Source organism: Dioscorea cayenensis, chromosome 4 (genome assembly GCF_009730915.1).
Source record: "Dioscorea cayenensis subsp. rotundata cultivar TDr96_F1 chromosome 4, TDr96_F1_v2_PseudoChromosome.rev07_lg8_w22 25.fasta, whole genome shotgun sequence".
NCBI classification, from domain to species: Eukaryota; Viridiplantae; Streptophyta; class Magnoliopsida; order Dioscoreales; family Dioscoreaceae; genus Dioscorea; species Dioscorea cayenensis.
The window spans coordinates 11,728,974-11,801,062 of NC_052474.1; the positions used below are offsets into that span (position 1 = coordinate 11,728,974).

Genomic DNA, 72,089 nt, shown 5'->3' on the forward strand with positions numbered 1-72,089 from the left:
CATGGTTGTAAGTTAGCATTCAGCCGTGTATTTTCATCAATAGTACGAGCTACTGATCAACATATTTGGAGGATAACAGAGCAATTAGGGGCACTTTGCACAACTGATGTCGATTCATTTCTAACACATGTAGTCTCAATATATACTAGAACTACGAAAGCTCGATGGGCATGTGCAGAATGAGGAGTTCCTTGTAAATCTTCACTAGGTTGAAGCAACCAATTATTTTTGGTTTCGACAAAAAGAAGATGATTATGTTGTTTGAATATTGTTAATTTGAAAATTTTGCCCATTTGAATTCTTGCTTTGATGCAATGAACACCCTTCTGTTTACTTTGCTGATGAGACTACTTTGTTGTGATTTTCTTTTCAAATTTGTAATGTATTCACATAGTTCAATTGTTCTGATGGAATACTTGTCCAATAAAGCAGGGAATACTTTGTTGTGATTTTCTTTTCAAACTTGTAATGGCCACCCTTCTGTTCACTTGTTTCTAATGGAATACATGTCCAATAAAGCAAGGAATGCTTTATTGGACTTTTCTTTTCAAACTTTAATGAACACCCTGTTGTTCACTTGCTTATGATGGAATATTTGTCCAATAAAACAGGGAATGAAAAATGAAGCAACTCTGCCAAATCATGAAGTTTTTGCTTGCTTTGTCTTAACACATAGTAGAATCACAAATTATTCAAGCTTGGCTATAATATGGAGCACAAATTAAGTTGCATGCACACAAGAACCATTAGCATCTAGATTTCTAGGAATAATATATCATTTGAGCCATCATCTAAGAGCAAGTAACAAATCAAAATCATCAGCAAGGCATGCATAAATAAATATTCTTGACATTAGCTCACAAAACATACTTCGTGATTCACAAATTATTTGTTTGCCATATTGTTCAACCAATGATATATCTTCCAATTGAATACCAAAGAGTGTTGTATATATGGATGTACATGTAGAACCAAGGCATTTTTTGTCATAAAAACAAATGTGCATCATAGTAACAGCAGTGCAATCCAATGTAATATTGAAATAAGTTAATAGTTCTACTTTCAAATGCTTCATCAGTTGCTATTACTAGTTCAAATCTTTTATATTTTAATTACATAGCTAGAAACTAAAGATGAACATTTGGTACCAGTGCTAATCGTCTAAGTATAATGATTTTTTATTGAATATATATATAATAGAGAGAATTGGCAAACTACACATTAGTTGTATCAAAATATAAAATTTGGTCCACTAATTTCAGTAATTAGAAATGCTCATTTTATATGCAAACATAGGATTATCACACAACCCTGTCACTTTAGAAACTCAAAAAATCCTAAATTTCCAAATGAAGTGCTACCATACATTGAACTACGTTTCTCCAAATGAAGAATCTCAATTTCACCAAAAAGAGGTGACAGGGCACCTTTGGAAAGAAACGCTAAAATCTGAAAAACAAACACATTGGACACCATAAACCCCATCACCAAAACCATCCTCATGGACTTGCTTTTACAAAGATTTTGAACCCCTATGCCACAATCTGCCATCAAATCATAAACCTGCTAGATCATGAAATTTTCAGGATAAGCAAAAACAATTCTAAGATAAGGATCAAATCACATGCTTTAATAGCCCAAACAAGTAAAAGAACAACTAAATTTAGCGTACATATTCTAAAACAGAATAGCAAGAATTTACCCAACATGGCAAAAAATTCAGCCAGTCTTGGCATTAAACTCCTAGGCTATTCGGATCCATAGGTAACAAACAGGAATTGATGATAATAATGTGAGAAATATAAACAAGAAAAATACCTGAGCTACAAGGTCATCCGTTGTGATGTGTGATCCTAATTCATTGTCAACATTCATGAACAGCCTCAAACCCTGATGGTTAAACAAGCCAAAACTATCAAAACAAGAAAATTATGAAACACAAAAAAAGGAGCAACACCATAATAGAAATTGAATGCTAATCAATTTAATAAACTAAAGAAGAATTTGGGTTCACCTGAAATAGAATTTGATGTACTTGAGTTATTATAAGTAGGCATACTCACTATATGTGGAAGAGAATTTGAATTCACCTAAGAAGAAGAAGAGATAATTCAAAATATTTAAAATATTTTATGCAATAATATTAAATAACATAACAAATATAAATTAAATAACATAACATTACCATACTTTATTGAGTACAAATTTCAACTTGTGTGTTGTCTTGAGCTTCTGGTTGATCCTTCATTTGAGTTTTCTAAAAGCAATAACATTAGTTTTAGGTTACAAACATAATTATGAAATAAAAAAAAAGAGTGATGTAAAATATAACCACCTTTTTTTTCTAGTAATTATCTCTTCAACTTTTGACTTCTTTCTCTTTTATGATGGCCAGCCCTTACTCTGCACCTTTAAAGGGGTTAGAAACTTTTAGGTTGAAAATTTTGCTTGATTGTGCTCATGATCTTCCTCCAATATCATTGGTGAAATAAATTGATTTGAATGACTTTGCCTACCATGTGCATTATCAATGAGCTCCTCTATTGCCTTGTCCACACATTTCATTAAGAAATTATATTTTTCATTGGATTCAACTCCAATTTCAACAGATTTATAAAAATGTGCACATAATTTATTGTATCAAACTTTTTCCTCACTAGTTTGTATGCCATCATAACAATTCTTTACATAAGTATGTTAGTGTGTAATATCCTTTCTCAAATGGGTCAAAATATATTGAGAGAGGATCTCCTTCGCATTCTTCTCAACAAGAACTTTGCAAATATGTCTACAAATAATTCCTCTAAACTCAAATAAATGACATGAGCATTTGATTTTAAATTCAAGCTCATTGTGTTGGACATTAAACACCACTTGCTTTCTGAGTACGCCTTCTTTTCCTCTGCAAGATGTTTGTCTCTTGAAATGTGCATATTGCCCCATCTAAGTTAATAAATACAAGATTGCAATATATCATTCCTATTAACTCATCTTGCAACAACTTAAAAATTTTGTCTGTGTATTCTTCTTGTGGTTGCTTCTCAAAATGGTAATTAGTTTGCATTGGAAAATTGAAGTTAAAAGAAGAAAAATTAGCTTTATTTTTCTTCTCAATTTTACTTTTCAATGCATTATCATATTGCTCCATAAATTATTTTAGAAATGTTGTTGGACCGATATAGCCATCAAAGAAAGCATTTATACTTTCACTTCTTTGAGTAGTAGACATTCCAGCCCAAAAAACTTCTTTAACATATATAGGAGCCCAATGATAATGACTTATGTATAAAGAATTCAACTATCCCTTTTTTTCAAGGTTATAGTCCTCGATCATCTTCAGCCTGATGTCTTCAAGTGCTTGAGTATTCATTGATTTATAAACGATACTCTTCAAAATCTTCTTTACTACTTTGTAATGAACTAGTCCACTAAACTTCTGAGGAATCTTTTTCATAATATGACAAAGGCAAAGACTATGATGAGAATTTGGGAAGACGGTCCTAACTGCACCTTGAATAGTCATGAACTTATCAATAATTATAGCATTAGGGGCCTTGCCTAACATGCATTCCAACCAAGTTTTGAACAATCAAATATAGGCTTATGTATCTTCCTATGACTATAGATCGCATCCAAATCATATGGCCTGTCCATGATGATTTATCCCAACAAACAGAGCAAACGGCATATCATACTTATTTGTTAAGTGCGTTGTGTCAAAAGATTTGACATCACCAAAAGCTTCATAAGCTGTTATAGATCTTGTATCTACCCAGAATACATACGACCTTCCTCATCCATATCAATCAAATAGAAAAAATTTGGATTTCTCTTTTGCATGCGAGAAAAATAATTCCTAAGTACTTCAGTATCTCCAACTACAATCCTAAATTGCCTTGCTCTTGCAATATAATTTCAACAATCTTTTTATATATACGTCAAATTTTCATATCCACCTCTTTCAATAACTAAGAGATGAAAGATCTTGCTTAGACCTATACCTGCTTGGCCATTTAGTTCAAGCCTCCTTTTGACATATGTATCCATTTTTTGTTACATTTTTTAAAACAAGATTTTTGTAGACTAAGTGCATGATTATGCTGAAAATGGATACAAGATATCGTAAAACATCCATCATTATCAATAATAACATTAACCCTAGCTTGACAATTTGTTTTGGTAGATAGCCTAGGTTTAAAAGAATCTTTTGCAATAAATGTTCTTTTGCCACCTTGTACACATGCAAGTATGTAATATTTTAATTTTCCATTGTCTCCTGATTTTGTAGTTCTTTTTGTAATACCAAACCCTTCTTGTTATGCATACTTAACATAGAAATCATAGATTTCTTCTTCAGAATTGAAAACCATACCCGCCTTTGGAGTAATTCTTTCACATGATGAATCTTCCACAACCACCAATTTTTCTTTATCTTTGTTTAACATTATCAAACTAGAAAACCCAGCATCTATCTTATTTTGCTTCTTTTCAGAAGACCCAATTTCTAATTCTGTCATTTGGTGTAATAGTGTCAACTTGTATCAGTTAATATTATTTTAGATATAAAGAATTAAATTATAACATAATGCTCTATCACGAGAGAAAAACAAAAAGAATATGATGAAATGAAAAATTTTATTCTAGATAAATGACAAGCATGCATGAACAATTAATTGGGTGCATCTTAGACACATACATACACACACACACACACACACAAACACACACAATCATAAGAACATTAAATTATGAAGGGATTAATTATATCATTGGATTATGAAGGACAATGTGATTTTTAATGTTAATGAATCACTTTGATTAAATTTATCGCATTAAAAAAAGTTTAGCCAAATATAAGGAGATCTTTGCAATACATAATTAAAGGAGTTAATAATAATAATGATGAAGCATTATAAACAAGCTAATCACAGAATGGATAAGAGCATTGGCTTGATTCCAAAGTGATGAACTAGAACCAAGCAAAATATTTCAATTTTTGCCATTGAACAATCAAGACAAGGGTTTACTTCTACATAGTTCTTTTTTCTCTACCTAATTTTCCATTGAACAATCAAGACAGGGTTTGCTTCCAAGTACCTATAAGAGTCACAAACGATCACCAGAATTCGCCGCTCTCAGATCATCGGAAGTCTTTCCATTCTCCTAGTTCTCAGAAGCTTATAAATGATACATAGACACAAGCTCTATCAATAGGGGAAAGAGAGATAGAGATCGTACCATTGCCAAACTGCGATGGACAGTTGGATGGGTGACTCAAAACGATGTCGCCGTCTTGAGATTGTAGAGAGAAAGACCACAAATAGATTGTGGGCTACGTAGGGTAGATCTGTATTGCTGTAGGAGGCATCGTTTTCTTGGAGAGGAGGATCACAACAAGAAAACATAGGCATCAAAGATGAAATATTTTCAACCGAATTTTTCCATGGGTGAAAGTTAATATCACCAACAAATTTTGTGATGGAATTCCAACGGAAAAAGGATTTTGCACCTACAAAGACATTAGTGACTGAAAATTCATATTATCACCAACGGAATATTCCGTAGGTGATAATTTCTACCGAAAATTCAGTTGGTGAACATTATTAATTTTTTCTTAAGCTTTAAAATATTTTTTTAATATATTTGTAATATAATTTTGAATTATCACCAATAGAATTTTTGACTATCACCAATGGAATTTAGTATTATCACCAACAGAATTTTTGGATTATTACCAACGGAATTTGGTGTTATCACCAATGAAATTTCGTATTATTACCAACGTAATTGTTAACTATCACTGACGAAATTCTTGTACTATCACCAACGGAATTTCTTATCATTATCACCCACGGAATTTAGGCCCTGTATGGATAACCCCAAAATATACCATAATCCATACATTATGGCATAATATAACATTTTCACTTAATTATGGCATAGTGGTTGTTTGGGTACCTAATTTACACTACAAAATTATGCCATAATATGGGAAATATGGCATAAAAATATATTCCACTCAATGGAATATTTTTTAATGCCAAAGTGCGTGGCTTTTGTGCTTCTCTCCTTCTCTCTCTTTTTCTCTCTCGGATGTCGCTTCTCCATCGATCTCGTCCCCATCGCTAGCACCTTCGCTCTCTCCAGCGTCCATCACTCTACCGCCGATTCCACCAACGTCGTCCTCTCCCTGGCCATCTTTCATGCTCTCAACCCAAATCCTACCTCCTCCTCTAACCTTCTCAGTTTCATCCTCCACACTACCCCCCGCTCCGTCGTCTCCATGGATACCGAGCCCTGCTCCTCCTCCCCCTCTTCACCGCCAAGTTTTAAGTGCTGCCAAGGTACCTTTGTTTTTCCCCTTGTTTTTATTTTTATTTTCCAAGATTCAAGTAAATGAAATGAAGGCAAGGTTTATTGAAATGAAATGGAGGCAAGGATTGTTGAGTGTTGTTGATCTGGTTTTTATTTATAGCAATTGAAATGAATGTTTGTCAGCAGTTTCTTAGGTTTTGATTGATTGCAAAATAGTCATAGAACTTTTTTCAAAGATTTATGTTCTTTATTTCGGATCAATCTGTGAACTTGCTGATCAAATATCATGAGATGTGAAATTTTCTCCAAAGAGCACCTATGAACAACCCAAAATGCTAGCTTTTTTAGTTCTAACTTTGAAAAATGGAATTTAAGACCGTGTCCTTGTACTAGGCGATGATAGCACCAATGTAGTTATCTTTTTCTGCATATTTTGGGATCATTATTATCATTCAATTTGAAATCATTCTTGCTATGTTAATGCTTTACATTATGGTAAGTGGATGCTTTGCCAGACTTTTCCTTTCGTCTGTTGTTCTTGTTTTGAGATTTTGTAGTTTAGGAGATTTATGTATGGATGGTAATAACAAAGTTTTAAGTTTATGGAAGTAGTGGTATTTCTCATGGTTTTGGATAATGTAGAAACATAGGTGTTCTGATCACTAGTTCTGGAGGATATGTTTTCCCCCTTGAGAAACATTCACATCATCTAGAAATCATTTTTCTAAGTGGATATGTGACTCATTTTACTGTAAACATTTTTATTCTTTTTGCTTGTGATAATGATGTCAGTTCTAACAACACATGACTAACTCAACAATTAGTGTATTGAATATTACACATGGGGATAGAATAATGTTATGATAATTTATTAGGACATATATGACTTTGTACCAACTTTGTGATTGTTATTTGGGAATGCTGTATTAATTGGTTGCCAAAATGTGATGTGTTGTATATATGTGTAGCCTTATGTGTATTAGTTGCTTTCTTTTCTCACTTTTTGAGTAGGATTTTGATTAGTCCAAATTGTATATATCTGCCAGTCTTATGAAAATTATTCATATAGCTTAATATTATAATTGAAGTTTTAGATCATGCAAACAATTCTTGTATTGATGAAAGACATATATATGTCTAATTTCATAGGATTCTTCTACTGTTAGTATTACTATTCATTGTGACTATTGTTGAGCTTTAGATTTTTGCAGTGCTAATTTAAAACTTGTTCATATTTTAACTATGTCGTACAATTGGTGCTTGACATCAGTGTGGTGAGGATCTTTTTTTAGTAGCTTGAAAGCCAACCTCCTAACACTTACAATATACAGGGCACTGAGTGACGATGTTCATTCTTTCAATGAATTTATGGCATTTTACATTATCACCTGTTGCTAGATTTATTCCCATATGTTTTTCATTATTTTTTCTTTTCTTCAAAACACTTGAACTCTAGTTCGCGTTTGTGTTAGTTGTTGCAAACTTCATGGTTAGATATATGATTTTGAATAATTTATGCTTATTATTTATTTCATAATGTTGGGAATTTAACATAGCAAACAATACTGGTTACTTTTTGTTGTTGCATTTCACATTTTGGGTTGTTCATATAAAGTCACTATTTTTATTTTTTTTATAGTATATATCTGGATATAATGAACTAACTATTGTTTGGTATATCAATATAGAGTTTTGGTATATCAAAATATCAACATTTGGTATGGAAAACGAAGGTAAACATGAAAGTAGGGCAAAGTGGAATGAAATTCATAGGCTCACCTAGTATGGTTATTGGGTGAGTATAATACTCCTGCGTACCATTCACAAAATGGATGGACCAAAGAAGCATGAAACAAAATGGTAAGCCACATGATAACCAAGTTTTCCAATCCAAGCATCACCGTAAACCAAATTAAATCATTAGAACAAGAGTTGAAGAAAACCTACAAGCTTATAAAAGGTTTTTTTGAATTAAGTGGCTTTGGATGGAACTATGAAAGACACATTGTATCTGCTCCTAATGATGTTTGGGCACCACTACTAGAGGTATGTCATGAATAATAAATGATGTTTTCATTAATTACAACAATCTAATTTGGAGCAAATTAAACAGAGGAATCGAGATACAAGGAAGTGGCCTAGTGGACCATTTTCATATTTTATGGCATTACAGGAGGCTTATGAGGGTAAGCATATATTTTCTAATATTTGACTTTTATTAGTTTTATTTTACTAACACATTTTATATTTGTTATGTAGGGAGATATACTGAAGGTAAACGATCTCGTGGTATAGAAGATTATGAAGATATTTCTGAATCACCAGTGCGCACCCCAACTCCAAGTGTTTTTACTCCAAAAGATCAACTCCAACCGTCACCTATACACGAGACGGAGGATAATGATAACATCCAAGCGGAAACTCCTTCTTCTCAACCGCGGAATCCTTAAACTCAAAGTTCAAGCAATGAAATGCTTCGGGGAATAGGAGATTAAGATGGACAGAGAAGAAAAAGGGAGCAAAAAGGGAAACCCCCCTCCCCCCATGAAAGCATTTAATGAAATGAGTGCTATTTTCATGGAAGAAGAAATGTTCAAAGCAAACCAAATTTTGATTAAAGATAAGAGTTATCGTGAACTCTTTTTATGTCTTCAGGAAGAGCATAGAGTGCCATGGCTCAAAATGATGTTTACAAAAATGGACTAAAAGATTATGAGTGTTTTATAGATGGTATGGGTTATCTTGAATATTTTGATTATGAACTTGTTATCGATAATCAGGTTTTGTGAACTCATTAAACATCCTTTTTTGTATGATTGTTATGGGAATGTTTTGATTTGTAGGTATTTTTCTTTTGTCATGAACTTGGTAAACATCCTTTTTTGTGTGATTGTTATGGGAATGTTTTATAGATGTTTTCTTAGCATGATTGTTAAGGGAATGTTAAGTATTCTTGAACTTGCAAAATTTTCCAAACTTTTATATTCTTTTCTCACATTAAATCAACATAGACAATGGCTTTTTAACAAGACCTAATATTTTTCATCCAAAAGACCTAAACAACAATTTCATGATTGACACAAACCTATGGTCTAGCTCGACGATAGCTACAATAATCATTCCACATTTACATTGCTATTTCATCTCTTTTACGAGTACCTGCATTTCGCTCAGAGTTCATACGTGTCAACATCCTCTCCATATGAGCCATCTCCATTAGGAACAATAGTTACTTTGGCTTTACCATCAAAATCCTCAACAACTTCTGCACCATTATATATATGAAAGAAGTTATGCAACATATAAGTAGTAACCACTATATCAGTCTAAGAATCGATTGGGTGAAAAGTTGCTACTTTAAGTATCAGAAATCTCATTTTCAAAATGTTGATGATGTGTTTAACATGATTCCTTAATGAAAGCATGTTGCAAATTAAATAGTTCTTTATAATTTCTTGGTCTAGATTGTGCTCGACCTTGCTTTTGAAAATGGTAAAGGACACCTTTGTATGGAGCAATAAAATTCAGGGTATTAGCATATCCTGCATCCACAAGATAATATTTACCAATTGGGACTTCAAAAACCTTGTTCAATCGAACGTTGGAGAATTCTAGCATCAGAAGCAGAACCTTCCCAACCAGCTCATACATATACAAAACGAAGATCAAAATACATGTGACCATAACATTCTGCAATAGCATTTGCTTCCTGTTTCTGTAAGGATCTTTGTTTATCCAAAGAAATCATGATAGGAATATGTGTTCCATCAATAGAACCAACACAACCCTAAAAAATAAACAAACATATAACATTTGTAATGACACAAAAAAAATTCACAATTAAATTCATAATATATAGCTTTACCTAAATTGAAATATGGGAAATTTTTTTTGTTATTCTAAATAACCGGTGATGTCATTGTCGATGGAGGTTCTATGTATTCATGAGCATGTCGATTAACCGTTTTAAGTACTTTACTAAAATAACGACTAAATGTTTTTGCAGAATGTTCGCTCTTGCACATCACAATTACTAGCATTATGAGCAAGAGTGTACATAAACATTGCTAGTTGCTCCCCGACTGCTATCAGTTTTGAGTTGCAGAGGAGAGATTTTTGTCTTAAACGATCAACCAGTGCTAGAAATATATAAGGCTCCAATACAAAATTCTCTTTTGCAATGTTCATCATGACCTTCAAGAATTTCTTGTACATATGCAACACTTGTAAGAATCGATGTGTGGTGTTCTACACTTCTGGAAGTCATTAAACATTGTCTCGACCAATAGAGGAGCATTAATAGATCATCTTCTTCATTTTTTTTCCTCCAAAGATTTAAGGAATCTATGGTGAAACAATGGTTAGAACTATGAAGTTTTTCAACTAGGAGTATGTATATAATGCAAAGGAATCATGTTGTGTATAAATAAGGAACAATGATAACGGCTATATTTATAACGACTATTTTCTAACGGCTATTTTTTAAATTTTAATTACCAACGCTTATAATCCAAAGGCTATTTTTATTATGTAATAATTACTTATTATGCAAAAAAAAACACTCATTCTGTAAAAAAAAATATGTAATAGTTTATGTAGTATTTTTTTTTTTTTGTTAACCAAACACCCATTCTGTAGAAATAAAATATGCCACAATTTCTATAATAATCACTTGCACTTACTATATAATAAATTTATGCTATATTTTTTTTATTTTGCATCCAAACAAACCCAAGTATTATCACCAACGGAATTTTTGGATTATTACAAACGGAATTTGGTACTATCACCAATGTAATGTTGTATTATCACCAACTGAATTTATCACTTTTACCAATAGAATTTAGTATTATCACCAACGGGATTTTTTGGTTATTACAAATGGAATTTCGTATTATCACCAATGGAACTGAGCACTTTTACCAACATGATTGTTTTCTATCACTGACGGAATTCTTTGATTATCACCAACGAAATTTCTTATTATCACACATTCAATTTTTGGATTATCACCAACGGAATTTGAAACTATCACCAACAAAATTTTTATTGTCACCAACGGAATTTTTAGATTATCACAAAGACATTTTATTTTTAATTATATTTAATTATATTTAAAAATATAAATTAAATATATTCATAAAAATTATAAATATTTGCACGAATTGTAAATATCTTATTTGTAAATAATTTTCACTCATATTTATTTATTAATATTATTTTTACAATATTTTAAAAATATATACATTTGACCTGAGTTTAAAAGAGAAAAAAAACCTTAAAATCCTTGAACACATATATTCCATTTTGCGAAAGTATATATTTAATATGAATGTAATATTAATAATATATTATTTGAAATTTATATTTTTATTATTCCAAATGAATCTCGAATCTATTTGAAAATAATCGGAGATTTACACATTTTTGATGCATCAAAAATAGGCCTTGGGATACATGCCTCGATGTGAAAAGTCACTGGATGCTATCCGTAGCATGGAAGCTCAATAAAGCGATGTGACTTGACAGACTCTTTGACCCCTACTTGCAAAGTGGAGCTATAAATTACTTGGCCTGCATTGCTGGGGCTTGGCTTTAAATTGAGGAAAACCAAATAGTGTTCTATTATTTCAATCACTTGGAGAGCCAGTCATTTTGCATATCATTGTGAGAGTCATGGTATCCAGACATCAACGTGGACCAACTTCATTAAGGGCCAGAAGACAGAGAGTGGAGAGATATCTCTTGGAGGAACAAAGGAGGGAGGAAAAAGAAGAAGCTCGAGTTGTTGCCACTACTGCTGACGAGCAAGATTTAGCTCAAGAGGTATCACAAGGAACCCCGAGCTCCACACTGATGAACCAACCTAATCTAGAACCCTGAGCACATGTTTTAGTGCCTTATACTCACCTAGTGGTGAGCACGAACACTAGAGACTTCAGCACAATCATTGCATCTGAGCTTCAAGATATCTACATGGAACGGTACCATATTGAATCATGTAACATGCTGCGATTGGGCAAGTGGTATGGAGTACTGGGAGATATGGCAACAAATTATGAAGTTCTTCAATATGGTGCAACCATTGAGCAAAGGAACAGTGATGGATGACGCCAAAGGCGCTAGGCTGAGTAGAAGTTTGATATGTAGTAACATCAGTCCTGTTTGTGATTGCTGTTATCGTAGTTGAGTTGTATGTATTCTTTGTTCGAGTGTGTTTTGCAGCTTTCATTGTTATCACTGTATTCTTGTGTTGTTAGTTCAAAGCCATTTATGATTGAAGACTATGTGTTTTGATGTATGTCTGTATATGTTAATGACATGGAATTTAGCAACTATTGTTTAATTAATTAATTACATTTTGTTTCAATTAATTAAAATTAAAAACTTGCAATCAATTAATTTAAAAAAAATAAAACATGTAATTACTAACACATTTAATAACTATTATGAACTTAACAATGACATATTATTTCAAATATAAAATTTTTATTATCCCAAAAATTATGAAGCTTTTCTGGGTAATTCTCATTGTGCTTGTTTTTATTGTATATATGCCGAATAATAGTAGACATGTACTTGTAATTTATAAAATTAATATTTTTCTTAGAATTTTTCATTTTCACTCAATTAATTTACTTTTAATTATTTTTACTATAGATTTATGATACATAAATTTATCGAAACAAAATTATAAAATATTTTAATGTTCATCTATAAAATATTTATTTATTTTATTTTATTTCCTATAATTATAAAAAAAATATAATATGAATGCAATATATAGTGTTAATTGAAAACCTTATATATTTATTATAATTATAATATATTAAATAATAAAAACTCATTTTAAAAAAACAAAAAAAACCTAAGCCTTAAAGGCTACCACTTCTTTTTCCTTCTTTTTCTCCTTTCTCCCTCTCTTCTCCTTTTCCCTCTCTTTCTCCCTCTAGTTGTCACAGCCCAGACCATCCTGATCTCTCCCTTGTTCTCATCCTCCATCACCAGGCAGAAGACTGCCCCCTCACTATTCTCCTGTGCCACGACGGAGATGTTCACCAGCGCTGCCATGGTAGGACAATACATTTAGGAGGATCATCAATAGGAGTGCCTGTGCAAGAGAGATTTGCCGCTCATCGTAGTGAGATCAGCGCTCGCACCTTTCTCCATCTCTAATCACTAGTGGATCATCTAAACCCTAGATTTATCTACAATGCTAGTCATCTAATTTGCTTAATTTAAGCAAGCAACAAGAAATTTGTATATTTAGTATGATTTTCTTGAAGGTTTCAGTATGTGCGCTCTAGCGCATTAGTGTGTGTGTGTGTGTGTGTGTGTATATATTATTTTTACTTTTCAATATGTATGTGGATTTGATATCTAACCCTATTTTTCTTGAATTATTCATGATTTAGAGGGAGATATTTAGGATTTAATTTGTGATTCTTTGTTTCTTTCCAAATTTTATCAGTTGAAAATGTTCTGCTATTTATTTATGGTTTGATCTCATGAAATTATATAAAAACATTTGGTATGGATTTTTCATGCATGGTGTCATTCAATGCTTATTTATTACTGAAATGGCAATAATTTTGGAAGTTGAATGCTTCTGATTTCTTCTTGTACTCAATGCTATATTTAATTATGTTGAATGTGAATGATCAAATAATTTTATAAGTGTGAATTGTTGAAGGATTATTTTTTGATGTACCCATAGTTATAGGTTTTCCTTAATCTAATGTTTCTAGAGTTCTACTAGAATGGAATGATGTTCAATTACATTTAGTGTGAAAATAGATAATTTTGGGTGTGAAATTTTTTTAAAGTAGTTCACATATGTTCAATTACATTTGGTGCAAGGAGACACAAAATTATATACAACATTGTATATAATTTTGTGTCTCCTTGCACCATCTAATTTTAGATCTTCTCTTATTTGTTTTATTTTTCCCGCTCTTTTTATCTTAGCAATATCCATATCATTAAACATTCTCTTTTTCTTCTTTGTTTTCTCATTGTTTAACTATTTCCGTCCTTTGTCATTGGTTGTCACACTTCATTATCCGATACCATGTGTCCACCATTTTATGATCTCTAGGTCACAAGGATCAATAATACTTTTAACTGGTCTCAGTTATAAACCTGTTGTTATTAATTCATTGATTAGCCTCATTACACATATGTAAATGATAATCAATTAATTAAGGTTTTTAATACATTGATTAGCCTCTTTCTTAGTGATTTCTTTATGATATTTATGAAGCTATAAATGAGTCTTTATTCCTCCTTTGTTGTTATTTTTAAGATATCATGCCTAAAGGGAAAACTTCAAATAAATCAAGTGGTAAGAAAAGGGTTAGATTTGGAGCAGTTGAAGAATGTCCAGGTGCAGTAGCATGGGAAGCATGGTTTAGACCTACTACATCACATCCCCGAAGTCCACCTTTGATGAACCCTTCGGATGACTCACAAGCTCCATTAACATAGGTACCAAAAACCCAAAATTCACATATTAGGAATGAAACAATTGAGGATGCGATCACTTAGGATGTAGAAACAAGGAAACTTTCAAGAGGTCCAAATAAAGTAATCCCTACACCAACAAATCCTAATGATCGAGTCCTTTATTACCACTTTACATGATGAGTATGTTCATTTGTAATTCATCTTATTTTATACTAAATAAAAATTTTTTTATTAATATAAACCAATGTTTCTTTGTCTTCTTATGATAGGAAATTCATTTAACCTAAAGTTGTTAGGACAATTACAAAATGTATACAACTTAACTTCAATGATGCATGGCCAACATGAAAAAAAACACCTAATGGTGTCAAAGAGGACATGTGGGCAAAATTTCAAGTGCGTGTTTGCTTTAATTTCCTATATACCTTTAAACTTATGTTGTACACAATATATATGCGTTTCAAGAAAATGGAGTTTGTGATGTGTTATTTATGGATTAATGACTCTTATTGTCAACAATTGCCTTGTTGATAAACACGAACCTCACCATCTTATCTCTATTAATATATATATATATATATATATATATATATATATATATATATTTGTATGAGATTTACATCAATAACTTGTTCATAGCATATGCATGTAGTTTGTATAAACATTTTGTTGAAAACAAGAAATATATTGTCTTTGGTAGATTAATTGGTTATGCGCGCAACACTTGTTTTTATTTTCTGAAGTATGAATAGCTTCTATTTCTTGCAAATAGTTTACTACTTTTATAGTTTGAATATATTGTCCTAATCTTATTTATTGAGTGTGGTGTTGGTCACATTTGGTTTATATATTTTATTAGGAACAATTTGTATGACCCATAGAAAAAATAAATGTTGTATGAAAAATATGGGACACTGCATGCAAAGAGAGGTTTAAATGAATCATGAAGAAGAAAGGAGTCAAGTAAAGAAGCATTTTGGTGTGAGTGACATTGCACATTTTAAAGGCTATAATGAAGGCTGGATAAGAGTTGATATTTGGGATCATTTAATTGCCAATGTTTGGAATAGTAAAACATGGAAAATTTGATCTCAAAAGGCCAAGCAAAATAGGCATACAGAAAAAATGGAAGTATTACCAAACATACTGGTGGATCGATTCCTTTTTTGCTTCATGCGGAGAGGATGATATATATGATTTCTATTGCTGTAATTGTAGTTTCAAGATTTTATATCTTTTTACATTTTTTTAATTATATGTCCATGAGTAATTTAAATAAGGCCAAGTTTGTTCTTATTCAGCTCCCGAACGTTGTGGCCATCTTCTTCATCTTTAGTTCTCCGGCCAAGTAATAGGAGAGAGAAGCAGATGAGGAGTTTGACTAGGTTCTCCATCTCCTTCTCTATCATCTTATACCCCTTCGTTAATGTTGTTGAAATTAATTTTTTATTATTATTTTATTTAATAAAAATGTCACTTCAGTGCGATCAAACGGTGAAAGTGACGCCGGTTACTCAATTGGACTTGATTGCATTAATTCAAAAAATGAAGAGACTAAAAAAATTTAAATTATAGTGAGGGAACTAAAAAAGGAAGAGTGACAAGGGTAAAATGACTGTTTGGAGGATTAAAAAAAAGTGAATGAGAAGTATGTGATGAAAGAGAGTGAAAAGAGAAGCACAGGGGTGTCACTGGTGAGAGAAAGTGAGGGAGAAACAACAAGGAGAGAACTCAGAAGCACAGGGGTGTCGTTGTCGTCGGCGAGAGGATATGTGGGGGATGCAATGCAGAGAGAGAGAGAGAGAGAGAGAGAGCATATGCCCATTTGTGAGTCCCTAGAAGAGAGAGCCCACGTCCCTGAATACCGAGAGAAGATAAGATTTTTTTTTAATGTTTTATATTTTAAAAAAAATTAATGATAGTATACTAAAATTTTACTCCCTCCGTTCCTAAATACATGTTGTTTTAAGGAAAAAAAATTATTCCAAAATAGTTGTTGTTTTACAATATCAAGGTAATATTTATTTTTTTTTCTAATTTTATCTATCTTCAATTTCCTAAGTTATATAAATGATGAGAGTAATATTTATAGTTAAAAAAATACATCATTTCAAGAGAGTGATAGTTTAGTAATTTAGTTGTTTTTATGTTAAAATTTAGATAATTTAATGTTATCCTTAATTATTGTGGAACATCCCTAAACATGCATTTAGAAACGAAGGGATTAAATATTAAATTAAATTATATTTCAATATTTTGAAAATTAAAAATATATATATATATAATTAAAATTTAAAATATTATATTTAACTAATTGTGTTTTTTAGTTATTGAAATATACGTTATATTAATTAATTATTATGATATATTTGTTAATATTTTATTACTGACTCTAGTTTAATCTGGTTTGACCCGGTCAAACCATCGATCTTTGACCCCTTGGTTTAGCCAGATCGATGCCGGGGAACAATCTTAGTCATCTCCACTCCACTAACTCATTTTATATTTTTACAATGCACTAAAAAATAGTTGTATATATTATTCCACCTCCCGAGCAAAATTTTTTTATTCAATTATAATAAACATTTTAACAATATAACTGTTTTAAATTTATTTCATTCTTTTTATTATTTATTTATTTATTTGTTTATTTTATTTTATTTATTTATCTATTTTATTATTATTATTATTATTATTATTATTATTATTATTATTATTATTTTTCCTTCAAAGCATGGTTCCTAATTGCTTTTTACACATAACCCAAAAGGTTATTGTATTTCCATTCAGAGTAATTTCTTTGTTAAGAGCCCCTTGTCAGTCCAAAACTTAACCTACATACCAATGATTTAAAAACCGGACTGGACCAGCCGGTTCAACCAGTTCAACACAGAATCGATCGGTAAATCGGTCTGATTAGTGATATAAACAACTAAAGAACCGGACCGGTCGATTCAACTGGTTTAACCGGACCAATGGATTAATTTATTAAGTTAAATTATTTAATTAGTTATTTATTTTATAATTAAAAACTTAAATAAAGTTAATAAACTCATTAACCCAATCCAAATTTTAAAAGGCAAAAAAGTCAAAAATAAAAAAAAACAAGATGCATAAAAATATAATATATTAGAATTTATTATCATTAATTTATCATGATTAACTTATAATTTTACAATAATCAATAATTAAATCATTAAAGTTAAAATGTTAAATTAAACATTTGAACGGTTTCATTTTTATTTTTTAATCATTATTATTGTTGTTGTATACTTGTATACTTATATTTTATTTAATTCTTTATTTTTCAATATTTGTTGTATAGTTGTATCCTTGTATATTTGTATTTTGAAAATTTTAATTTTATGTAAAGTTGAGATTTTGTGACCTTATAAAGTAATTCAACTTTGCAATATGTAATTTTGTATCTTTTTTATTATTTTTTCTTATTTTTGAAATTATTTTTTACTAATTTTTAATGTTTTTTTAATTTTTAAATATTTATTTATTTGAAAAAAAAATAAATCCGGTTGAACCGGTCGGACCGGAACCGGTTACCTAACCGGTTCGACAACTTATTAAAACATTGCTACATACACGTTTTATGTTGAAAAGACCTTATGGATTAGGAATTTTATATTGTGCATAATTTTACAAATAAAAAACTTGAAAAATATTTTTAAAAAAATACACCAATTTTATAAATAAATGTTAAATGACATAACAACACCGGAGCTTATGAATCACTCATATAATATTTAAAATATATTAATCTATCAAACGGCATTCAGTTTTCGAGGTTTACAAAGATAATTTATAATTGATCTATTTCAAAGGATATATATGTAATAATCCTATAGGGTTATAATAACATTAATTAATTACAAAAGAATTTTGATTTATTTAATATATAAATTACTAACATTTGAATTTTCAAATAGATTTAGAACGAAATTATTGGTCAAGTATTAGAGTTTGCCTCACTTAAATATTTATTTGAAAATTGTATTACTTATTGAATAACTAACTGATAATACATACTTACACGCATACATGTATATATATATTTGGGTTGCATTTGAACCTAATTATAAATTGCAAAATTATAAAAAAAAAACATCAAGATGTAAAAAATAAAAATATAAAAAAAAAGAAACAAGAAAAAATTCATGGTCCACATCATTGTTTCCTTATAAAGATGTAGATATACATATATAGAAACAGAAAAAGATAAGACTAAAAGGAATTATCTACGATGATCCGATTTGTCACAGATGGAAAATTTTAGAAAATTGGAGGGAAAAAAAGTGAAAAACGCATAAAAGTAAAAAAAAGATATATCTTAAATGAGAATATATCCAAAAAAATCTAAACAACTTGCAAATTTTCATCTAAAAAACAATCTAATTTTAACCCTTATCTGTTTCTATTTATATATATATATATATATATATATATATATATATATAAAGTCTCATTCTTTTCTGTTTGATCTCTTCTCTCTCCTCCTCTTCTTCTTCGTCTTTATATTCAGAAACTCTCAAAGGTTTGTACTATTTGCATGCAATCTTTTACATATATATGCATATGTGTTGATGATTGATTGATTGATTGAATGATTCAAGTAGTTTAGGATTGAAGAGAGGAAGAGAAGGTGAGATTTGGTGAAAGCAGGAACAATGGCTGGAGGTTTTTCAAGTTCTGCTGTTGGGAAAAGAGCAGAGCTTTATGAAGGAAGGATCACATGGTACTTCATTGGGGCTTGTTTGATTGGATCTCTTGGTGGCTCTCTCTTTGGTTATGATCTTGGTGTTTCTGGTCAGATTTTCTCTCTCTCTTTTTATTTTTCATTGAAAGAAGTCATATGTTCTTTGTTTTTTTTTATATGTTTTTGTTCTGTTTCTTATATTGAGAAAACCAATGTCAAGAAAGGATGAGATATAATTTTTATGTTTTAAATATTCTTTTGATTTTTTAGGATGAAGATCATATGATGATGCTGTGAATCATGTCATGAATGTTTTAACGCCTGAACTTTGTGAGCTTTGGTGTTTGTTTGTGTGCTTTAATGTATATATATATATATATATTTTTAAAAATATATATATATATATAATCTTCATTGATAATGTTGTGATTCATGCCATTAAAGACTAGAAGAAACAGAATACAATGTTTTCATCAGTATCAGAACAGATTCAATCTTCTGCAAATCTTGTGAATTAGATGAGTTCATGTATTACAGTATTAATTTTCATTGTGTATTTTTTCTTTTACTCTTGGAAAACTAACTACATTGTCGCCATATTAACACGGTAAGAATGATCTGCAGGTGGAGTGACTGCTATGGATGACTTCTTGAAGGAGTTCTTCCCAAAAGTATACCGAAGAAAACATGAACCACTTCATGAAACTGACTACTGCAAATTCGACAGTCAGCTGCTGACACTATTCACATCCTCCCTTTATTTCGCTGGCCTTGTTTCAACCTTCGCCGCCTCGAGGGTCACTACAAAATACGGCCGGAGAATGAGCATCCTTGTTGGCTCCATCAGTTTCTTCCTCGGCGGAGCAATTAATGCTGGTGCAGTCAACATTGCCATGCTCATCATCGGTCGTATTCTACTCGGTTTTGGAATTGGCTTCGGCAATCAAGTCAGTACATTTTACTTTTTTTAAAAAAATATATATATATATATATATATTAAATGTCGACAATTCAATTTGTTGTTGTTAATGATTATCATTGTATCACAAACAGGCAGTGCCATTGTATCTGTCAGAAATTGCTCCAGCGAAACATCGAGGAAAAGTCAACCAATTGTTTCAATTGACAACATGCCTTGGCATTTTGGTTGCTGATCTTATAAACTACAAAACTGAAGAGAAGCATCCCTGGGGATGGAGATTATCACTTGGATTGGCCACATTACCTGCAGCTCTAATGTTTTTGGGTGGCCTATTCCTCCCTGAAACTCCCAACAGTCTGGTTGAACAAGGCAAAAACGGAAAAAGCAAAAGAAGTGCTAATGAGAATTCGGGGGACGACAAAGATCGACGCCGAGTTCCAAGATTTGTTGGAAGCAAGCGAAGCCGCCAGGGCAGTGAAGCATCCATTCAGAAACCTCTTCAAGCGAAAAAACCGACCACAGCTCATCATTGGAGCACTCGGCATTCCAGCATTCCAACAACTCAGTGGCAACAACTCTATACTCTTCTATGCACCAGTTATCTTCCAAACACTAGGCCTTGGCTCTGAAGCTTCTCTTTACTCCAGCATTATCAGTAACTCCATGCTCGTCATTGGCGCGCTTGTTTCGATGTTTTTTGTGGATAAAGTAGGCAGAAGGTTCTTCTTCATTGAAGGCGGAAGTCAGATGATTATATCCATGGTAAGAATTCTATTATCATCATTGAATAATTTTTAGTAAACATGAATATGAATATATACTGTATTGACTGGCATGATGAACAGGTGGTGGTTGGAATTACATTGGCAAAAGAATTTGGCCATGGTAAGCCATTGCCGAAGAGTTCGGCAACTTTGTTGCTGATCATGATATGTTTCTTTGTTGTGGCTTATGGTTGGTCATGGGGACCAATGGGATGGTTAGTACCAAGTGAGCTATTTCCATTGGAGACAAGATCAGCTGGACAAAGTATAGTGGTGTGCAACAATCTCTTCTTCACCGCCGTTGTCGCTCAGTTCTTTGTTGCTGCAATGTGTCATCTTCGATACGGCGTTTTCTTCCTCTTTGCAGGTTTGATAGTCATAATGTCGATCTTTATCATCGCATTGCTGCCAGAGACAAAGCAGATGCCCATTGAGGAGATTTATTTGCTGTGGGAGCAGCACTGGTTTTGGAAGAAAATTGTGGGCACTTCTCAGCGTGATGAACATGAAATGACGCAAATTGATTCAGTTTAGATGTCTCACTAGTTTGATTTTTTTCTTTTTTTATATATTTATTTTTATTCTCTTTGTTTTTATTATTAATTTCTCTATGCGGTAGTTGTCAGGAAACAATAGACTTGCAACAATAAATATTAAGTTTTGTTTGTTATCTGAGTGCATGATTTCTGCAGTATTTATGAAGATGAACCAAAACCGAGTTACAGAATTGATTCTGATTTTTTTCCCTTTTTCTTTTTGCTGGTTATTGAATGGCTGTCATTGCAAAATAACTGAATATATATGTTGAATCTGTAACCTGAAAATATTTTCCAAAACAAACACAATATCTTGTTGCTGACAGGTTCTGTTTTCAAATATTTATATTTGAAGTGAACAACAGCATCCTGTTAAAGACGATCAAATTAAATCTTCCAACAGTCAAATCAAATGTTTGACCTGGAGAATGTGCACCAACAAGTGTATTATCATGTGTGATTTTAAGTTATATATATTTTATATAGACACTCAAACCCAGGGAAAAAATAGTAATTTTCATTGCTAAAATAAAAGACAGAATTCAAGAGAATCGTAAAATAGCCATCAAGAAAATGACAGAATTGTAATTTTTCATTCTAGGAAACCTCTATGAAAATGATAATTATTCTACATAAGTTTCATCAAACTTATTACCATTACATTACATCGAAGACGCAAATATATACATATATCAACTCCAGGAGAAACAGATAAAAATTTCCATAGACTTCTGAAATTTATTCAAAGATTAAGCACTGAAAACTCAGAGTGCAGGGTGGATCCTATTACAAAATTCAAGAGATTTCAAGAATTCAATTTGTTGTGTATAAAGATTCATCTCTGCAAAAGGCCTTTGAAAGGCAACATTAATCGCCACAAAGGTTTGCAAGTTTAAAAAATCAAGGTAGTATTGTCTTGTTCCCGGATGAAGGATTTGTTTGGTTGTCATCTTTCCTGTTTCTCTCTTCAGAAGAATGAGTTTCCTTCACTTCACGAAAACCAAGCTCCGACATGTCTTGCTTTGCCATCAAGTTTCTACCAACAAACAATATACAACACAAATGACATGTCATATTTCTAAGAAGATTAAGGACAAAATTAACAGAGCATGTTTAGATAATATAATCATATGACAAGCTGGTTTTCTCTGTCTGAAGAGAAATTCAAGCAAAAATCATATATGATGCATCTTCATCTTGGTTAAGAGTAGCAGAAAATGATTTCATCTAATAAGTGATAAATCTTATCTGCAACATTTTCTCTCTCGGAGAAAATACCTATCAGACAGGTTTTTGGTTTGAGCGAACAATCAATGTAGGGTTTAGTATATTCCTAGAGGTTTTAAGATCTAATTTGAACAAAGCATTCAGATTTCCAGAATAAAAATATATGACAAGCATGACAGACACAAACCTTTCCATACGGCATTCTAAATATTTCTTTGAAAACTGCCTACATCTGTCTGACTGATGGCCAGAAGATTTCAAGCAGGAAATATATTCTTTCTTCTCCTGTACATGAAATTCCATGATTTATTTTCAGTTAAAATAATGTTTTATGTCCAAACAAAGAACAGGTGTAATTTGTGTAAATTATGACTAGAAATAAACAAATAAAATAAGTTTAAAGAAAAGGACCAAGTCGCATTCATGCAAATGATCCAAAGGGAATACTCCTTTTTCTGGAGGTACAGGTCTTGCTCCCCTGTTGCCACCAAATGCCCCACCTATCAAGCCAACAAAAAACTTTCAAACGATTTAGGCAAGTATTCACAACAACAGTGGCATTGATCTAAATTTGCTCACTCTCAGCATTAACAACAAGACGGCCGATGTTAGATGACAAACAAAGATACTAAACCACTTCTATCTCACAGGTAGCAAAACATGCACGGGCGGTGCAAATGTCAACCCAATTAAGATAGCCAATGGAAAGAATGGCTGACAGACGACCTCTAAATGATGCATAAAACCTCTGCCAGATAAAATCTAAGGAGATAGAACAACTCTAATAGCTTAAATGTCAAAGACATATTTAGAAGTTGGAAAAATTACCCAGACAGCAGCTACTGAAAATGATCTGATGAATTGGCATAGTAAAAACTAACAGTGTAAACAGAGAGATCCAACAAGACAAACACTACAAAAACTGAAATAGGCAAAGGATCATATTCATGTCTGCAGGCGTCTACTTATCAAGAAAGAATCTGGACATGCTCTAGGGATGCTAAACTTACATATAGATTTTAAATAAGCATAAATGCTGTTTCTTATATCCCCAGCAGCAACCTGAAGACATGAATCAAAAATTTCATGGCCAAATTTGCAAAGAATGCCTAAAGTTTGCATCATTTCAGAAAAACAAAGGCTCAATTGGTACATAACCAAGATAGAAATTTTTAAAAAACACTGATAATTGATTTATATAGGATTTTAAAATTGGGACAAATCAACAAAGTTGAATGACGAATAGGCTTACCTGCACTCATCTGATCACAGAGTCAAGTCAGGGCTCTTCAAGTTTGAATTCAGGGCGATGCTGAAGCTCAGGAAGCTATGATTCTAACAGAACCAAGATGGTCGAACCTATTCAATCATGATTCAGCATCTTTAGTGGTGAGAATCAGTATATGGATAGAGATAATAGCCTCAAAGTTCATAGTTTTAAGTCTGAAGAATATAAGAATCAAAGAAAGAACATTCTAAACAAAGTGTAGGTTGTCAAAAGCTGGATTTATAACTTAAAAAAAAAAAAACCATTCCTTATAAATATACTTAGACTTTTTCAAGATTGAATGTATAATCTTAAAGGATTGCATTTGCTTCTATGCAGCCACGAAAAGTTTAGAACTTGCTTGTATCCCCTAAGCTCAAGTTTTCTGTCCCAGGTCAATACTTAATTGACAACAGATGAAAAATTTAAAAATACCTAGCATCTGTAAGCCTAATGCTATTCCTTCCCACCCAAATGGATACTCAGGTAGTCCTAGCATAAAAATTGGAAAAAATAGTCATATAACTTTAGGGGCAATATGTGACAGCATGATGATATATATAAATTTATAGATTTGTGATGCATAGGAGTAAATACATTATTTTAGGTTATATATGCAACAAGTATGAAAAGTTTTCAAAAAAATTTATGCCAAAAAAAAATTGTTTAAAGAATTATATCTTCTTGGGAAATTAAGCTCTGAAAAGAAATGGAATATCATCAAGATTCAAAAAAACAGCCCAATTGGTAGCGATTTCTCAAGGATGAACTAAGTTGATAAGACTATCAGAAATAACAAAGGCATGCAACAGAATTCATGCTAGTCCTACTTCATGAGCACTCTTGACTTCAGTAAGCAGCCCAAAAGATTAGTTACAATTTGTGACACGATTAAATAACGCATTGACAAGTCCAAGGGTCTAGAAAAATAAAAATTTTCAAAAAAAGACAAATTAATATTTTCTATATTTCTAAATTTGAAAATCTAAGAAAGCAAAGAAGATCAAATTTTAAGTACTGGTACAGTCAAAATCTTGGATCAGAAAATAATCAAATCCATGCTTATAAATTTGAATCTTGGGTCAGAAAATAAGCAAATCCATGCTGATAAATTTGATAACTTAAATTTTCATCATTGCTGAAGATGTTGGTAAGTATTGAACATCAATATCAACTTTCTATGCTAGCATTAACAAAATCTACAACTTGATAAATAGCAGGGATACAATGAAAATTTGGAAATTATACACCAAAAAAGTACCATAGATAATGAAGAAATAATCAAACCTAGAATTAAAGCTTACAGATTGCAACAAACCAAAGCCATGCAAAGAAAAACATAAAAATTTATCAAATAATCAGGGGTAAAAACAATTTATTACAGCTTTAACAAAACTTTAGCAGAAAAAAAAAGTTTTTCTCTCTCTCTTTGCTTCTTTTGAAGTTACAATCCTATAATAAATTGAACAGCAAAAAACTGCAAACCTAAAATTAAAGCTCAAAGATTGCAATAATCAAAAAGCCATTCAAAGAAAACCATAGGAAATTATCAAATAATCACTGTAAAACAAATAAAAATCAAGAAAAAAAAAACTTCTTATCCCATCTCCACTCTTAATTGATAAAAAAAAGGACATGATTAAAGTAAAAATATGTCAAAAAAATGTAAATTTGAAAACCCAATGCCTGACATACCGTGGTCGATCAAGATCAAAGAGAAAAAGAAGATTGGGAGCTTGAGGTGAAGATGAAGAGGCGGGTCATAAAATTACTTCTTCGATTCCGCGGCTGCTCTCACTATCAGATGGAAGCCACGCCCGATCACTTTCATGAGCTCATGAACCTTTGGTTTTGGATTTCTTTTGGGGGTTTCAACCATAGTTATCAGACCCGGCCCGGACATCGACCCGGTCTAAGCTCCGGGTCTTGGGTCAATTGATTCAACGGCCGGGTCATTCGGCTCAACGCTTAGGTATTAAAATTATTTTTTTATATATTATTTTTTAAATTATAAATTAGTTTTTAATTTATAATAATATATAATATTCATTTATTATTTCGTTATCAAATCAAATAATACGATAGGAAAAATAAATTAGAAAATATACGATAAACATAAAATCAATACATAACAAAAATTTCAAAAATTCAAGTCTTCATACGACCGACTATTCCACAACAAATTTAAATTTAAAACCAAATCAATCTACAATACGTACGTTTAAACTTAACATCAAAACCATTTTTAATCCAATACATAATAAAACTAAAGGATGAAAGGGTCATTTTTACCCTCCAACATATAAAAATATACAAAAACTATAAAAAGGTTATTTTATAAATAAGCATTAACCCTGCTCGGTCATTGAAACCCGGCCGGTCACTGAGTTTGCTCGGTCAGCACAGGTCACATCGGGTTACAGCGGGTTGATTGATGTCCGGTCTAATTAGAGATCCCGAATCGGTTTAGTCACCGGTCACGGAAATCGACGGTCGAATCACGTGCAGTCCCGAGTTTGATACAATGGTTTCAACTTCGGAGTTGGGACTATTTGCGCATATGTTCCCTATAATCTCAAATTATATATATAAATAAATAATTTTTTTTCTATCATTGCGAAATCTTCTTTTTGGTGCTGTTTGGTTAAGTAACTGTAATGTAACTGATTTTACATGTAAAATATTGTTTGATTTCCTGTGAAATCAGTTTTACATATAAAAAATTTTGCATTTTTTTTTCTTGTATTTTTGAAGGAGCAAAACATTTGAGTTAAAATCACCATTCTTCACTCTCCACATTATGCATTAAAAAAATAAAAACTTATAGGGTAATCAGTTATTAACATCATTAAATTTTTAGTTATTTATATTTAATTAAATTTAATTTTTTATTTAAAATATACAAATTTTTATTTAGTTTTAATTATGAAAATATTTTTTAATATAGAATTAAAGAATACTAATTATTTTTAATTTAATAAAAATATCATTAAATTAATTAATTGATTATTTTTTTACATTAGTGTTAATAGTAGATAGTGAGAGTTAAGTTAATTATTTTAAATTAGCGCTTAATTATTTAAGCTTCACACTATTATTTGGTTTAGTTATTTAAGTTTCTGATTAGTATTCGTAAATATATTCAATACTTTATTAAATTAATTATTTAATTTAAAAATTAAATTAAATTAATCATTTTACTTTAAATTAATTTTTTAAAATGTATTAAATAATTAATAATAATACTGGATAATGGAGGTAATCTCACCCCCTTCACTTATATAGTATTTATATCTTTTTACTTACATCAAACCAAACAAATAAAAACTAAATGCAGCATTTTCAGTATAGCAAACCAAACAACAATGATGTAAACTAAAATGCAGCATTTTCACTTACACTATAATTTCACTTACATGTAATTTCAATTACAGGCAACCAAACAGCCCCTTTGTAAAATTTTAGGACTGAAAACTCCTTCTAGGTTGAGAATTTGTTAGTAAAACAATTTTTTTAAGATTAAAATGGATAAACAAACAGCTTTATTAAAGAAAAAAATAAAAATAAAAAAAACTGTTACAATCAAACAAAACAAAATATAAAGAAGAGCAAAGTAGAAAACCCAAGAGAAGAAAAAAGCGATATATTCCACTAATGGTGAAAGTAATAAATAACAGATAAATAAGAATATTAGTGATACTTAAAAAATAATCATTGAGGGTGTAGAGTATCCATCCTAGATGGCACAAGAATGAAATAGGGATTAAATGCCTTAGTTGGGTCCATCTCTTTCCTTGCACATCATAATAATAGCAAATTATTTAATTAATTATTTCAGTCCAAAGTCATGTAAATTTTTTTCATTGAATAAATCAATGAAACTTTTATTTAGTTACTTCAATTTTGACATTAGATTTTTATTGATGAACATGCATCATGATCTACTCTTTTTAATACTCAAAATCTATGCAAATCAAAAGATGTAGTGGATGGATTGATATTTTTCGTCTATAGTTTTATGAATATATTTATTATTCTTGGTTAGCAAGTTGTATATTTATATAAATTAGTTATGACTAATATGAGTCAATTGGCACCATCTTCTAAAATCCCAATCATGTCTGGTTGACACATGCAAATGTTCTACTTTGAGTTACTTTTGGTTAGCAAGTTATATACCTTCCTGTTGCTAACAAAGAAAACATTATATCAACCAAGGAAAAGTTGACATCATTTCCAAGTATAATCTTTTCCAAAATGACAAAATGTTTAGGAAGTTCTGGCATGAATTATATAACAAAACATCAAACCCAAAGCAAATAATTAGCCAACCAATCAAGAATTGTGGGATTCTTACACAGAATAAATAGATAACAATAAGCAAAATGTAAACAAAATCCATAAATTTGTATAACAAAGTGATACCAATTTCAATCTCCATACATACAATAATAATGACAAGAAGAGGAGAACAAAAGAATGGTTTAAAATCATCAGCAAAATGCATTTCAACAAATGTCTTAAGTACAAACAAGGTTCACAAAATTGAGGATATGATTCTCATGAGAATACTGGACTCAAATGCAAATATACAGATATCCATATGTAAAAATCATAGTCATTAACATTGAGTAAGTATTCTAACCAAAAGATTAAAAAAAAAGAGGTAAGTACCTTATAGATAGCATGCCAGGGGAAGCAGGAAAGCAACTCCAAAACAAAACTAGACTTCACATAGCTGAACATATGAAATGAAAAAATAAAAAATATTGAAGACATACAGTAATAGGCTATAATACATTAAGGTACGGAATCAAGAAGGAACAAATCATTCAAGCTCCACCATAGCTGATATTTCACGAAATCTTTTTTTAAAAAAATCTGGATCATTCAAAAACACGTTCAAAACAACCACCACTTTATCCCGTCCAATTCCCGACAATAAATCAAGCATCAAAAGCCACAATAAACATCAAATTAAAAAGAAAAAACACCCAAAATCTCTCTAAATCCAAAAAATCCGCACAAAAATTACTGAGAAAAATCTTACAAAGAAAAGCTCCGATACCCCTCGCTCGGATTCGAGGCCCGATCAAGCTTCCGTTGTTGAAGATCTAGGAATCGAAATCAAGGGATTCGAGAACACTTGCTTGGTTTAGGGTTTTACACCAACAAAGAGAGGATGCGTAAACAAGAGCAGTGAGAGAAAGTAATGGAATTACATATTTCTATATATCCTACCATATTACTAAACTCACTCTACTGATTTTGCAAAATATTATTTTTAACATCTGAATCTTGAGTTGGGGTGTAAATAAGTCAAGTTACTTTGTGAGCTACTCCAGATCCGCTCGGTCCTTATTTGAATTAGATTCAATTTTTCACGAGCCAAGCCAAGTTCGAGCTACTCATTTAACTTGGCGAGCTGAGCTTGTGCCTAAAAATATTCAGCTCATGAGACTGGCGAGCCTAAATGAGTTTCTATATATAAAATATTAAAAAAATTAGTTATATTTAAATTACAAAAATACCCAAGTATATAAGTTACACTATTCTAATTTCTAAATTCTAACCCCAAATAAACCCCAAATTAGTTATATTTGAAGCTTGTAATTTTACTATGAATATAATGAAGATGTGTTGAATTTTGAGCTTTATTATGAATTATATTAGATTTATTTACATTACTTAAAAATGACAGGTTAATCGAGCTTAAACAAGCTCGAGCTTCTTGAGATTAATTTGAGTATAAGTAATTTCAAGCTTTACGAGGTGAGCTCGAGCTACTCAGGCTTTTCAACAAGCCGAGTTTGAGCATAAAAAACATAGCTTAAATGAGCTTGAGCCTTTGAAAAATATAAATGAGCCGAGCTCGATTCTAGTGATACTCGGCTCGGCTCATTTACATCCTTAATCTTAAGACGAGCACAAGAGAAACTTTGACGTAGGGCTTAAAAATAAAAGTGCTCTAATTTGTATATATTTAATTTAGTATGTATATTTATAGATATTAAATTATAAATATTTATATATAATTATAATTAAACACCTTACAAAGCATTTAAAAAGAAAAAAATAAATTGTGGTATTTGAAAAGAGGCAAAATTTAAATATAAAAATCAAATCAAAATAATAATAATAATTATAATAATTATAATATTTATTAAAAAAACTATGCTTAAAGTGTCAATTTATTTGAGATATTAATAATGCATATGTTTAAATAGAAATAAGTAATTTTTCATTTAATAATAAGGGTATAATTGGTAAATCATATTATTATATGTCCTTTCCTTTCCTTTCCCTTCCGTAACCAAACAAGGTTGATCAGAAAACTTTCCTTTCCTTTCCCTCCATAAAATTTGCCAATCCAAACAAGGGTTGAACCTGTCCTTTCCTTTCCCTCCCTTTCCCTTTCCCTCCCTTTCCCTCCCCTTACTTTCCCTTCGACTTTTGAATCCAAACACTATGTCAAGTTATATTTACTAAAAAAATTAGTAATAAAGACTAAATATTTTGAAAAGCCAAATATTAATAATATTGGTTGTGTGAAAATGATAATTATTAAAATATATCATCTCGATAAAATAAAAATGTGATAGTAAATGTCTTACAAAGTTGATACAACCAATTTGTTGACCATACATGTTGTTTCAAAACTTGAATGTCACTATAAATAAGCGCAAGTATACAACAATATTTATGCCAATGAAAAAATAGACATTGGAAAAGGGTAAAAATTTTAGTAGGCCACTGTACTATTGTTGTTTTTCACTTTGCTCACTGAATTTCAATTTGTTTCTTTTCAATCATCTTACATTGATTTTCTTTCATCGGGAGGTCACCCATGAGATTCCGATGAATTTTTGCTGAGTTGGCCACCGGAATTACACATCGTCCATTACATTAAAGACATTTAAGCCATACTGGCTTGGACACGTGACCAAGGTTATATGGAAATACACATTTAATCCAAGTCACCAAGGTCATCAGGCTACTTTTTCCTTTCATTGAGAGACTCCACACCCATCCCGATCCTTCACCGTCCGAGATTAGGGATTCTTCACCGACGGGCCCCTCTTTCACCGGCGAGATCGTCCTTCACCAGCGGGGTAGCGAGCAAGGCAAGGTGGAAGAAGGAAGCAAGCAAGGCACTGCAACAAAAAAGTTCCACCCGATCGAGCATGAGAGAGAGAGAGAGAGAGAGAGAGAGAGAGAAGGGAAGATCATCCCGTGGTCATCGACAACATCATTTGACCAAAGAAGAGGGAGGAGAGAATATCATCTTGTCAGAGTAGGATTTTCTGGCTACGAGCAAGGGCAAGAGCAAGCTTCAATAAAGATTGTACACCATGGATGGGTCTTGGCACATAAGACGTGTGAATGACAAAGGGCCGGAGTATCGTAAGCCTTGTTCTGATGTCATTCCTGCAATTTTTTTTTTGTTAGGTGCATTTTAGGGATTAGGTTAATCTTAAAATTAGGGTTTCATTAAGTGTAGAAAGAATCAGGTTGTGTGCTTACAGTTTAGCTTTTTTTTAGCGAGAAAGAGGTTAATGTGATGATCTTATATGTTTATTTATTTACTATTTCATGTTTACTCTCTCATCTGTGTGTTTATTATATATATATATATATATATATATGACCTATTAAGAACTTGTGAAGATTACATGATGGATTTAATGGCATGGTTGGAAACTTGTGAGTATAGTTTGAAACTGAATGTTAAAAGTTTCTTTTAGAGGTTAATGCTATGTATCCTCTCTTATCTATTGATGGTTTGTGAAGGTTATATGATGTAATATAATTCCATGCTTGTGATTATGGATTGATTGCAATTGAATGTTAAAATTCAGATTTCATTGACTATACAAATAATCAACCTGTATTTACTTGGAACTAATAACTTGCATCTATATAGGCAGAGAATTTTAATGATAGTGGGTTGTTTGATAATTGATGGGTTGCTTTTCCCCAAGAACAAATTATGGCTTGTTTGATAATTGAATTAGGTTGATAATAGAAAAAAAATTTGTAAGTTCACAGTATCTTTTAAATTTCCTATTGGAATCATACATGGCTTTTTTTGTCATTTCTTACCATGTTTGGTTTCTTTAAATAGTTTTTTTTTTTTGAATTTTTTTGAATTTTTTTCTCAGGTTTGTAAATGTTTATTTGTTTATCCCCATGTTGCACAGTTCAATTATTACATGAAACCCAATAAACTACTGCTTGTCCAGCATATAGATTGCATTCATATAGATTTCATCTCTAGCAACAAACCTAATTTATGCTTAACTTCCATTTTTACAGTGTCATTGCCGAGTACTTCACAATACAGGTGTATTATGGTTTAGGTGATGTTGAGAATTGGAATGACATGCAATTTGGAGGTTATGTAGACTTTTGTGATGGTGAATTTCTATCAGATTAGAACTCATATAGATGGCTAAGGAGATGAAATTGCAAGTGGAAGGTTGCAGTTTTTGGTGGAGGGAAACAAAGAATGCAGGAGTAAGGATGGTAGAAGTGAAGATTGATTCAGATGTGATTACAATGGAAAAGAGTGTTGGCACTAGTAGGAGTATAAATGTCTATGTGAAAGTGACTAATATGGATGACATTGTTGAGGAAGCACCAGAATAACAATTATCAATCCATGTAGATGAAAGAGAAGAAGATGTTGGCATAGAAGATGATGAAGATGAAGAAGATGAAGTTGAGGAGGATATAGGAGAAGCACCAGAACAACCAGGACAAAATAAAAGAGTCCATGTAGATGAAAGAGAAGAAGATGTTCACATGGGAGATGAAGTAGATGAGGAAAGGAATAATGAAGATGGAAGTGATGATTTATGCGACATCCATGACTCCGAGTATAGCTTCCACAGTGAAGGGGAAAAGCCTGAAGTTGCTATGAATGAAAATGATATACCTAGGACAAGTATGGGTCAAATGGAAGAAAATAGTACAAAGGTTGGTGCTGATGATGAGGATGTCCACTCTGAATATGCTGAATTAGATAAGTTACAGTCTTGCTCATCCACGGATGAAGATGAAATGGAGCCAGAAAGGCCTAGATATAGTGAATTCAAAGTAGAGATAGACATGAAGGATCCACAGTTCAAGATTGGCATGAAATTTGCAAGTTTCAAACAATTCAAAGAAGCATTAAAGAATTATGGAATAAAAAATAGGCGTGTGATGAATTTTAGGCCAAACGATGAAAAAAGATGCAAAACTTACTGTAAAAAAAACTGTCCCTTTTATCTGTGGGCATCACTAATGCATAAGAACAGAAATACAATACAAATTAAGTCAAGAAACTTGAAGCATGAATGTACCAGAGATCACAACATTAGGCATGTTAGTGCTCAATGGATAACAGAGCATTACATTGATTAGTTCAGGGCAGATCCAAGTTGGAAACTTGATGGTATCATGCAAGCTGTGAGGACCAACCAAGAGGCCAAAATCAGCAGGTTGAAAGCATGGAGGGCAAAAATTATTGCAATGAGGTATGGAACTTGTCTTTTGTGGGATTTTTAATGGCAGATTAGTTACCCATCAATCTAGGTCTTCTTTTTTAATGAATGATGCATTACTGATCAAATATTTTTTGGTTGTTTTAATTACTTTTTTTATTTATTTATGCATTTCTGCTTGGAATTAGAATGCTTGATGGGGATGAGCACACACAAATGTGTAGTTTATATGACTACATATTAGAGTTTCTTAGAACACATCCTAGTTCAACAGAAAGTTTCAGATGTAACGAGGGTGTGCTCGAAGCCATGTATGTGTGCTTGTCCCCGCTTAGGGTAGGGTTCCTAGCAAGATGCAGGCAGGTTCTATCTGTGGATGGCTACTTTCTAAAGGGGCATTATGGGGGGCAGTTGTTGACAGCAGTTGGTATAGATGCAAATGATTGCATCTATCCAACAGCATGGGCAGTGGTCAACAAGGAGAATTATCAGAACTGACTATGGTTTCTGGAGATATTGGGTGAAGACCTGGAGATATCTGACTCTCACCTTTGGGCTTTCATGAGTGATCGACAGAAAGGAAGTTAAAACAACATCATTTAATTTATTACAATATATGCATTTATTTACCTTCACTATTCATGCCTATCCAGCTTTATGTTTCCATCATATACATCATACATCATGTGTACTAGATACGATTTTCAGTTAGTGACTGATATTTGGTTATGTTGTTCATGGATTTTTTTCCTCACTTAATCTTCCCCTTAATATGTTTGCTGGTGAATGGTAAATCTAAAAACAAAACTGACTTTAATGGGCCTCCAAAATGCAATTGAAGAATTGTTCCCATATAGTGAATATAGGTTCTGTGTGAGGCATTTACATACTAATTTCAGGAAAAAATTTAGAGGCAAAGCTCTTAAGGACCAGTTGTGGTCTTGTGCTAGGTCCAGTTATATACCTGCATTTAACCAAGCTATGGATACTCTCAATGTTATGTCACCCGATGCACATAGGTTGATGAAAAACATGGATCTTGTTCATTGGAGTAGGTCATACTTTAAGTCAAAATTTAAGTATGACATGTTACTCAATAACCTATGTGAGTGCTTCAACAGCATAATTCTTGTGGCTAGAACCAAGGGCATAGTTAGCATGAATGAAATGATACGAACACAACTTATGACTAGAATCCAAAAGAGAAGAGATGCAATGAGAAAATGCACAACAGAACACTGCCCTAAAATTCTCAATAAGTTGGAAAAAGCTAAACAACTTAGCTGGTCATGTAAGACAACTTGGGATGGTGGTGATAAATACCAGGTTGTATGTAAGGATGGTCAGTTCATTGTTAATAAAGGTGAGAAATCATGCACTTGTAGGAAATGGCAAATTGACGGTTATCCCATGTCCTCATGCAATATCATCTCTATATTACAACAAAAAGAAACCTGAGGACTACTTAGATGATCTTTATAGAGTCAGTACATTCCTAGCAACTTATGACTATATCCTACACCCAACCCAAAGCTCCAATTGTTGGCCCAAGAGTGCACAAGGTCCCATGATACCACCTGATCCAGCAAACAAAAACAGGAGCAAGAAACCAATTCTTAGGAGAAAGGATCCAACTAAAGAAGTTGCTGGCTTCACAAAGGAAAAAGTCAGCAGAAAAAGGATCACAATCAAATACAGCATCTGCGGGGTTGTAGGACATAACAGAAGATTCCATGGAGTGCAGTAAGTAGTGGTTTATAATGCACTAACAAATTTGATTGAATCTTACTTTCTGTGAATTTAACTAAATATGCATTGTTTATGTGTACAGAACCAGAGTCATACTAGGGGGACACAGGCTACAGTCAACTTTTTATTACTAACCGAGAACTTGTTATATTAAAGTATTTCTCAAGTGTTAATAAATTAATTATGATGCCTTAATTTTGAATTAAATAGGGAGTTAGCACCCAACAAGAACCCATGGAGAACATTGATCCTCAAGTCTTACATGACTATTTCATTGAGGTATGTGCATTATTTAATCTATAACTGATATTACAATTGTTAATGGTCTAATTCATTGTTAATGACAAGGTTGCTTAAATGAGGGACAATAGTGAAGCTAGGGTTCCAGATGGTAAGCCAAGTGTTTCTCAGGAACCACTTTCACAGGTAATTTTGCAAGATTGCAGTGTGACTATTAAAATGATATATATGGTGGCAAGTATTTTACATTTACCTTGTATATCTAAAGGTAATTAATATACCTGTCAACATCCATGGAAGAGCACCACCTGTAACTTCAATGGCACAGGTATTCTGCAAAAATTATTTTCATTGAGTTGTTGGAGAGAATTCCACATAGTTAACTAAATTTTCTTTTTCTTGTGCTATGGAATATTGAAGTCCCTTCATGTGCCTGTTCAAACTATACCAAGCCCTTTTAATCAAAGGCAGAATCCTCAAGTAGATGGAAATTTAACAGCTCCAGAAAATTCAAGGGTATGTGACAGTCTCTTCACACAACAATACAACAATGAAAATTTAAAATGTAAAATATCTACCTTTATTTTTAACAAAACCTAGGGTTACATACCTATTCACAACCTCTTAAAGCCACCAACATCAGACCATAATCCTACCACAGATGTAACTAAGAAAACTTCATCAGTTTCACAGGTATGCATCAATTTAGTTAAAAAAAAAATTTCATAACCCTAGCTACCTAATGTTGTTCATCAAAGAACTAAGTACCTGAGGCTTCTTTGAACATTACAGGTCAATAGCAGAATTGAAAAACCTACCTCCACACCTTCAACTCCAGCTGCAACAAGAGGACTTGCAAGGCAATATCTATCCAAATCTCAAGCAAGGAAGCAGTTTCAAGCAAGACCTCTTGTGTTTCGAGGAGAAATGCTGCAGAAAAATTCTAAAGATAACAGCAAAGTGGGTGGTAGGGAGAAAAGAAGGAAGGTGTAGCTTCCACCAGATCCTGGAGGAAGCAGTGGGTCTACAAGACCATAAAAACACCCTCAAAAGAAGTGATGCTTCAAATTTTGTATTTTATTTCTAAGTTTTCAATGCTGCCTGAGACTAGTGGGACCTTGTCCAATTTGTTTTGTCTAAACTTTATCAGGTTTCCCATGTGAAAACTAGACCATGTAATGAAAGTAACCTGCAGGTCTATAGCAAACAAGTTTATGTGTGCCCAGTATGTGATATGCACACCAATTTTGTATTACTCCTATGCTTATGAAAAAATGAAAACTTTTAAATATTAAGCTCCTTTCTTGATTTCTTCATTAAGTATTCCATTGTTTAGTATGTTATGAAAACTAATTGAAGATTTTCACTCAATAAATGGTTAGTTCATTATAACGAAGCTTATTCAGTGGAAAATAGAATCTTAATAAAAAATTAATCAAAAAAGAACAACAAAGAACACTTAAACCAAAAAGTTCCATTCTCATTCATATCTTTCTCTCATGTATTCAACTCTCGGCAAGATCAACTGTTACCCAAAATAAAAAAAGGCAAAACAAAAGCTAAAACAAAATTCTGCATACCGAGACTAAAGCCTGCTCTCCACAATCTTCAGTAAAGCTTGCCCTTGCTCTTGCCCTTGCCCTTGCCGCAAGATGATCTTCTCTTCTCTCTCTCACACATGCTCGATCGGGTGGAACTTTCTTGTTGCAGTGCCTTGCTTGCTTCCTCCTTCCTCATTGCCTTGCTCGCTACCCCACCGGTGAAGGATGATCTCGGCGGTGAAAGAGGGATTTGCCCGTGAAGAATCCCTAATCTCGGATGGTAAAGGATCAGGATGTGTGTGGGGTCTCTCAAGGAAAAGGAAAGTAGCCTGATGACCTTGGTGACTTGGATTAAATTGCTTACATGGCTGCTGATGTGTATTTCCATATAACCTTGGTGATGTGTCCAAGCCAGCATGGCTTAAATTTCTTTAATTTAATGGATGATGTGTAATTCCGGTGGCCAGCTCAGCAAAAATTCATCGAAATCTCATGGGTGACCTCTCGGTGAAAGAAAATCAATGTAGGATGATTGAAAAGAAATTGATTGAAATTCAATGAGCAAAGTGAAAAACAACCATAGTGTAGTGGCCTACTAAAATTTTTACCCCATTAGTAAATGTCTAATTTATTCTAACAGTTATGAAATAGGCATCAACATATCACAATAATAGTTCTAATAGCGAAAGAAGAATATGTGTCAATAAATGTTTGATTTATTCTGGCAGTCATAAAGTTGCATTGGAATAAGTAGTTTATTAGTACAGAATTTGACCGCCATTGTGAATAAATGTTGGTAGTTTTTTTTTATTTTGTTTTTTATAGCGTGGATACAAACATGGTTTGGAACCTTGTAAAGAATTACCATTTTATGGTTGGAGATGGGTCCCAATAAAATGGACTTTGAGGATATTTTCCACTTAGGGATGTAGAGGGCTTCTCCAATAGTGTTGAACTACCCAACACTCTTAGGATGCGATTGAATTGAGGGAAAAGACAATGTTAGAATGGGAAAAACTTTTCCATGTTATTGTATACCTAGTATTCAATAAACAAATGAACGTGTTTTATAGAGGAATAAGATTCTTTTACTTGGGCTAATTCCATTTCACTTGAGATTGAGGAGGGGAGGGAAATATTATTTCCCCCTTGGAAAATGACTAGTTTACCTCCTTTTAATTTAATTATTTAATAAAATTTAACATTTTTAATTTGTTTAATTAATTAACTATAATAACTAAATTACATGATTTAAATGAATTAATAATAATTTAAAATAATTAATTACCTTGAATATTTAATTACAATATTTAAAAGGGATAATAGTTAAAAGGATTTATATTAACGAAAATATTTAATTATAATCATTATTTAAATTATTAACTAAAGAAGTAAATTTAATTATTATTAAACATAATCCACTATTTCTTACAATATCATTTTTACACTAAATAAATTAAAACTTATTTCACCACATTTCTTTTTCTTATTTTTTCCACCATTCTTATTTGATAGACAAATTATGAGAGAAAAGAATGTGTGTTCATTAGAGTAAAGCTAGCCCATATATATACAAGAAATGTGTATACAAAAGTATGTATACTCAAAAGATATATGTGTATAAGTATACAGTATATGTACATAGTGTATATACTCTAACATGTCCCATCAAACTCACGGTGGGTCATAAACTGAGAGTTTGTCAACTAGAAATTGAAACCGAGAGACAGTATGTGCCTTAATGAAAAGATCAACAAGCTACTGTGTAGAGACGACATAAGGAAGAATAATACTGCCAGCAAGATAATGATGACGAACAAAGTGAAGAGCGATCTCAAGATGCTTCGTACGTTCATATAATATAGGGTTGGCAGCAATTTTAATAGCACTTTGGTTATCACAGTATATAAGAGTGGGGACAGAGATAGAGACACCAAAGTCCATCAAAATCTGGCGCAACCAAAGAACCTCCTTAGCAGTAGTTGACATAGCACCATAATCAACCTCAGCAGTAGAAAGAGTAACTGTATATTGTTTCTTTCTTTTCAAAGAGATAAGGGAATCTCTATGAAAAATGCAGAAACCAGTAGTAGAACGTCGATCAGAGGCATCACTTGTCAAATCAGCATCCTAATAGGCGTGCAACTCAAGGGAAGACATGGCAGAAAAAAGTAAAAATAACGAAGAACTTGTAAGAGGGCAACATGATGAGTAGAACGAGGAGCACCCACAAACTGACTAAGAACATGAACAACATATGCAATATCAGGCCGAGTAATGGTCTAATAGACAAAAGCACCAATAATTGCATGATAGCGAATAGGATCAGGCAGAAGCTCACCATCAGAAGAGGAGAGTCGGTGATGCAGCTCAATAGGTGATATCAACTAGTCGAAAAATGTCAGTATGTACTTCTGTTGAGACACCAAGTAACCTCGACTAGAATTAGCAACCTCAAGACTTGGAAAGTAACGAAGAGGACCAAGATCTTTCATCTAAAACTCGGTGTATAATCGTTGTTTCAAGGAAAGAACAATATCAACATCATCACCAGTAATGACCATATCGTCAACATAAAGAAGAAGAATATTAATACCTTGAGGAGTCTGCCGAGTGAAGAGAGCATAGTCATGAGAGCTCTCGGTGAAACCAAGAGTAAGAACCATGCTGTGAAACCACTCAAACTAGACACGAGGACCTTACTTGAGCCCATAGATAGCTCGGCGATGATGACAGACATGCTGAGAAAGATGAGAGAAACCAGGAAGAGGAGCCATATAAACATCCTCAGAGAGATCTCCATGTAAGAAGGCATTTGTCATATCTAACTGATAAAGTCGCCAGTGACGAGCAACAGCAATAGCAAAAAGAAGATAAATAGTAGTCAACTTGGCTATAGGAGTAAATGTCTCCTCATAATCAATGCCATACTCATGAGTAAAACTACGAGCAACAAGACGCGCTTTGTGGCGCTTAATACTACCATCGGCTCTGGTCTTGACTCGATAGACCCACCAACAGCTGATAGGAGTAACACTAGATGGAAAAGGAATAAGATCCCATGTATGCATGCTCTGAAGAGCATCAAGTTCCTTTGTAATAGCCTGTTTCCCCTGGGAATGTTTCACTGTCTCAAGATAAGACTACTGCTCAGAATATGAGTGAATAGTATCAAGAAAGGCTTGGAAATCAGGAGAGTAGGTAGAGGAAAGAGAAAGGACATACCAAGCAGAAGGGTGGCGAGGACGGTCTGGGTAACGACGAGAGACAACATGAGCATCTTCAGGAAAGGGTGGGTCAGTGGAGAGAGGAGACGAATCATCAAATCCATCAATGCACCCAGAGGAAGAGGAAGGAGGAACAGAGGAAGTGTCTATGGAGACGTCTGGAGAAGGCACATAATTGACAGTGGTAGTAGAAACTCGGAAGAACTATAGAGGGGAGAAAAGAGGATACACTAATGGAAGACTGAAGAAAGGAAAGATTTGAGAAGGATGAAGAAAAGTAAGGAGGATCTTCAAGAATGTAATGTGACAGAAAATATGAAGACGGTGAGAATGAGGATCATAACAGCAATAACCCTTGTGTTCAGAGCTATATCCATGAAAAATGCACATAGCAGAATGGGGAGAGAGTTTTTTTCTCTCTATAGTGGGCAAAAGAACAAAACAGGTGCAACCGAATGTGCGAAGATGACCATAAGTGGGAGGAAGGGAGTAAAGACGCTCATAAGGTGTAATACCAGAGAGAGTGGAGGTAGGAGTGCGATTAATAAGATAGAGGGATGTAAGAATGGCTTAAGCCCAGAAGGATTGAGGAACAGATGAGGTAAAAAAAGTGCTCGTGTAGTATCTAGGATATGACGATGTTTGCACTTGACGACAGCATTCTGAGCAGGTGTGTAAGGACAAGATTTCTGAGGAAGAGTACTGTAAGTAGAGAGTAATGTTCAAAAAGATGTAGAGAGATACTCGCGTGCACCATCAGACAAAGAGATTTTAATACATTTACCAAACTAAGTATATACTATTTTCACAAATTGAGAGTAAATGGAAAAACCTCAAATCGGGAATGCGTTAAATAAAGCCAAGTATAATGCGAGAAATCATAAATGAAAAGATATGTAATAAAAAAAACCACCAAGAGAGGAGAGGGGTGGAGGACCCTAAACATCAGAATGAACTAGATCAAAAGTAGATTTAGCAATAGATTCCCGTGAAGAGAAAGGGAGAGCAATAGGTTTAGCGGGTTTACAACCTATACATGGATGTGAAGGAAGGGAAGAAACAGAACCAAGATTACCTGAACTTGTTAAGAGTTTCATCCAAGAACTAAACAAGTAACCAAGGCGACTGTGCCAACAATCAAGAGAATATACAGAAGCAATAATATCAGAAGATGGAAGATTGGAAAGATGAAGAGAATCTAAATGATAGAGGCCACCAACTCTACGGCAGATCCCAATCTTCTGGCCTATAAGATGGTCTTGCACAATATAAGTAGAGGAAGAAAAATTAATTGTAAGACCATGATCAATAAGTTGACTAATAAAAAGAAGGTTAAGAGCTAGGCTAGGAACATGATGGACGTTAGGAATGTCAAATGAAGTGGATTGAAGTCTACCACACTATGTGAGTGGCACAAGAATCTAAAATTCAAGAGGAAGAAGACATACCAGAGGCAACAGACATAGCAGAGAAACGTTGGAGCGATAGAGCGCGCTGCATAGCATGAACTTGTTCAGTGAAATGAGCAACTTGAGAGAGAATATCAGCAGATGAAGAAGAAGCTGAAGTTAAAATAGAGGTAGCATGAGGGTTGGAAGCAGGAGATTGAGGCGGAGGGCGAGACTATGAGGACTATTACTGCTGTCGTTATTGATGCTTAAGACACTGATTCTTCATATGACTAGGACACTTACAGTAATGACATATGACTGGTGATTTAGAGAAGAAGCAGGAGCTGGTTGCACAGAAGGGCCAGAAGGTACTCAAGAGGAGCGTGGAGAGGTCATGGTGAGAACTATGTCTGTAGAAATAAGTCATGGAGATAGTGCGCTAAGATGAGTCTCCTCAGCATTCACGCTATGAATGGCATCGTTAAATGATGAAAGAGGGTCCCGATTGAGCAGTTGGCTGCAAACATCCTCAAAATCAGGACTAAGGCGCATAAAAAATTCAAAGGTGCACTGTGTTTGGCGAGATTGAGTGCGAGTCTTGCAACATTTGCATGTTAGGCAAGTGGACTCGTCCAATGAATCAATCTGATACCACAGGGGACCGTAGGTCATTGACATACTCTCTAATGGAACTCTCACGTTGCTGGACATGAGTAAGATCTTGCAAAATGACATATTGATGAGCAGAGCTGGAATGCTCAAACATATGACATAAGTGTTCCCACATTGCATAAGCAGTGAGAAAGATGTCCAATTTCCATACGAACATCAATCTCACAAAGACTGATAGATAATGGTTATGGTATATTGATCAGCAAGTGTTCATGAAGTATCTGGGGTGGACGGTTGGGGAGAGTTACCGCCAACATGGCTAAGTAGATCCATACCAAGTAAAGCAATGTGAACGGTAGTAAACCATTCTCTGTAATTATAATTGTTTAGTTTGATATCAATTGGAGCTAGAAAATGTGGAATAGAGGAAGATGACGCCATTTTATTTCATTTCATTTTTTATTATTATTATTATTATTATTAATTTTTTTTATTATTATTATCATTTTTTAAGATAGGAAATGGATAAGAGGGAAAGACAAAATTCTTGGGCCTTGGAATTGTGATTTTTTTTTTTAAGTTAGTTAGGAAATGGATAAGAGGAAAAACAAAAAAAAACAAAAATCTTGGTGGGTATTGAAAAGGAGATTGATTTTTGTTTTTTTGTTTTCTTGTTTTTCTTGTTTTGTTTTTGTTTTTGGTTTTTTTAATATATATTATATATTGTATATTTGTACTGAGAATCAAAACAAACGAAAATAGTCAAGATCTCAGGACTTAAAATGCGAAAATCTCGTACGTGGAATATTGTGTTGGTCTTCTGGTCAAGGAAGCAGTGGAGGTCGTCAGCTAGTTGGTTGAGATGAGACGAAGAGCTAGCGGCGAAGAAGCAGTGATGATCCGGTGGCCAAAGCTAAGTAAAGAAGCAATTGATTTGTCACGGTGGCCCGGGCTGAGCGAAGCAGTAATGGCAGTGAAGAAGCAGTGATGGCATTATCTGTCATGGTGGCCTGTATTGGAGATGATCCGGCAGTGAGAATCTATGATGGTGATAATCACGGCAGCGGGGTTTAAGCCGGTGGCTGTGGAGCAGCTGAGAGGTGTTGACCGACGACGAGTGGCTGTGGAGATGGCTGTGGAGAGGTGGTGGCTGTAGAGATGGCTGGTGGTAACATGTGCAAAGGTCGTCAGTGTGGAGGTTAGTGGCAAAGACAATGAGTCAACCAAACAATCAAGGTTCAATTTCACCGTAAACAAACAATGAAGCAAGAAAACAAGCAACCAAGAATTTCATATTCACCCAAGTAACCAAGGAGGAACAAAGCATAATGCTCGTTGGAGAGCTAACAAAATTAAACGGACAGATTAATGGTCCAGCGAGATCGGCCGGCATCTGATACCATGATAGACAAATTATGAGAGAAAAGAATGTATGTTCATTAGAGTAAAACCAACCCATATATATACAAGAAGGGTGTATACATAAGTATGTATACTCAAGGGTATATATGTATAAGTATATAATATATGTGCATAGTGTATATACTCTAACACTATTACTTCTACCTCAATGCTATTTTTATTATTATTCTCATTCTTCTCATTGTTCTCATTACTAATCCCTATAATTAGATAATCCCATTCTCTTCATCTTATTCCCTATGTTCCCCATATTCCCATTCCTTCCACCTCAACACTATTTTATATTATTATTCTCATTCTTCTCATTACTAGTCTCTATAATTATATAATCCCATTCTCCCTCATCTCATTCCCCATATTCCCATTCAGAAAACCAAATGCATCCACACTGTATTGAAGTTAAATGATGAGACTAGTTTGGGTTGGCCAAAGCTGTAAATGGGCATGTGGCTTTGCTAGGTAGTACTCAGGTGAATGGTTCAACATTGAGATAGCATAAAACTCATGTTAGGTTGTTCATTCAATTGGCCCACGGCATGTGCTCCATGCCCTACCTGAGAAACACTTCTTCATCCTCTCTCTTATATTTTATATTTTTAGAAAAATCTGTATTAATGATAGAACCTCTCTTTTTTTCTTCTTCTTCTTCTTTCTTCTTCTTCTTCTTCTTCTTCTTCTTCTTCTTTTATTAGAGTTATCTAGTTGCACCACGTTAGTTTTGGTTGATGTTAATTTTTAATTAATATCATGAGTTTTATGTAATAAAACACATTTTTTTTTATCATGGAGTTGATGTAACCATAAAGAAGTCAATTATTTTTTTACTGGGTGGATAAGCTTCATGGGCATTGAGCTACTTTATTCAAGCGGCATACTACCGGCGTTAAGATGCCATGTGTCCTCATTTTGTGTGACAAGAGCTTATGTTTTGATTGTGCATAGAAGACCTCGTGGCACCACCACGGTCGGTGCATTTGTATTCTAGTCATTGAGCTTCCTGCATGAGACATTTTATACTATGGGGCTTGTGCCTCTAGACTAGATGTCAATATAATTTTAAAAAATAGAGTTCATTATTAATGATTATAATAAAAAAAGAATTAGATATCAAAACAAACAATAATCACGTCAATGACCAAGATACAAAATATCCTTTTAAATCGCTATAATATATACACACATTGTGTTAAATTGGTTTATGTCAATAAATATTGTTTTAATTCTTCAATTGCTACTTAAGATATAAAATCATGTACCTAAAATAAATATGATGACTATTATAGAAAATATTTATTTTATATTTTTAGTAAATATTTCTCTCCAAAATTTTCTCTATGAGGATATTGAATAGTTTTCCCTTTGAATAAATTACTATAGAATCATTTCAAAACATAAAATGTTTATTTTCTTTTGTCTATTGAAATAACCAGCCAATTATTTCATATCTCTAAAAATTATCCCAAACACCAATGCTGTACTATCTATTTTTTTAAAAAAAATACTTTCACCAGCCAAACAGTTTGGGTTAAAATCAATTTTTTAAAAAAATATGCCCATTAGTATTAATAAATTTGAATTTCTTAGGGACGTTGATTTCTCTGTAAGTGGGGGAAGTCATAAAATGGGAGAAGTGCCACTTTTTGTGTTCATTTTCCAGGAAATGTGACTTTCATGAAGAATTCACTTTCCCACTTCTGGTGTTCATTTCGATGTAAATGATGTCACTTCTAAAATGAATTCCATAACATATTCATTTCAAAAAAAAAAGTGAGGGAAGTGCTTACAAATAAAAATATTATGATAAAATTATAATTAAAAAGGATTAAAACTCTATATTTTTACAAAATCAAATAATTTTAAATTTAAATAGATTTTTATGTTTTATATTTTATTTTAATTTCTAAACCCATAAATTTAGTATACACGTTGATATATTTTGATGTTAGACAAAATTTCTCAACTTTTAATATATTTTTCTCTCTTTTGTAAATATTTTAATTTTATTTACTTTTAATACGAATTAAGATATTTTAAGTTAAATAAAAGTTTATTTGATTTTTACATCTTAAATTTTAATTTTTGATGCTTTATCTTTTAATTTTATTGAGTTGTTGGACATCAACTTTAATTTTTAATGTTTATAACGATAATTAGTTTCCCACATCAAATTTGTACAAATACAATGAAGGTAATCGTTGTTTCATGACAATGTACATACTTGACAAGTCCATTAAGTAAAAGGAAATTCTAAGTTCATGAGTACATAACACAAAATCCATACACAAAACATAACAATGCATGCCAAACATAAAATCCATACAATATTCTTTCAAAGAGTAATGCTATATAAAACAAAACTTTTGGCCAAAATGGTTGCATGACTGACATGGATCCCATTCTCTCTCTCCTAATGAGCATCCTAAAAAAAAAGATACAAAAGAAATCACCAGTCCCTCTCTTGTCTGAAGACCTTAGCTCTAATTCCTCTTTCTCATCAAACCCCATCACCGACGACGCCGCCAATGCCAATGCCCTTCATCGTTACTGAACCTCTCTTCTTCGACGCATCCAAGTCCTGCCAACGCTGACCCCATCATCGGCACTGACGCCGACGCCCTTCGTCATCTCTGAACCTCTCTTCACCGGCATCAGCCAAGTCTTGTCGATGCGGACCCCATCACCGACCCCAACGCTAATGCCCTTTGTTGTCTCTGAATCTTTTCTCTCAGGTGCCATCCAAATCCATCACTAGCATGCCACCAAGGTCATCGCTCATTTCTTGCCATCACTGCTACCATCAACACTGATGAACCTCTCCATACATACTGTCACTCCTCCATCATCTCTTGCAGCTGAATCTTGCCACGTTGTGGGCGTCGCCTATGGCTGAACCTCACCGCACCATTTAATAACACTCACTCTCTTTGTTACTCCTCTCTCTCTCTCTCTCTCTCTCTAAATATTCTCACTCCCTCTATCTCTTTTGACTAACAAAGTTGCTATCCTAGGCCAACCCGTACCAGTCACCAATAACTGAAAATCGTCGTACTATGCTCGTCACCTACGGTTGAACCTTTCCACATCATTTGGTAACATACTCTCTGGGTGTGTGTGTGTGATTATATTTTAGTTAAAAATGATATTTTAACTAATTTTGTTACTAATCAACAAGCTATCAGTCTTGTGTGTGATGATATTTTAGTTAAAGATGATATTTTAACTAATTTTTTTACTAATCAACAAGCTATCAGTCTTGTGTGTGATGATATTTTAGTTAAAGATGATATTTTAACTAATTTTTTTACTAATCAACAAGCTATTAGTTATTGGTAATTGATAATAATAATTATTATTATTAGTATTATTATTATTAGCACAATAGTGATAATGGCCACTAATACCATATTAATTAGCTAGAATCAATGTCTTTCTACACTAGCTTGATTGTTGAAGCCATGATTATTGAAATTGAGAAGAAGTTGCAAAAGATGAAACTATACTTGCTTGTAAAAGTGTCTTGTTATACAAATGTTTCTAGATCATTCATATATACAATATTATGTTTTAGAGGAAAGGTATACTGTGATACCCTATCCCGATTTTTGACCTCCGGACTGTTTTTTCAGTTTTTGTGCATGCATTAGGGGAAAAATGGTTATTTTACACTAGTGGTATCCTTGCATGATTGCATAGTAGATTGTGTGTGAAAACCAGCCAAAAACCAGGGGTAAAATGGTCTTTTGGACCCTGTTTCATTATATTTCCTATTATGAGGGCATTGTGGTCATTTCCATTTTCTTTAAAAAAACTTCTGAAAATCTGAAATTGTTAAGGATAAGAGAGCAACGTGGCTCTCATCCCTTTCTCTCATTTCTCATTTTTCCTTCTTTCCTTCTTGTTTTCCTTCTTCGGCCGAACATCCAAGGTTTTGAAAAAAAATTCGTCGTCGAGTTTTTCAATAAATCAACGCTTCTATTCACTTCCTCCCACTCTCCTGAGCTTGGTAAGGCTTCGATCCAAGTTTATTTCTTTTTATTTTTCTTGTATTTCATTGTTTTCGAAAAGCTTTAAAACCCTAGAAATAATCCTTGGTTTGAGTTGTTTTTGGGCTCAAATCGAGCCGGTGTCGTGGTTGTTCCTTTGTATGTATATCTGTGAAGAAATTTCACGATTTGGATTTGTAAATCGGCGAGAAACCATTGATTAAGGGCCGCTTTACTGTAGCAAATTCGCGGTTTGCTGTAGCAATTCCGAAAACATTGTAGCACCGAAAAACCTTGGCCTTTTCTTATATTTCTTTGGTCCAAATCGAAGCCCTTCTTACCTGGAATCCATTGGAACTAGTTTTGCTCCGATTTGAGGTCATTTTGGGGTCCAAAATGACGTTGTTTTCCCATACAACCCTAGTGTTACATGTTTAACATGGAACATTGCATGTGCATGCATATTGATTCTGAGTTTGGTTTTAATTGCTTCTTGGGTTCCCTGCTTGTATCTAGGTGGCGAAACATCTTCGAAGAGGAAGAAAATCGCTGACCAGTGTGTGCGTATCCATGCGAGACGACATGTTCTGTGAGTGGTTATGTTGAGTGCACAATTCTAATTGAATATCGAAAATATTTTATTTGCTTTTGAAAGGATTTCCATGGCTTTATCATGTTTTAAATTACTGTTTCGTGGGTTAAAGTAAAGTGAAGATGACAACTAGAGACTATGGTTTATTTGGATGACTTGTGATTTATTCTCTGAAAATCATGAGAAAGCTTACTAAGGATGTAGTCGTGTTAGTTGAGATTGAACTTGAGGACATACATGCTTGGTGGATGAATGGAAATTGTTGGTTATTACAACAAGTTCATTGAGCTTAAGTGTTATAAGTGAAATTGATTATGTATGTTCAATGGATGATTTAATCTCCCTAGTGATGTATATAATTTCTAAAGTTTTGAGGCATGATGTGATAAATATGGTATGTGGAACTGGATGGAACTTTGAATGCTAAGGTATACAACAACACTAGTATTTTGGAATTGGAATGACTTGGGGAACCTTATGCATGATCTTGGGTAGTCAGTGAGGTTGAGGCTAATATTTTCTTTGCAGTATTTGAAAACCATGGATGACAAAATTACACTTATGCTGTTGAATTAGCAAAGTTGATGAGGTTTGTTCTTGTGAGCATAGTGTAGGGTGCTTAATTGTAGTTTGATCATATTGTGGTATCTATCGGGTGGATGTCAATGATTATGATTATTATTTTAAATGGAAGTTCTTTAGAAGGTTGATGATGAATAGCTTGAGTTATATGTGACCAGTGTTGGACTGCAAAACTGAATATTCTTGTGAATTTTGAATAATAGTTTAATTTAATGCTCCTAAGAGGAGATAGTCAACTTTTGAGTATTTTGGCAATGGGATTATTATAGATGAAGGAAATATTGGTGTTGAGGTAATGCCACCAAGATAAGGATCTAAGATATGATTGAGTATAAGAAAGGGTTGAATAGTAAAGACTTGTGGAAGTAAATGCCTGATGATGTGTAAAGTAGGATTGGATCAATATATATATTTGCATATGCAAACATATGTAATGAGATGAACACTTTTTCATGACTTTTAAAGGACTTGGATGTGTGGTTGACTAGACTTTGGGGATTAATCTTGTACTTGGAGGAAAACTTAGTGAGATGCGAAAAGAGAAAGCTAGAATGATCCTAAGTAACTTGAGGTTTAACTATACCAAAAGCTCTGAGGACTTGTTATATTAGTGGCATCTGCTTCGAGAATGATTTGTAAAACCTTTCACTTTTATAAGTATACTTTTGATATTTATGGTTATGAGAAAAAGGGTTTTCATTGCTGTTCATCTGGATTATGGGCATTGCAGTGTATTTAATATTCGTCGGTTTTATTGTCTAAAGCAATGTTTCAATCAACTTGAAAAGCTTCACGTGTTTTTGAGCTATTCTTGACATTTTAACAGAAAATGTTTTTGAGCATATTGGCATATCGGGATTGGAATACTTTCATGAAAGTTTATATGCATTTTCTATGCTTTTGGCATTGGCTTTGTGGAAATAAGGTTTATTTCCGATATGTGAATGCTTGTCCTGGATATGGACATTGTGATATGCTTTATACAGATTGTATTATTGCTACATCTACATGATGGTTTGTATGGTGACCCAACTGCAGTAGGCGGTCTCCACGACCAGCCTGTTGAGGTGGCGTGGTAGACCGGCTGATTTCTACGAGGGTCAGTTCAGGTGGGAGTGTAGAGCCCTGACTGGATATTCATCGGGTAGCCGGGGTCACTGACCGGTGAACCGATGGGTCAACGCCAAGGACATGAGTTCCTTGACGGTTCTGAACCTAGCCGTGGGCACGGCGAAGGTGTAGAGAGTTTTCTAGACCATGTTGCATTCCTTTTGTAGTGCTTTATTCAATTCGTGATTTTGGCGGTGAGTAGCTGTTTGTTTTGGATTTTGAGACTCGTATTATTGTTGTTCTATATATATTGAGTGGAACTGTTATGCTCTTTTTGCATTATTATCCAAGTTTGGTTTGATATTCTTTTAGATTTGTGCTAACCCATTCACTGAGTGACCTTGGTTACTCACCCCCTCCGCTCCCTTCCAGGTTTAGTGGTTTGGGGGCGTCGTAGTGAGGCGAAGTGCTTGGGAATTTGTATCTCGAGTCAGGTTTTGTTTATGGCATGGTGTATTGCAGTGGATCTACTAGTGTTCTTCACTCTGTATCTGTGGCTTGTATTAAAGTGGTTTTGTTATTTAGCATGAGTTTGTGAGCCTTGTGAGGACTCGAGGATTGAGTGGTGGGTGTCCCTCCTCGGGTTGTCGTGGCGATTGTCACGTGGAGGCCCACGGGTAGGGCGTGATATATACTATTTGATTTGTTTAAAAGCTAAAAAATGAGCTGTAAGATGATACCATTAAGTAGGATTTCTTGTACAAACTCAAAAGTTGAGGAAATAATTATTAGAAACAAGAAAAAGGCATTGCGATTTAAATCATTCTTTCTCAATTATTTTTGGGTCTAAAACTAATGTTATTTTTTGTAGAAAACTTAACAAAAGGGAATTGCACAAACTCAAAACGACTCCCAAGTTGAACTTTTTACACAAGAAAGTGTGGTAATGCTATGTCATTCAATATTTATATTCTTTATAGCATTAGACAAAAAAATAACATCTATTATTTTTCTCCTAGGCGATCGTACAACAATCTGGTTCTTTTTTGGGCTTCACAAGTCTATGAAACAACTGATTGCAATATGGATGATGCTTTATTGTGAGTAATTATTTGCTTTGAATTGTCTTACTTTGTTTAAATCTTCTTAGCATCCTTTATTTTTATCTACCTCAGCTATCAATTTGGATACTACTGGCTTGTATGAATCATGTATGAAACATGCTTTGCACCATTTAATAGAATCATGTATGACATCAAAGAATTATGGATAAATGAGATTGGATTAAGGCTCTTGTATCTCTTTCATTTGCAAAATTTAGGTTTTGAGGATTGGCATATTTCTCTGTTGTCCTTTCTTCCCAAATATTATTGTCCTTTAATTAATTTAATTTATTCATTCATTTTCTAGAAAAGTGGATAAACAACATTTGCTAAATGTTATCAAAGATGATGTTGGTTAGTGGTTCTATGTTGTTGTCTGTATTTCTTGTTGATGTTCTAACAAAAAAGAGTGGATAATTTGTTTATGATTCACTTTGATGTCACTTCCCATTTTTGGTAGCTAATTTCTTGAATAATCCTTGTTCTAAATCATGTATTTAATTATCTGTTTATGGTTGGGTTCATTACATTCACATGCTCAGTTAAGTGGTAAATTCATATGTTGTTGATATTTATTGATTAGTTATTTCTTTTTAAATTCAATGACTATTGCGATTAATGTTAGCTGTTGTATAATAATTACTATCCTTATTTGATTGTAGATGCCAAAGGAAAACACTCAAACTCAACATGACAAACAAGCTGAAATTTGCACACAAGAAAGCATGGTAATGACTAGATGTTTGAAATTTATATTTGTTATTCTGTTTTAAATTTTTTTAAACATATTGGAGTATAATTTTTCTTTTTAGGTAAATTCAAACTCACTTTCGATAGCTTCATCTTGCTAAATCTAGGCATTTAGTCATTCACACAAGAATCCAATGTCTTCTTTATGGTATTCCAATTATTCATTTCTATTGATTTGTTTAACTATGACATAAATTTTTCTTAATCATGTTGATTGTCTAATCGTTATGTATTTATCAATAGGGGAATATAGACCCATGATGACCCAGGCTCAACAATGTGTAAGAATGAGGTGTAGAGCTAAAAACAAATTAATGGATGAGTTCCATGTTAATGTAACATCTTTGTGTTATGAAACAAACATTGTTGCCAATTGTTAAATTAAAGTGTTGTATGGTTTTGTCAACCTTAATGGATGAGTTCTATGTAGGCGTTGTATGGTTTTGTCAAACTTAATGGATGAGTTTTATGTAGGTGTTGTATAGTTTTGTGAAGCTTAATGACTGATTTTTATGTTGGGTGTTGTGTGGTTTTGTTAACTTAAAGTATGCTACTAATGCTATGATACATCTTTGTGTTATATGGTTTTCTACGGCTTAGTTAAAATGTGCAGCTATAGTTTTGAAAATGTGCTTATTTATATTTTGAAGTGTGCATCAGCTAATTTAAAATGTGCAGTTTTGTATTATACAGTTTAAATACATATTCATTAGTTTAAATACCATCTATATTTTGATACAATTTCAATAATATGGACTCAATAACCCAATTACATATTCAATAATACAGATTCAATTTAATATTATAGACCCAATAATACAAATTCAATAATACAAATTGAATAAGAACTTTGGTCTTTCTCAGCATTGCTGTAGCTTGTAGGAAAGACTCCCTTTTGTGTTTCTCAATATAGTTAGGTTACCAACAAAGAAACAACAACAAACAAGTTATAGGCATGGTGGAAACAGACATATACATTAAGAATGCCATCAAAAACTGAATTTACAAAATTTAATTCAACATGGTGGAAATATAGAATATAAATAGATATCTAGAAACTAATTTAATTGGGTGGGAGGAAAAGGTGATATTGTAATCAACAAAATTCGTTAAAGATGAGAATAAGAAGATTAGATCCAAAAGAAGATTAAAAAAAAAAAGATGATGACTTATTCAGAATATTTGTCTATTGTCGGTCATGAAAGGCATTTGGACAAACTCACCATTACTCCTGATAAAAAAATCTTAACATGTCTATGAAAATTAGCAATCAATAATTGAGGGAGCTATATGAAAGATGAAATCTTAAATAGAAGGGAAAGGGAGAAGAGAAGAGAAAGAGAGTTAGGGCTAAGGCAGCTCTCGAAGAGGGGAGACGAGGGACAAAGGAGATGCCGGGAGTGGGAGGCAAGGATACTAAAATTAGGGCTAAGACAATGTGTGAATGGAGAAGAGCCCTAGCTCAAGTGACATCGGTGGCTGGAGAATGCGACGACGATCGGCTGCAGGTGACGCCGGCGAAGTATAGGATGAGAGACAGGGTTCTTAGCGTCAGAGGAGTAAAGGAGGGGAGAAGATGTCAGAAGAGCCCTAGCTTTGGGGTCTTGTTTATTGTTTATTTATTAATTTTATTTTTTTAAAAATGAAGCTGACTAGGAATTAACTGCAAGAACACCTAGCATCCAAGTCATTCATGCAGTCAATTTGTGTAATCTCTTCGGCGGATATAGCATTACTCCTTTCAAATATATAACAAAATAATAGTTGTCTCATTCAAGATTCACTTCCTTCAACAAAAAAGGTATGTCCCATCACTCCAAAGAATAACCTATAAATTTCATGACAAAGACAATAAATAACTCATTAAGTATATAAATTTTAAATAAAACAATTTGTGTTGTATGATTAGAAACCAAAAATACATACCTAGTATGATGACCTCCTCAAGGGCTAGAGTTTCTCATGGAAGCAATAAAATTATCTATCCGTCTTTTATAGAGAGATGGCTTCCTCAAGTAGAAGTTCTCGACCTATTTTTTCTTTTCGATTAACCTATTGAAGACCATTTCCATGTCATCCTCACTATAGCCCTCCATGTCCCATAGTGCATCGGAGAGTTTTTATTTCCATATCTCTTTCTGGTCCTATCTGTTGATGTCACCTGATAAATGCCTATATGTGTGTATTTTGTATCTATATATTTCACACTATTCATGTGTATTTTTATGAATCGATGCCTTTTTATGGTTTAATTGGTTCCTTCGGTGTTTCAGGCCATAAAGAAGCCTAGATGAGCTCGATGACACAATTTAGGAAGAATTTGGCAACAAAACAATGTTTTAGAGCTCGGGTACTGTAATAAACACTACAGCAAACACTGTAGCATTAAGGATTGAAGAAACAACAAAGTCTCAGGTTTTCTTTGCAGGTAACATTATGACCATGAAGAAGGCTGTAAGGTAGATGGAGAAATCTCGTACATGTACTATAGCAGATTTATTGTATGAGACTATAGCAAAGTTACTATAGTAGGTACTATAGCACTTTACTAAAATTTTAGCAGAAATCCCAAGGGGTATCCTTGCGCCTTCAAGCCAGGCCATGAAGCTATCCCGAGAAGACCTTTAAAAAGGTTTATAGGGCATTGGATCATCATCTTCATCTTCTTCCTTGAGCTCTTTAACTACTCCCAATCTCAATCCAAGGTGAAGAACCACAGTTGAGGGCATTTTTGAGGTGGAAATTAATGGGAGAAGCACACTCCGGCAAGATTCATCCTAGATCTCATTTGTATAGGCTTGAAGAAGATGAGGGAAGCCGCCCCATCGTGGCATTCGTGGAAGCTTTCCACGCTATCCAACTCGTCATTCGGCTTCTAAATTTTGAGAGAGTCTTTGTTATGATTGCTTTAGTTGTTCCCATTGTGTTAAACTTTGTATTTGCTTGTATGGATGGCTAAACTCCAAGGACACCGGATGCAAGTGAACCTTGGGATGAACTTACTTGTTTGAATGCTTTGTTTACTGATAAGTGCTTGTGTATAAGTAATGCGAAGTATACTTTTCTTACATTGAGCATTACTTTTATCAGATTTTGATGGCTCATTCATGTGTATTTGTGTTCTTTTATGCATTTAGGGTTGTCGAGAAAAGTTTTGAAGAAAGGAACCAAAAGTAGATCGTGGACGCAATTGTTGATGAAGTTCTTGGATTGAACAAACGTGAAGACACAAGTTGTGCTCAAAGGCATGTGGGTGTGTACCAACCTCCATTGTGCTAAGTGAATACACAACGTGCAGTGGCACAAAGGCAGTCACACTCATTTGTTCCGGCTTATGCAACATTATCAAGAGCTTTGTCAATGTGGTTTCATTGAAAACATGACGTGATCTACCACATGGATGTGTGCCCATTCATGTGACATCGATGAAAAGAGTGGATTCGGGAGCATTCCGGTGAAGTACTATAGCAGTTTACTACAGCAAAACAATGTAGCAAAATCACTGTAGTAGTTACTATTCACAATGCGCAAGGAATAAAGACCTGGAAATCCACACGCCCATGTGGATGCCCGATTCCAGCCCTATAAATACCGCTTTGAGAGTTTTATTTTGAGATTCGAATTCTATCTTTGGCCCATCTTTGGTGGCACCCACTGCTAGGGTTTGGAGAGGCTTTTGCTAGGTTTTTGGAGTAGTTCTATGGCCTTCGACATCGAATTCCTTTGGAGAAGAACTATTGGGGTAGTTTTCGTAGGCATCAATTCAGCGAGGTGTGCCTTAGGTTTGACAATGGAACCTTTGGAGAAGACAAGGCGGCTCCACAAGACCATCGATACGGATTACAAGGGGTTTTCTCTATGGATTGCTTGCACTTATCCTTGATTTTATATTTGCTTTTGTATTGCTCCATGGAGAGCTAAACCCCTAGTGGGTGCTTGGACTTGTAAACCCTAGGATGATTTTGTTTCATTGACTCTTATTATGTTTCTTTAATTGATGTTTTAATTGAGTTTCAACCTTGAATGCTTGTTGAATTGATTTTCCCTTAGAATGACACTAGGGTTGAGAATCTATCTTGGTAATCATTGTGAATGAGTGACACTTCATTAGGGTTAGAAAAAGCAAGGTTGAAGAGGGTTGAGAGGGTGAGTCGAGAGGTAGCAGAACGCCCCCTTTCCCTTCCAATGTGATTTATCCTACCTCCGCGTTCTAAGAGTTCTTTGCGGTCACGATATTTGAAGTTTCTAAGAGACAAACTCCACTGGGCTTAGTTGCGCGAGCAACAGATTGAAGTGTTGAAGTAATCCTTAGTGTTGGGGCTTAATCATTACTAGTGGTCTTCCGCCTGGACCAAACGGTTAGATCTATACTAGGGAATAGTATTTATCATTTAGAATCCCTAGAGCTCTAAGCAATCCTACACAGTGTGAAGCGTCAAGAGCATTCCTTTCCGCCGGGGTATAGTGTAAGGGTTAGTCACGGTTGACCTTAGATTTGGGACCATGTATCTTTGGATTTTTTTCAAGACTCATTAAACATCAGTTAGGAGGCATAATGATTAGTCTTGCACTTGAAACAATAGTCCTAGGGTGAGCAATGTCTGTGTACCCCATCTTCCCATCGATTACCTCTCTTTATTCCTATTGCTCTCTTTTCTCTTTTTCTTTATTTCTATTCACATTGATATTGTTCACTGAAATCACAAATTGACTTACTCTATGGCTAGATAGCATTACTACTTGCTTCTTAATAATTATTCCCTATGGATACGACTACCCACTCACCGGGGTACTTTATTACTTCGACAACTCGTGCACTTGTGGTACACACGCAAGGGATGTGTCATTTACTTTAATGCATTGGTTTGATTTGTGGTTCAAGCTTTGTGCTCTTTGATGTATTGGATTGTATGAGAAGTCTGTGGTTCAATTCTTAGGTTGTACTTGGATGCACGAGATGCGCCTTTGTATTAGACTCACTTAGCTTGAAAGGGATCCATGTACAGATACACCAAGGGATTCGAATATTTTGTATCCCTCTAACCATTAGAGATTAACCTAGATGTGTGTTGACCCTAATTAGAGATTTCCCTAGCCTTAATGCAATCATATGAGGATTTGGTCAGAAAGAATTCTGAACCAATACTTGTATATTAGGGTAATCACTGAGGAATCTCTTGGCTCAAGTCACCATTGTTTTGTAACCTTAGCATTCTTCTGGCATTAGTAGCCCCGAGGGGATTTGCATCCATGACGATTCCTTTCTCAAGGTTTCCCACTCATTTACCCCAGTGTGTAGACATTTTACTTTAGTTCTTTTTAACCTTTTTAGTGATTTAGGACACTCACACTCGAATTTGTAGACTAGACAGCAAATAAAGAGGAAGTAAGGGTAGCTCCTTGGCCCCGAGAAATACGACCCATGTGTCACACGTAGTGTGCTACTTGACGATCCTGTGTACTTGTGGGTGTTCACATCACCGCCAACTCACCTACCTTTTCTAAAATTTTTCTCCTGAAATATTTCACCATTGGTCCTTGTTGCATGGGTAGCCCTAGCAGTGGTCTTACTTGCAGAAGACCTTAATGCTTCATGTCTTTGATTTCCTGCATAGATTCACCATCAAATGGTGCATTAGGTGGAGGTGCACTATCATTCTCAGCCAGCATACCACCAAATTGGTCAAAAATGATCCGTGCATAATCACTAGTAGTGTGGTGATCCCAGTAACCAGAAGTAGCTCATTAGAAGAGGGTATAGGTTTGTTTAAATACTTCTTGGCTTTTGGTTGTCCCTATGTAAAATGAAAGATAATAAAGTAAATAATAGTGTTAATAATCATGTCAAACATAATAAATAAATAAAACAAACATACTTCCACATATGTATGATAGTTCTCATTTTCTAGCACTAACTTCTTGTTTGTGTCATTCCATCCAAAACCATTGACAGTCATAAGCTTTTTAATGTCTTAATATTTTTTGTTTCAAAGTGCGCATGTGATTCTCCATATTATCGGCATCCATGTAAGGGGCATGGAACCTACTATTCTGATGTTTGAAGGATTTGTCCAATTTCAATCCACTTCATGCCATGTCTACAAGTAATTTATCAAGACATTATCTATTTCTTTTGTCCATCTTTTGTTTGGTGTTCCTTTCTGCTTTTCATCCTGTGTATCCTCAATATTGTTCATCCTACAATAATAATGAAGATAGACATCATTAACAAACCAAGGAAAAAATCCATCCAACAAGCTAATAAGTAAGCAAACCTTTTAATATAAACTTGAAGTTTCATTAACCCAAAAATTTACTACAACACGAAACAAAACTAATGAAAAAACACATCCATATTTGGTTTTTCATAATGGTGCCCCGAAGGTATGACCACTTCATATATAGTCATGCCACATGTCATCTTTAATTTTCTTACGGAGTTCCCTCCGTTGAGCCTGTGGCTCATATCGTTATCCTAATACGTTAGGTCTCTCATGTATGAGTATTTCATCTTCATTAAATATATGATCTTCCACCATAATGACGTCCGGATCAACCTCCCTCACAAAATTATGTAGCACACAACAACCAAGAACTATACCCACTAGTGTTTTGAAAGGATAGAATGGCCTTGAGTCTAATCCTAAATGGATTCTTTAAAATTTTGAAAGATCTTTCTATTCTTGTTTTGAGTTAAGAATGTCGAAGATTGAATAATTCCTTCATATTTTGGGGTCTACAGCCTGCTTGCTCTCTCAAATGCTATCTAAATTCTGGTAAGGAGATATGAAACATGTGTTGCTGTGTACCCGGCATCAAGAAGGTCATATTTTCCTAGCATTAAATAAGAAAGATATTGAGTTCACTTTACCCATAGATAAGGCAAAATGGCCCCCTAGTACATGTTTCTTGTTAAAAGGATTAAACTATCAACACACACACACACATATTTCATGAAAAGATTAAATATTGAGTAATGCTATATCGTCGAAATCTTTTCTTGAATTCCTCACCCCAATGACGTGGATGTGCACGTCATTACATCCTACTCGCCCCATTTCAAAAGTTAAAAATAAAAATTCAATAAAAACTTTTTTTTCCTTATCATCCTCGGGTCATCATCATCGTACCTCCTCGCACCACCGATAGGTCTTGCCTGACACCATTGGCACCATTACAAAGGTCACCGGCACCAGCACCACCACAATCATCTTCCTCTTTGCACCACCATCGCAAGCCCACTCCATTGAAAGGGTCTCGCCATAAACAAAAGGAAGAAAACCTCAGCAGCCACTGCAAAGGACTCAATCTATGCAATGGTAGTGAGAGACAAAGAAACCTCACAACAACATTCTTTTTGGATTATTGGTGATATATTTTTGGTTTCAACCTTGCTATCTATCTTAATGGTTGGTGGATGGACTATATGATGAGTTAAAGATGTGAAAAAGTAATAATGTATTGTATCTCCAGAGACTTGAAATCAAACTTAGCCAGTCCAATAACATTGTGTTTGAGTTGATCTATGAGAAAAACACCAATGATTGAGAATTTCAGTTTATATGTTGCGAACAACTTTGCATGTGAAGGTTGTGTAGGTGTAATGAATTTGATTTACTAGTATTTAGCAATTAGAATAGTAATGAAATGATTAGATAATGATGTATGGGTTGTAATTAAGGAGTATGAGTTTGTTAGAGAGATTGTTTTAGAATTACAAAATGTCCTGGCAAATGAGGTGTTTGTTAGAATGCCAGGGGCTATGTTTGCTCTAGTTCTGCAACACTATGTTTGGATTTTATGGATATCTCTCCTCAATTCTATCTTATTATTATAAGACTGAAAATATGAAAACCTTGTGGATGCACTACAAAAAAATTACAGGTTTGCAACGGATATTTGCAACGAATGCATTCCGTTGCACTTTTGCAATAGAATTGGAGTAGCTTTGCAACACATTGAAATTTTGCATCAGATTTTGCAACGAGACAAAAAATTTGTTGCAAAAATAGTGGGAGTGATTTTGAAACGGATTTGCAACCTATTTTGTGACAGGTTTGCAACGGATTGGCAATGGCATAAATGCTCATTAGAAAAATATAGAGGGAAGTCGTGGGAGAAATTTTATGATGAATTTGCAACGGACTGGCAACATATACAAAGGCATTAAAATTTTGCAATATGAATTTGCAACAGAATGATTCCATTGCAAATTTTCATTGCAAATTTTCATTGCAAATATGCAATGGAATTATGACATTACAAAGTTGCAACAAAATTGTAACAAAGTTGCTACAGATTTTAACTTTATTTATTTATTTTTAAAATTTATATAATTTTTAAAGTTTTTTGGTTTATATTATATATTTTTTAGAGTTATTAAATGTACTTTATGCCAAAATTTGTATATAATGATGATGCCATACAATACTATATCTTTTGATATATATAAATATATCTACTAAGATATTCTAAATTAAATTAATGATAATATAGAATACTATATCTTTCGACTTATATAAATATGTTTATGTGTTGTCATATGTGAATAGAGCTTTGTTATTAATAAGCATATAGAATACTAAGTTATATCAATTTTTAATCAAAAATTGATAAATTTAAGATATATATATATATAGTAAAATAGTAATCATATGAGTATTTCATAATTAAGTATTAAATTTGGTTATTAGTCCCATAACTATTTTCATATTAGCCTAATATTTCCATATTAAACTTAAAAATGAAGTTATCCTTATTTAACATTAGTTATACTTTCATTGGCCTCCATTTCTTATCTAGTGGGGTTTTTCCTTGATTTTATGCTTGTGTGTCGATGCCGATATGTTCAATTGTTATTTAATCACAAAAAAAGGAAACTGTATTTTGTCGTATTCCCCTACAATTCAATGTTAACTATATAAATGCCAGCAAATATTTTATGTTTTTGAAAATTATTAAAAAACCAAATAAATCTCATTTTACTCTTAAAAAAATTAAATTAGATTTTTTTTTTATTTCTCACCACAAACCTATATAAACATACACAAGTAATTTATGAGGGTGTATAACCAATAATATAAATTTAACAAAAATATCTGAAAATTAAAAAAATATGCATTTTTAATTTTGACAAATTTAAATTTTAGTATTTATATACATATTATTTAAGCTGCATAGTTGCAATTTCCATACCTCTCTTTTAACTTATAATAATAATAATAATAATAATAATAATAATAATAATAATAATAATAATAATAATAATACTTATTATTATCCAATTTGTATAAACTATCTCAACTCCACATCAAAAACCCTAGATTAAATCCTTACTCAGTTCTCAACATTTTTACCAAAATTTAACCTTTTACCCTTATTACTTTTTACCAAAGTTCTCGACCTCTTTGGACAACCCACAGCCGACCATTCCCTAGTCACCGATCTAAAAACCCACCATCATCTCCTCACCGGCGATTTGACTTACTGGTCAACATCATCAGCAATAGCACTACCATCACCTCGCCTGTGAGACGACTCACTAATCGAGCAGCAAGATGGGATCCAGAATGTCATCAACAAACTCTCCTTTAATAAAGGGTCTTAATCCCGCTCACAAGTTGTTTGATCTTTTGCTTCAATGAATTTTTTGACTGATATTTGTCACACGCACGTAGGGTCCGAGTCACCATCTCTTCTCATAGTAGTGATGGATCCACCTTTGCCAATGCCAATGGGTCCATCGCCTCATCGCTATCATCATCATTTCTACTCACCTTCTGCTCACGGGTTTTTCTCTTTAGGTTAATGCTATGATCTCTCTCTGTCTTTGCTTCATTGAACCCTAATTTCCTCATTTGAATAATGCTTGTCTTTGTTTTCACTAGCCGAATATCATGCTTGGCTTTGTTGCTTACTCTTCATTCATTTTGATGCCACTTATTTATTCACTAATGACCATGAGGCCAATAGAAAGCAAAGAAAGATAAAATATTGATTAGTGGAAGGCTTAGCAATTCTCGTATTCATTTAATTTTCTCATGCTATAACAGATCAAGGACACTTATATTCAAAATATCTGCACTTGAACTTGTGTGTTGTTGTTATGTTTGCTTTAGTAGACTAACTAGAGGTGTAAAAATCAATGAGAATCGCAGTACTTGCAGGAGAATAGGAAAAAGGCATCTTGAATGTCTTTGTTATGGCACTTGATTGTGCAGTGCCCTTTACTTTCTTACTCCTTATTATAGGATCTGCTAATTGGTTATCTATGGTGCTCAACATGTTAAACCACAAGAAGTTGAATGAATGAATGAATGGGCACTTTATTGTTGCCATATTTCCTTCTATGCATCCTTTCATCTCTTTTTGAATTATGGCAAGACTTTTAATTCATTTACTTTTACAACTGTTTTCATTTTTTGCTTTATTGATATATTTGATTTTATGGCAATCTGTAACCCCAAAGAATGTCAAGATGTGACAAAGCCATCTTTGGCCTTTTCTTTTTCCTACAAAGCCTTTACCTACTCAACTTTTGTTTAGATTAAAGAAGTACTTCTTTTCATTGATTACACCATCAATACTTTAATCCTGCATGAGGGGCACACTATGAATTATTTGGAAAATAATAAGCAATCTACTATTTGATTTGTTTGGTGATTAATTAAATCAATAAAAAAAAGCCTTTTGGGTCAATAAACGAGTGTCTCATATTTGTGCAATTCAACAACCAGGCATTAAAAGTTTCAACTCAAATTATAGATTTAATAATGATGCATTTAATAACAAACAAATCTTGGGATTAATAAAAAAAATAAAACCATAGATTTATAATGATGCATTCAAGTTAACACTAATGAGTTTATTGACTAGGAGTGCATTGCCAAGGTGTTATTCATTTTTATGCTCTTGTTGTTGTTTAGTGGGGTAGGAGAATGTTTGATGGTATTGAATAATGTTTGTATTGGCTTATCTGATTGGACTATTCAATTAATTAAGCAATTTGGTGGTAGTTTTGGCAATTCACTCTCTCTATTATTGTACTTTTTGAGCAAATTTAGGCAACTCATGTGAATTGATTTAACCCGGATATATTGTGGTTTTGGTTGCAATCCCATGCCCTTTCATTCCTGGGGTTGGTTAGGGTTCTTGTTTTATGGTTGAACACTGACTTTGTTTCCGTCTTTGAATTTCTCATTAACATTCTTTTGGATTTTGGCTATGTTGGAATGTGATTTGAATTCATTTGTGCTTTGTGATTTACAGTGTTTTTATTCACATTCAATGGTAAGGAAGCTGAGGATAAGCATATAGCATCTGTTCACACCTACGGACATATCAAGCTAAACAAGGCTATTAGCTCTAAACAGTTTAATTCTAGATGTGATAAAGATCGTTTCCAAGTTTAACTCTATTTATCTAAACAAAGGATCATCCAAAGTAGTTTAATTACCGTGGCATAGGCTCAGTTGTTGAGGTAACTTGTTTCTAACAGACTAAGAGTGCAATCAGGTTTAAGCTTATTTGGAATGTTAAGTGAATTGATTTAATTTCACTTATACTCTATGTTGAATTCTACTTATGGATGAGAAATATGTTTCTTAAAAAATATTTAAATATGTGAAAAATAATGTATTGGGTGTATAATCACTTGTTATTTCTGTCTCTCCATATAACCTCTGTTCTCCCTTCCAACTTAGAATGAGAGATATTAGAGGAAAAAACTTTAATTGATAAATTTTAAGGATGTGTGTGTGTATATATAATTTCAAGAAATATTTATGTAAATAAAAAAAGATAATTGATTTATAAAATTATTAAATAAGTATAGTTATAATTTTCTAAATAATATTATTGAAAAATGCTTACAAGCCAATGGAATTGGAATACCAACTCCTAGGTATGTAGACATTATGTGAAAATTAATATATTTATGTAATATAATATCAAATAAGTGCCATGTAAAATGCGACATACATGTTTATTGAATAATGTTTGCATTGACTTATCTGATTGGACTATTCCATTAATTAAGCAATTTGGCTTATCTGATTGGACTATTCCATTGCTAATACTTTTATCAATATGCTGAGTTTTAGACACAAAGCCAGCTCTTAGTTTAGCATTAAGACTCACCCAAATAGATGTATATATAGAACAGTGCATAAATATTACATGGTGGAGTCTTCTATATGGATCAATATAACAGTAACATAGTAAATCATGCATCAGAGGCGTTTTAGCCTCCTTCTCATTGTAGCATTGTTTTTTGAAATATCTTTTTCTTGTTTGGGCTTGATATGTTTGGTACTATGCTTTAATTGTAATAACTCTATTTGATCATTGACATCCATGTCCATTCTTGACATAAGTATTGATTGTTTTGTTTAATCATGGTATATTAGTACCTTGATAGGATACTTGTAGTGGTGACAACAAATAAGATCCTAAACCTTCACTATCTAGCTACTATAATGCATTGATAATACCACATGTCAATTTAGAGGTTGTACATTAGAATGGTATGTACCACTATGTGCATTTGAATATTTTCTTGGATATAAAATGATACATATATAAACATCATTAATATATATATATATACACACATATATATCAATGATTAATTTAATTAATCTAAGCATTTGAATGTTTTCTTGGATATAGAATGTTATGTACCATCTTGCATTGATATATATATTTTTTTGTATTAGTAAAGAATTATCTCTATATGATTGAAACTAATACCTTGGTTCTTATTAAATTTTTAGAAAAGTGATAAACATGTCAAAAAAAGTATTAATTGTTCTTTCTTTTAATTAAAATTTTGTGTGTGATTTATACATTCTTCCATTGCCATCTTTCTGAATGCTACTTTAAAGATACAAAACATGCGCCTAGACCGATAGTGGATGTATCAAAGGAGAACAAGAGGATTAATTGATCCAACTTTTATAGTTGGGGTAAATTCATTTGTGGAGTTTGCTAAGGCTCACAAGAATTGTCTTGATGGTCATTTTATGAGATGTCCATGCAACCACAAGAAATGTTGGAATCGGAATTTTTTGGATGAAGATATTGTTAAAGCGCACATTGCTAAGTATGGATTTGTGGAGAATTATGAAACATGGATCCATCATGGTGAAACTGATGATGGTGATATATTTAGAGGGCATGTGGTTGGAGAGGTGTTCGAGCAATATGCTAGGGATGCCAATGTGTCTACATTTGAGACAATGATTCATGATGTTGTAGGGCCATCATTTCAACCACATGATATTCAAGAGAACCCAAACCCAGCAGTTCAACATATTTATGATATGTTAAGAGCAAAACAACTAGAGTTATGGCCAAATAATCCTAATAGAATATCAAAGTTATCTGTTGTTGCTTGCTTAATGAATTTGAAGGCAGAATATCATTTTTTTTGAAATATTATATGATGATTTTTGTCAATTGATGAAAGAATGCCTTCCGAGTAACAATGTTATGGTTGATGGATTCTATGAAGCAAAGCAGTTAGTTAAAGGGTTGGGGTTACCAGTTGAACAAATTGATTGTTGTAAAAGATCTTGCATGTTGTGCTGGGATGGAGATAGTGAATTGATATGTTGCAAATTATGTGGCCATGATAGGTACAAGAGAGGTAGAATTGATTCTGGTACTCAAAAGTAATGGTACCATATAAGAAAATTTTCTACTTCCTACTGACCCCTCATCTTCAAAGGTAATATGCATCTATTGCAACTGCTAAACACATGAGATGTCATTTTGAGCATGAAATTGAAAAGGATGATGTAATGCCGCATTGCTCGGATTCTCTTGCATGGAAACACTTCGATGATATGCACCCCTCATTTGCATCAGAATATAGGAATGTAAGATTGGGTTTATGCACATATGGGTTTCAACTATTCAGGCAATCTGGTCAACAATACTCATCATGGCCAGTGGTAGTCACACCATACAATTTATCACCTTGGATGTGCATGAAATATGAGTACATGTTCCTCTCTATAATTGTTCCGGGGCCATCAAATCTAAAGGACATATTAGATGTGTTTCTACAACCTTTGATAGCTGAGCTAAAATATTTGTGGGAGATTGGAGTGGAGACTTATGATGTCACAAGGAAACAGAATTTCAAGATGAGAGTTGCATTGATGTGGATAAGTAGTGATTTCCCAGCTTACTCAATGTTGTCTAGTTCGAGTACAGTGGGAAAACTAGCATACCCATACTGCATGGAAGATTCAGATGCTTTCACTTTGATAAAAAGTGGGAAGACGTCATGGTTTGATAATCATCATAAGTTTTTACTACCAAATCATCCTTACAGAAGGAATAAGAAATGGATCTTGAAGGAAGATTAGTAAAGAAATTTGCACCTAAGGTAAAATCTGGACTTGAATTACTTGAAGAAATTGAGAGCTTCAGGCTTCAAAAGGTCACAGAAATAGATGGAGAGGAAATAAATTTTGATATTAAAAAGTATTGTAACAAATGTGGGTGAAAAAAAAAGAAGTATATTTTGGGATTTGCCTTACTGGAAGACAAACCTCATTAGGCACAACTTGGACGTAATGCACATTGAAAATAACTACTTTGATAGTTTTTTAACACTATGATGAATGTGTCTGACAAATCAAAAGACAATGCAAAATCTAGAGAACATTTAAAGGAATTTTGTAAAAGGCCTGAGTTACATATGGATGACAGAACAAAGAGGTTTCCAATTACATGCTACATTCTTGATAGAAAACAAAAAAGAAGAATTATGCAATTGGTTGAGAGAGCTTAAATTCCCAGATGGGTATGTCTCAAATATGGGCAGATGTGTGGACCAACGCAAACTAAAATTGTTTGGTATGAAAAGCCATGATTGCCATGTTTTCATGCAACGATCTATACCCATTGCATTTAGAGAGCTACTTCCACAAAATGTATGGGAAGCATTGATAGAGTTGAGCATTTTTTTAAAGATCTCAGTGCTAGAGTCATTAAAGCTGAGGATATGCGGAGATTGGAATGGAAATCCCTATTATTTTGTGTAAGCTTCAGAGAATATTTCCTCCAAGCTTCTTTTATTGCATATAACATCTCCCAGTTCACTTCACATATGAAGCACGAATTGTTGGACCGGTACAATATAGATGGATGTATCCCTTTGAAAGGTATAAATATGATCTTTTTTTTGGGAATTCCTATTAAATTTAAAAATATTTAATTGTAGTCATATATAATTTTAAGCATGATAAAATATAGGTATCTGCTTAGATTGAAGAATAGCGTGAAAAATAAAGCTTATATTAAAGGATCAATTTGTAATGAATACCTCGTCGAAGAAATATCATTATTTTGTGAACATTAGTTCGAGTCACATATTCACACAAGACATCGAAAAGAGGGAAGGAACGATGACAATATTAATTTTGATGTGCAAGCATATCCTGAAATGGTTTTAATTTTTAAACCATCTGGTAGGCATTTGAGTCCGGGAAAAACATGATGTTTAGATGAAAAGGAATATCATTGACACACCCCCTAAGTGCACGGGTTGTCGAAGTAATAAAAGTACTCTAGTGAGTGGGTAGTCGTATCCACAGGGAATAGTGATTAGAAACACAAGAATTGCTACTTAACTATGGTGAAGATGAATCAATAGTGGTGTGAACAATATCAATGCAATTAAAAATAAAGAAAACAAGAAAGAGACGCAATCAAATGATAGGAGAGGCAATCGACAGGAAGTGGGGTACCCGGACATTGCTCACCCTAGGACTATTGTTTCAAGTGCAAAACCAACCATTATATCTCTTAACTGATGCTTAATGAGTCGTGAAAATCCTAAAATACACGGTCCCAAATCTAAGGTCAACCGTGAGTAACCCTACACTATACCTCGGTGGAGAAATCGCTCAGTGTCAACACCTCACACTGTATAAGGTCACTTAAATCTCTAGGGACTCCAAATGATAAACCCTATTCCCTAATATAGATCTAACCCTTTGGTCCAGGCGGAAAACCACTAGTCACAATTAAGCCCCAACACTAAGGATTACCTCAACGCTTCACTTTGTTGCTCGCGTAACTAAACCCCAGCGGAGCTCCTCTCTTAGCACTTCACTCTATTGTGACCGCAAAGAACTCTTGGAATACGAAGGTAGGATAAATCACACCAGAGGGGAAAAGGGATGTTCCACTACCTCTCAACTCACCCTCTCGACCCTCTCCAATCTTGCTTAGTCTAACCTCATGGTGTGTCACTCACTCACAAGGATTACCAATGTTGATTCTCAACCCTAGAGTCACTCTAAGGGAAAATCAATTCAACAAGCATTCAAGATTGGAACTCAATTAAAGACATCAATTAAAGAAACATAATGACAGATTAATGAAATAAAAGCATCCTAGGGTTTATAAGTCCAAGCACCCACTAGGAGTTTAGCTCTCCATGGAGCAAGATACAATCAATAATGAAATCGAATGTAAAAACATGTAATCCATAAGTAAAACCCCTTCATATTCCGTGTTGATGGTCTTGCGGAGTGGCCTCGTCTTCTCCAAGGGTTCCCTCGTCAAGCCTAGGGCACACCTCGCCGAATCGACGTTGACGAAGGCTCCCCCAATAACTACTTTCCAAAGAAACACAGTGTTAAAGTCCGTAGAACCACTCCAAAAGGCTTGACAAAGCCTCTCCAAACCCTAGCTGCGAGAGCCTCCAAAGATAAGGAAAAGATAGGAAAAGGATTGGAAAAAGGATCCCCAAAACGTCATATGTTATGGCTTTAAATAGGCTGGAATCGGGCTTTTACACGGGCATGTGGAATTTCCACACGCCCATGTGAATTTCTGGAACTTCAGTTTTCTGCGAGCTGTAGATCGCATTGCGTCTTCAATAAATGGGCACACATCCATGCAGTAGATCGCATTGCGTCTTCAATAAAAATCACATTGACGAAGATCTTGCTAGCCTTGCACAAGTCAGAACACGCGAATGTGACTGCCTTTGTGCCGCTCTAAACCATGTTATTACTTTAGCACAGTAGAGGATGGCACACAATCATGTGTCTTTGAGCTCAACTTGTGTCTTCGCATTTGTTCACTCCAAGATTTCATCAACAAAGTGCATCCACGATCTACTTTTTGTTTTTTTTCTTTCATAATCCTCTCCACAACCCTACATGTGCAAAAGAACACAAATACACATATATAAGTGATAAAATCTGAGAAAAGTAATGCTTAATGTAAGAAAATAATACATTGTACTCTTAATACACAAGCACTTATCAATCATGCTACTTGGACATATGTTTTATTAAACTATGATGAAGTTCAACCATACATCAAGTAAGTGATAATAATATTTGCACTACTTCATTTTCAATTGATCCTAATAATTCACATATATGATATAATTTATTTTCTTCAATTCAGACTATATGAAGAATGGGTAAGGGCAAATCAAGCTAATATTCAAGATCATGAAATTGACCATTTGTTGGAAACATAATTTACTTTGTGGTTTGATAATTATGTGAGTGCCACAACCTAATCATATCGAAAGCATATCAAATTTTTATTTTCTATTAATAACTTGCTATTTTCATGTTTTTATATGATACACAGACACGCCATCCTAGTTTAGGGATTATGAATGAATGGTTAAAATGCCTTGCTACCCAACCAATGCATAAGGTTAAAACATACAATGGATATTGTATAAATGGCTATAAATTTCATACTGAACATCGTGGATCTTCTAAGAGGGCAATAAATAGTGGAGTGTGAATCAAGGGATCCAATTTATGTGCTAGTGAGCTCGAATATTTTGGGAAGTTGGTTGAGGTGGTGAAATTGGAGTATGAAGGATGGCCAATGAAGGAGGTTGTATTGTTTAAATACACCTGGTTTGATCTAACACTACGAATTAGTACTAGGATTCGCCCACAATACAAGCTCATTGATATTCATAAGAATAAAGCATTTAACAAATACAAACCATTTACTCTTGCAACTCAAGCTGCACAAGTTTTTTACTCACCATATCCTTCATTAAGAAGATCTTGTAATGATTGGTTGGCAATTTGTGCAATTAAGGCTAGATCTATTGTGGAGGTAGCTGGACCACATGTGTCATAAATTTGTAATGCTTTTCAAGAAGATAAAGTACAAGTACATGAAATTGAAAATCATGAGCAAGAAGTATTTCTAAATTCTTCTGACGGTGCATTGATTAAAATTGATGGTATGGATATTGAAGAAGATGTAAGTCAAGAAGCGAGAAGTGAGCGAAGAAGATGATGAAGATGAAGAAGAGGAAGATGAAGCATATGCTATTCATGATGAAGATGAACAGTAAAATATAATATCATGTGTAAACTAGTTTTTTCATTTCACATTGGACTACAAGTAGGATATATTTGTTTAAGTTTTTTTTTATTTTTCATTGTTGTGAATGCTTGACAGTTATATATTTTGAATTTGTATTGTTAGTGTTGAGTTTATATTTTTTTATAGATATGGCTTGGAGAAATCGTTTATCTAGTCATTGAGGAAGGAGTATGCCTACATCTCAGGCTCATTCCACAGGGGCATATACATCATCTTCAACTACTACTGTACAGAACGACACTGCTTCCTCTACTACTCTTGCTCCTATATTTATGCCAACTACTATTGCTTTTACTATAGCTTATGTGCCTCCTCCTACAAATACTACTCCAGTTACTATTGCACCTACTACAACGTCATCCCCTTCAACTATTTTGCTCCTAGATAGGTGACGGTGGCTCTTCACACCGGGTTCGTATTTATGTGTTGTCTGACAGGTAAAAGAATCTTTGTCTAGAAAGCAAAAAAATAAAATATAAAAAATTACATGTTCATTTTTGTATTTTAAAATTACACAAATCTTCATTAACATTCATTGTATTATGTGTTTAGGTTTGTGCCACACGGTCATGCCATTTCTAAATTTATTGAAGGAGAGGCAGTACAAAGAAGGATACAAATAGTCCAAAATTAATAATCACACACATGATTTTTATTGGAGAGAGTTTAAGGTACAATTATGTTTTCAGTTATGTAGTAAAATTTTAGTAATTGTAATATTATGTTTGTTGCACTAATTTATTTATAGTTCTTATTGGCTTTTGTATGAATGAACTAATTTTTAATTTTTCTTGTTTTGATTTTTGTAGAAACATTATTATTGGCCCATAGAAGAAGAGGATGCTATCAAAGCAGTTTGGGAAAAACTCTGTTAAGGCCATTATAGTCAGAATTTATGTAGGTGGCACAAGTCTTATGAGAAGACTGGTAAGAAGCCTATTTGGGTTTAAGATGAAATTTGGAACAAGTGGTTGGAGCATTGGAACAAAGAAGAGTTCAAGCAAAAGTCCAAGCAAGCCTCCATTAATCGTTGTTCTGAGACAAGAGACAATGGGGTGAAATTAGTAGGCATCTAGGAGGCTCAAAGTCATTTGTTGAGCATGCTATAGACTTGGTAAATATTTTAAAATTTATTTGAGTTTTTTTTCCTTTGAGCCTTGAAAAAAATTTCATTGTTTAACGTTAAAGTTTTTACATTGTGCATATTAAGTAAACTTGTTATAAATTTGGTATTCTTTTGTTTTATTATAGTAAGACACTTCAGAGAACACCTACTACGTTTGATATCTTCTGCAAGACTCATGTGAATAAAGAAGGCAAAGGTGTTGATTCATGAGCACAAGCGGTTTATGTAATTTTCAAAATTTATCTCGTAGTATTTTATTGATTGGTAGATTATTTCATACATTTTGTAATTAACGTTATTATAATTAATTACAGGATGCTATGCAGAAGATGGTTGAGGCTGCTTCCCATACATTATCAAATGGTTCACAACCTTTGCCACTTGATATGGATGCTATGTACTTGGAGGCTTCTAGTGGAGAAAAGAAGAGGAGAGTTTATGGTCTTGGTTCTCATGCATCAAGCTTGTATCAAGAGTCATTTTGTAGTGGTGCTACATCAGCTCCTCCATCACCTTCAGCATATATACTCCCCAGAGATTGTCTTAGGTGGAGGGTATGAAAAAGAAAATGATAGACTTGGAAGAGAAAAATCAAATTTTGATGCAGCAGAACCAGAACATGATGAGACAAA

The 72,089-nt window shown here is 33.5% G+C and overlaps 3 protein-coding genes across 5 annotated transcripts; 2 read left to right on the forward strand and 1 right to left on the reverse strand.

Annotated features, from left to right (window-relative positions):
• Positions 1-19,283: 19,283 nt before the first annotated feature.
• Positions 19,284-21,810, forward strand: LOC120259246 (sugar transport protein 14-like). The gene is given in 6 exon segments (XM_039266821.1): positions 19,284-19,327; positions 19,407-19,599; positions 20,114-20,436; positions 20,543-20,782; positions 20,784-21,173; positions 21,257-21,810. Coding segments are annotated over 5 exon segments (1,545 nt in total). The 5' UTR covers positions 19,284-19,327; positions 19,407-19,460; the 3' UTR covers positions 21,710-21,810.
• Positions 21,811-22,322: 512 nt separating this feature from the next.
• Positions 22,323-26,081, reverse strand: LOC120257986 (cytochrome c oxidase assembly protein COX19-like). Of its 3 annotated transcripts, XM_039265311.1 has the most exons (6): positions 25,901-25,949; positions 24,641-24,697; positions 24,191-24,297; positions 23,350-23,438; positions 23,126-23,223; positions 22,323-22,747 (listed from the first exon to the last, which is right to left on the reverse strand). In XM_039265311.1, exons 3-6 carry the CDS (start codon positions 24,198-24,200, stop codon positions 22,612-22,614), a joined length of 333 nt encoding a protein of 110 aa, XP_039121245.1. In that variant the 5' UTR covers positions 24,201-24,297; positions 24,641-24,697; positions 25,901-25,949; the 3' UTR covers positions 22,323-22,611. The 3 variants fall into 3 exon arrangements, with proteins under 3 accessions (XP_039121245.1, XP_039121243.1, XP_039121244.1); XM_039265309.1 differs by lacking the exons at positions 24,641-24,697; positions 25,901-25,949 and adding an exon at positions 25,978-26,081; XM_039265310.1 differs by lacking the exon at positions 24,641-24,697 and having other exon boundaries at positions 25,901-26,073.
• Positions 26,082-47,775: 21,694 nt separating this feature from the next.
• Positions 47,776-52,242, forward strand: LOC120259436. The gene is made up of 8 exons (XM_039267036.1): positions 47,776-47,878; positions 48,375-48,447; positions 50,515-50,576; positions 50,668-50,759; positions 50,954-51,025; positions 51,102-51,182; positions 51,848-51,913; positions 52,179-52,242. The coding sequence occupies exons 2-8, from the start codon at positions 48,429-48,431 to the stop codon at positions 52,186-52,188; spliced, it is 402 nt and encodes a 133-aa protein (XP_039122970.1). The 5' UTR covers positions 47,776-47,878; positions 48,375-48,428; the 3' UTR covers positions 52,189-52,242.
• Positions 52,243-72,089: the final 19,847 nt, after the last annotated feature.

What these genes read in the sequence shown, in the direction of transcription:
- LOC120257986 (XM_039265309.1), bottom strand. An exon ending in ATTTGCATGAATGCGACTTG is followed by an intron (nt 23,224 to 23,349) that starts GTCCTTTTCTTT and finishes TTTCATGTACAG; the next exon opens with GAGAAGAAAGAATATATTTC. An exon ending in TTAGAATGCCGTATGGAAAG is followed by an intron (nt 22,748 to 23,125) that starts GTTTGTGTCTGT and finishes GTTTGTTGGTAG; the next exon opens with AAACTTGATGGCAAAGCAAG.
- LOC120259436 (XM_039267036.1), top strand. An exon ending in TTTTTACACAAGAAAGTGTG is followed by an intron (nt 51,026 to 51,101) that starts GTAATGCTATGT and finishes TTTTTCTCCTAG; the next exon opens with GCGATCGTACAACAATCTGG. An exon ending in AATATGGATGATGCTTTATT is followed by an intron (nt 51,183 to 51,847) that starts GTGAGTAATTAT and finishes ATTTGATTGTAG; the next exon opens with ATGCCAAAGGAAAACACTCA.